Source organism: Bidens hawaiensis, unplaced genomic scaffold (assembly GCF_021521415.1).
Source record: "Bidens hawaiensis isolate Kalapana, Puna unplaced genomic scaffold, B.hawaiensis_p1.1 tig00018568_1, whole genome shotgun sequence".
Lineage (NCBI taxonomy): Eukaryota > Viridiplantae > Streptophyta > Magnoliopsida > Asterales > Asteraceae > Bidens > Bidens hawaiensis.
Genome location: NW_027492810.1, coordinates 175,549 through 247,637, shown reverse-complemented (window position 1 = coordinate 247,637; position 72,089 = coordinate 175,549). Strand labels below are relative to the sequence as shown.

The following is a 72,089-nucleotide window of genomic DNA, read 5'->3' as shown; positions in this document are numbered from 1 at the left end:
ATGCTCATTATGATCTAAACTCCATTTACCATATAATTTCTATGAAGAAGCTTTGTTTTACTTGATGATTATGTCGAACATGTGATTTAGTTTGGTAAAGTACATGGTTATTTTGCAATTATCCTTTGATGAAGAAATGCTTTATCACTTTAACTCAATACATCAAGGTTGATGACTAATAATCATTCATGATTCACTCATGTTCTTGGAGACTATAAATGGTAAAAATAATACCTTGATAACTTATACAAGATAAAACATGGATCCTTATAAATGATGAGATATAGGTTATGATCTATTTCTCTAGTTTTGATAATTCTGAAATAACATTGTTAACACGATTGCTTAGGTTATCATGCTAGTTAAAGAAATCATATGCTAATGGAATGTGTAATTATAATCTACTTAAATCAACCAAGAGGAAGTTGTGTGAGTTAACTACAATTACCCGAAGTTGTTAGTAATGGTATTTGAGAAATCGAAGTCAACCATAATCTTTCTACTTTACTAAACTACTTGCCTACTTAAATTGACATTCTCGTGGTAGTATGAGATTAAGCAAGGATGGACTTAAAAATACGCATGCTACTTTCTTTATGTCATAGGATATCTTCACTTATAAATGAGGGGCTATTCTATCATATATTATTAGGGTAAGTTTATCACATGTTTACTTAAATAATCATCAAGGAAGAATAGAGTGGATTCTTGATCGTAGATGGTAACCTTCATATAATTGATTTACTCATTTAGAATTTCTCTTCGTGTCACCTATATATATTATATATAAGTATTTTTATTAAAGTTTGAAAATCAACTCCAAAATGATTAAACTTCCCGACTGAACTAAAACGAAGATTTATTATTAGAAACATTTGTGTCCACGCATCGATACTTAGTTCTTACCAATACTATTCTACATATACGATAGGTACACTTGCCTATTTTGTGTGTGTTTAGTCTTAGTAGAAATCACTTTTATAAATTTAAAACTCAATCTTCTGTGAAAGCTAAAATCCTCAAATCCAATCTTTAACCACGCACGCACACGCACATCAAGCGCGGTCACCCCGATGTATTTTTCCAAAATGCTACCGGTCAACACTGACTATTTTTTAAATATAATTCACCATCGTTTGGTTTTTTTTATAAAACATCGTAGTTTTTATAAACAAAAGTTACAAAATATAGAAAAAGTTTTGTTTTTATAAAACTCAAAATTGAGGGGACTATTTGTAAAAATAAAAACTTGTTTAAACAAAACATAAAAAAAGAACGGGGATTGATTACTGATTAGGGTTTCAATTTTTATAAAACTCACATGCGCCCATGTAACTTGTTCGATTGTTCCTACCGGATCGGAGACCACCACAGACCACAGCCACAGTTACTGCCATCCGCCGTCCACCGCCTACCGCGAGTTGTCAGTTCTGTCAGCAAGGTAATATTATATCTTTGTGTTGTTGTTAAACATTGTATTGTATTTATATTGATTAATGTTCCAAGGATTATAAAATTAGGGCTTGTAATTGTGGAATTAGGGATTTTATGAAATTGATCAACTAAGCTTGTAATTGGTATTGTATGGTAAAATTTTACTTTAACACATCCTATTGAATCTTCTTAGTTAGGTAAATCATGAAAAAACAAGATACGATTTATTCTTTTTCAAACAACGGATGATGAACAAACGAGTAAACGTCACTGAGTTTCAACTGGTGAGTCGGTTAATTATGAAGCTCCACAACAACCACAATCAAATACTAATGATGTGGATCTTAGCCAAGTAAATCAACAAGAAAATCATGGTGATTCCGAAGTTCCACAACCACTGTCAAATGCTAATGAAGTGAATCATGGTGATTCGACACTGAAAATATTCAAGAATCGCATTCACAATAAGATTTCAGATAAGTATCTCACAAATAACTTGGTGATTTACATAGAAAAAGATATTGTTGAAACATTTGATTCGGAATCCATATTTGAGGAATTAAAAAACTTAAGGGTCTTCGAGCTGCTTTGTAATTCTTCTTCTAAGGTACTCACTCTTCCTCTCGAATCTCGCATTATTATGAATATTTTAGGTCTTGTTGGTTAAAAAAATATTTAGTTTTTTTAGTTGTAAGAACAATCGTTTGAATGAATGAAAAAAATAGGTATATAGATGTCATAGTGTTTGATCTGACCCGAACCGATTCGAACCACCGACACGAACTGAAACGTTGACCTGGAAATATGGATTCCGAATCATATGTTTCAACAATATCTTTTTCTATGTAAATCACCAAGCTATTTGTGAGATACTCATCTGACATCTTATTGTAAATGAGATTCTTCAAATATGGCGAAGCTTGGGCTTGAGACTCGGGGGAGTCGTCTTTAACTTGGTGCCATTGATGAAGTGCATGGAGTCGAGTATAGGGTCGGGTTTGAGACTCGGGGGAATAGGTTTTGTTCTATAGAATGCACAACAATGATAATCTCATGTTTATAAAGTTAGTCAAATTTGATGACGCATGCACAATGTTTTGAATCACTATTTGAACTTTGAAACATCATAAACGCGTTGGAAAGCCCATCTATAAGTAAATAACCCAAACTAGGAGTGTAATACGCTCAAATGAACGCACTATAAGTTGGAAAAAGAAAATCATACACCAAAGTCAACTAGATAAGCCAGAAAATCGAAAGCATGAGTTGCGGATTTATTTTTCATGTCCATTCATTTATTAAATGAACAAACATAAACGAACTTTCTGTTAAACAGTATGAACTATTTACTGAAGGTTCAGTTTATTTACATGCCTAAAAGTCGACACAACCTAAGTTGACTTGGAAACATTCTCTTTGTTTTTTTAAAGTTTTTAGGTATATTGGTTTTTATTAATCTCAAGCATCATCTTTTGGTTGTTACCGGTTCCAACTAACGAGTTGGTTGCCGACGGTGTCATCTTTTAATGTATTTGTTCCTAACAGTTCGCGACTAAAAAGTCACATTTTTTTGCCAGGAAACTCAACCTAACACTATTTGAACACCGCCACCACCACCAACTGACTCACCACCAACCAACCATCACCACTTGAGCACCACCAACCGATTCCAACGATTGTTCTAGAGTTCCGACGATCTCAATAATTGTGTCTTTTACTAGAAAAAAGGTTCCTAAATGTTTGATCCAAGGTTATAAAGATGTTTGGAATGAAAATGTCGAGATTTCCGAAAAAATTGAGTTTTCCGGCAAAAAAAAATTTTCCCACGACCTGCAACTAATGACGTTAGAATTCTATTAATCGCGGACCGTTGGGAACCAATCCGTTAGTCGGGACTCGCAACGACCAAAAAATGATAGTTGATATTAATAAACACTAGTACACCAAGTTTTTAAATACTATCATTGTACTAAATATGATTAGGAGGCTGCTTACATTAAAAATACAGTTCAGACAGTTATCAAGCAGTATCAACCTTTTTCACCCGTCTGTCGGTTTTGACCCGTGTGTGATTTGGTTTTGTGCAGTATCCAATTCCATCAGTAAGCCAGAGATCGGAGCTAGTAGTATATATCAAAAGAAGTGATTTACATTCTGTTTTAATTATTATTCCAGGTTTGAGCTAGATATGTTGTTGGAATCCATGAGTTCAACTGCTAAACGGATAGAAGACTTATTAAACAGCATTAACAAGTCAGTTAGTACCAAGGTAATTAATTAACCGAGTCATAATCATCATAGATTTACACTAGATTTACTTTAGTTAACCAAGATATAAAGGTACAATAGTTATGAGCCTGTACTCTCACTTTCATTGTAACAAATTACATAGGAGTCTTCTTTAACTTGGTTCCACCATTCTTGTTCTTCTTTTCTATTGCCATAAACACATTTTGATTCGCCTGTTATATCTCGAAGACGAGTTCTTTTAGGGAGACTCGAAATCTGTTTTAAGTGACATGTGTTCTATACGAATCCCCAGTTAGTTTGTTCATTGTCGCAGTCAAGAGATGGAGTTGAAGACACAACTTGTTAAAGACCCATGGTTTGGATCATAAAAGTGTATTTATTATTTTACGATTTATTTTAGATAAAAGTGACCAACTTCCTACATATATAGAAAAAAAAACCTTCAATAAGTAACTAGCTTTAAATAAAAAAAAATGTCATCATTACATAAACACTTGAATTATTACTATAACCAACTACAAATGCACGTACTCATATATTTCTCTCTGGCACTATAGTGTAACCAGATCAGTTGGGTTAATAATCGGTTAACCTTATTAGGCTACTATACTGGTTATTAACCGGTTTTAGTACAGTCTTGGATTCTGTTCAGTTAACCGGTTAGGATTTGCATCTCTAGTTGTATGTATGCTATTATATATATATATATAGCATATATGAGTTATGCTGCCATCGTTGTTAGCACATAGGAGAAGCTATCACAAGAAAGGGAATTTTATCACAACTTAAGTTATTATTTCACCACCCAAATTGAAAACGTCCGAAAATATTATAACATACCACAATAAGCATAAAAAACATCCTTATAAAATCTTAAGTTATTATTTCAACAACCAAACTGAAAAAGCACGATCCATAGCAGTCAAATTTGTTCAAATACTAGTCGATTGTGTTGGTATATGAGCACATCAAAGCAACAAGATCAAAGAACTTGCGAAGGGATTCACTTATTTCTTATTAGTTGAAAAAGTGCATACAATTGAGAACCAAGAGACCTCTCTAAATAACAAGGAAATAGACTTAGTATAAGGATGCAACGATGCACTCCTTAAGAATAGCTCAACCTGAACTACCAGGTTGTTGGCCTTTATTTAAACAAAGACTTAAGAAAAACATAATTAAATAAAAGTGCATGACAATAAAAGTGATCCCTTGCATGACATGGTTCGGTTCATTCTTCAACACCCTCCCTTGAGCCGAACTCCATAACTCCAAGTTGATGTCTGAAATACACGAACTTCTCTCTGGATAATGCTTTAGTCAAAACATCTGCTAGTTGTTGATTAGTGTTGCAGTAGTGGAGAGTCACTACATCTTGAGCAACCATGTCCCGGACAAAATGATGTTTCAGCTCAATGTGCTTTGATCTACTGTGAAAATTGGATTCTTACTCAGATTAATAGATGAAACATTGTCACAAAAGATCGTTGTGGCTCCTTCTTGGATTTGCCCAGATCATCCAACATCCTTCTAAGCTAAATGGCTTGACATGTTGCTGCAGTTTCATATATTATGCCTCAGTGCTAGATAAGGTAACGGTGGTTTGTTTCTTCGAACACCAACTCACAACTCCACTTCCGATGGAGAATACATAAGCCGACACACTTTTTCTATCATCCAAACAACTAGCCCAATCATTATCAGAAAATCCGCATAGTCAACCTTATTTCCTCGAGTATACCATATACCATGATTCAACATACCCGAGATGTATTTGAGAATTCTTTTAGCAGCTCCAAGATGAACCTTCGAAGGTGATTGCATGAACCGAGAGACCGCACTCACAGCATGGCTTATGTCCGGTCTTGTGTAGGTTAAATATATCAATCCACCTACCAAACTTCGATACACAGTTTCATTAGTTTTATAGGCTTCATCATTTACTTGAAACTTCTCACTAGCATTCATTGGTGTGTTCTCCTCATTACATCCTTCCAGTCCAAACTTGAACAACAAATTCTTAGCATACTTTTCTTGTGAGATAAATACTCACATGTTTATTTTGTTTTACCTCCAAACCTAAAAAGAATTTGCGTAGACCAAGATCGGTCATTTCAAATTCCTTTTTCATGCCTTGTTTAAGCATGGTTATCAAGTTTGATGATTGACTTGTACATATAATATCGTCCACATAGAGACACACATATATTAGCCGATCTCCTTCTTCCATCTTAACATATAAGGTTGGTTCATTTTTGCTTCTAATATACCCATTCTTGATGAAGTATCCATCAATCTTAGAGTACCAAGCTCTAGGAGATTTTTTCAAGCCATATAATGCCTTCTTCAACTTATATACCTTTCTTTCGTGCCCAACAACTTCAAATCCTTCGGATTGTTGAACGTCTATCTCCTCTAGTTAAGTCGTCATTGAGGAAGGCAATCTTAACATCTAGTTGATGAATGAACCAACATTGCCACGGACAAAACAAAACGAATGGTTTCGAACCTAGCAACCCGAGCAAACGTTTCTTGATAATCTATTCCATGTTGCTGTGAATAACCCTTAGCTACCAACCGAGCTTTATGTTTTACCACTTCACCTTTGAGCCCAATCTTCATTTTATATAGCCATTTTAACCCGACTAAATTTTTACCATTAGGCAAATGAACAAGATCCCATGTTTTGTTTCTTTCTATAGCATCAAGTTCCTCCTTCATAGCCTTTTGTCATACCTCTTTCGTTGCTGCCTCCTTGAAACATACATGATTTGCTGCAGTAATAGCAAATTGACATGTGTCAAAGTCATCATAAACGGGATCCTCCACTTCAGGTCGGGATCCTCCACTTCAGGTGCATGATCATAGATACTGTTTAAGGATTGAATTATTGGTCGTAGAGGTTTTGAGGAGGTCCTAGGTGTGGATGTACCAGAAGATTGGGTATTTGGAGTGAATGTAAGAGGTGTTTCAGGTAGGTTTGTGGCAGAAGTTTGAGATGATGGTGCATATGAATTAAATGAAAGGTTTGATGGGGATTGTTGATTGTGAGGTGATGCTTCGGTATTTTCGAAAGGAGTCTAATGTAACGAGTTATCGGGTTCGCTTTCAATAGGGAATGGATCAATATAGCGAGTACCATAGATTTGTGTTGATGGATCTTTAGTGAAGTTCCATTTAGAATCCTCACTAAATATCACATCACGGTTTGGTTAAGAATTTTTTGCTTAAGGGGTTGTAGAGTCTATAACATTGGATTGAGTAGAGTATCCAATAAGAATGCACATTTCGGATATGCTATCCAACTTTCTTCGATTCTGGGCAGGTATTAAACAATGTGCCACACACCCAAAAGTCCGTAGATGTCGTACGCCGGTTTGGTGTTGTTCCAAGCTCCCCATAGTGTTTGATTAGTCAACGCTTTTGTAAGTGCAATGTTGACGAGATACACAGCAGTAGCAACACCTTCAGCCCAAAAATAGTCTGGCAACCCTTTATGCTTTAGCATGCTTCTCGTCATACCCATAACAGTTCGATTCTTTCTTTCCACAACGCCATTGTGTTTGGGAGTATAAGGAGGAGTAAGTTCCCGTTTAATCCCGTGTGTATCACAAAAGGCATTAAACTCATTCTATCACTCCTTAAAACTTTAATTGAGCTGCAACATTGATTCTCAACAAATGCTTTGGAGATCTTAAACTTGCTGAAAGCTTCAAATTTATTAGTAACAAAGTAGACCCAACACATGCATGTGAGGTCATCAATAAACAATAAATAGTAGATACTACCACCCAAGCTAAGGACTTGCATGGGGCCACATAAATCGGTATGAATAAGCTCACACTTCTTAGTGCCCCTCCATGACTTTGAAGCAAATGAGTCCCTTGATTGTTTCCTAACAACACAATCGTCACATGATTCAAGTATCTTGACACTAGGAAGTCCTAATACCATACCCTTGTCTTGTAAATGTTTCAAACATGAAGTATCATAATGTCCATACCTTGAATTCCATAGCTTGGTGGTTGAATCAACTTCGGTTTTGGAGGGTTTACTGTTACCGGTCTTAGTAGCATCAACAAGAAACATGTTGTTGTTGGAAAGCTTCACAGCATAAGGACAAATTTAGTAGCTTTGCATGTGACCAAACATTGACCATCATATAAAAGAAGAGAGTATCCCTTTCTCATCAATTGACCCACACTAAGAAGATTATACTCTAGATGAGGAGCCAAATAAACATCATCTAGCAACTTGTAACTACCATCAGGCATGTCGATCTTGACCGTGCCTTTGCTTTCTACTTTAATTTCCTTCTTGTCTCCAAGTTGAACAACAAGTTTGAAAGAGTAATCAAGCTTTGCAAAGCTATGTTTAAGCCATGTCATGTGATTAGAACAACCAGAATCAAGAAACCAAAGACATGTTTTGTTATTGGTTGTTGAAGTACTGGTCATAAGTTTCAGGCACAATTGCCATGAAAAGCCATGGCTCCTCTTTGGGGTTGTCACTGGATCTTCATCTGTTGCTACATTGACATGTTGCTCATCGTTATACCAACACTCCTTTTTCTGATGCCCGAATTTGTTGCATATGGTGCATTGAGGAACTTTATTTCTATCGAAACTTCTCCCACACCCTCGTCCTCTGAAGGTGTTTCTGCCTCTTCCTCTTGATCCAGAATTGGATTGAGACCCAATATAAGTCTTATCGAGCGTAACTTGTAAAGCTTGCTCTTCAGTTTTAGCCTGTTTTTCAGGAGCCCTCCTATTTATTCTTTAATTCTTCATGGGATTGTAAAGGTCACATGAGCTTGACAGGGGTTAGTGATGATAAATCATGGATACTTCAATGGATGGAACAACATAATCAAACCTAGAGGCTAGACTTCGCAGGATTTTTCCACCACTGCTTGATCTTCGACAGTTTCACCATAAGCTCGTCATTGACTGACGCTGCTCATAACCCTAGAAAAGTAGTCTCCAACATGTTCCTCATCTCTCATGCAGAGATTCTCAAAGTCTCTACGAAGCCCCTGTAGTTTGATTGATTTAACCTGCAAGTCTCCTTGAAACTCCATTATGAGGGTCTCCCAAGCGTCTTTTGAAGAGGTTGAAGTAGCAATATGGGAGAATAATTGCTCATGAACGGCCTATTGAATGATGGCCATGGCATGTGCATCCTTTATTTTGAGCATTGCATCTGCCTTTGCATCGATACCGGATTTAACCAGATCCCATAAGTCTCTAGACCGCAAGATCGTCTTCACTTTAATACTCCAATATTCATAACCTTCACCCTTGAATACTGGAATCGGAAGGGTAGGGTTTGAATTTAGGGTTTGATTGGCCACAGAAGAATTAGGGGTCCGATGAAGTTAATGGATAGCAGAATTATGGAACGAGCACTTCAACCTTGCTCTGATACCAAATCTGATGGTATATGAGCAAATCAAAGCAACAAGATCAACAAACTTGCAAAGGGATTCATTGATTTCTTATAGGTTGATAAAGTTCATACAATTGAGAACCAAGAGGCCTCTCTAAATAACAAGGAAATAGACTTAGTATAAGGATGCAACGATGCACTCCTTAAGAATAGCTCAACCTGAACTACCAGGCCGTTGGCCTTTATTTAAACAAAGACTTAAGAAAAACATAATTAAATAAAAGTGCATGACAATAAAAGTGATCCCCTGCATGACATGGTTCGGTTCATTCTTCAACAGATTCTTGCATCAGGCGAGCAACAGTTTCTTTTGGCAAAAACATTGTAAAATCGTCAAGAAGATCAACATGATCTTCAAAAAGTGCAGCAACCTGCATGAATTCATATATGTAAGATAAAATTATATATACAAAAGTTTATAGAACATGAACATTACCTCTTGATAGACCTCATCGACATCCTTGTCTTCTTTATTATAAATATTCAAGATGTCTGTAAATGATTTGTAAATGTGTGGATCATTTACAAAACGTCTCTACAACAAGACGAGAACAAAGTTATAACGTATACATATAAGAAATTTCTATTTTCTTTTTAAATATTTTACGAATAATAACGTGTGTTTCACCTTTACTTTGCGTAAATAGCCTATAGCTTCTTCATAACCTATTTTTTTCGTCTGCGGAGGCTCATCGTCATCAATAACAGTTATCTCGGAACCCTTAGGCAAGAAAGCATTAAACCCAAAAACAATGTCATTGTGGCCTTTAAACAATTCCTTTACCCTTGCTATCGCCCCGGCAACATCAATTCTGCATAATGTTAATTTTCAAATGAGTTGCAAGTTTGATGTGGAGAACAAGTTTAAAAAACTTGACAAATGTTAAATAACCTTTGAGCTTTGAAGTCTTCGATGACACCAAGAAGCGTTTCATACTTTTCTCTTTGATCTTGGAACAAGTTCTCGACTTGCTTTAAGTATGCGACAGTAAGTGCCTGACCACCACCTACCACTCTTGATGCTTCACCACCTCCACCTCCAGACGGGCCATTCCTTTTAGGGAGAAACATAATACAATATATCAAATATTCAAATAAGTAGCTGGAAACTTGTTAAGATATCAAGAACATCATACAACCAAAAGTACATTGTATGTTTACATTGAACGAATATATGACCCTCAAAAGTAAATGCCGTATCCCTTGAGTAAAGAGCGACGATTATGAGTAATCTTTCTAAAATATCTAACCTAATCTAACTATAGTTTATATATCTGATAAAACTAAGCAGGAAACTTTATGGATTTGGATGTCAATTTTACAGCATTTAGAGTCACCTTAATCTAGTTTCGAGTGTCACACTAAACTGATATCATGGTACTGAAGGATTCAGGATTACTTTTGATCCATTTTAAAGTTGTAATAACCATTTTAAAAATGAGAGAGTAAATACAGTGATGTTAGTCGTCTAAGCTTCCACTCAAACCCTGTCAAAACTACGTAGTTTTGGTTAAAAGTTTCCTAAAATCAATGAATATCTATTCCTTGTGAAGAAGTAAAGAGATTTCGTTAGCCACTAAATGCGACACGTCCCTCATGCATTAAAACTTATTCATCTTAAAAAGTTGTTATTTTCTCTTAAGACAAACCCTAGTACATAACACCATTCCAAATCATATCGAAATATATAAATAAAAGGAACCGTCTGTAAACACATACTTGCAGTCGCATGTAACATACTCTGGAACTTACGAATTGGTCGGATCTTATAGCACAATAATACTCAAATGATTCTTCAATAAAAACATGTAAACTTATTAACGTAAACAAGCCATTATTGTTCAAGAGGATTGTTTAGGAATTTTTGCCAAACATTTGGTTTGCTGTAAAACAAATACGCAAGTGACATTAAGTGTTAGTAACACTTTTTAATTTTTATGAAGAACACTGCTTAACCTTAAAAATCTTATTTCACACTGCTCTTGTTTTTATTTCAATTTTCTTTTCTTATCTAGCCTTAAAAATATGCAAGTGAGTGTGAAACAATGTCTAAGGTTATTAGGAATGTTTTTTTAACCCAAACTACGTAGTTTTGATGAGTTCCCCGTGTAAGCTAATTAGACGGCTAACAACATCATATTCACTTTCCCTCTAAAAAACCCTCATAAATGTATATGTATAGCCAATTAAGTAGCATGTCTACTCCCTATAATTAAGGGATGTGTTATTCATACACCCTTTATAGGGTGTATATAAAATATAGATGTGTGTTAAAAGGGTGTATGAATAACATAAAAGGGTGTGTGAATGTCACATCATATATATGCATAATGCATTTGGTTTGATATAAAAGGTGAATTTAGCAGAAGTAATCAGTTAATAAGCAGATTCACCTGGAATCATCAGCTGGTAATTGTTGATCCATTTGCTGCAACTGCAAGTGTAAATTAAACACATACATATCAAATCGAATTTAACAAACAAAAGAAGGTGGTAAACATATATAGCCGATCGGCAGACTGAATATACCTGAGTTGAAACTGCTAAGCACTGATTGAAACTGATGGTTTTAGGTTCTTTTGAGAACCACTATATAATACTAATGGCATTAAATGCAATCATTTATTGTGTATATGATATGATATACATGGGAAGATATCAAATTGTCTGAAATTTTAACAAATCAATTTCTTGACTAATTAATCAATTTTTTTTCCTTTTTTTGATGTATTTTTTTTAGAATATAATTTAAAATTCTATTCAACTCGTGAAGTACATGGAGTCGAGTATAGGGTCGGGTATGAGACTAGGTATGGAGGAAACAATTTTTTTGTAATGTCTGGTTTTTTTCTTTTCCGGGTAGGGTTTTATAGACGGTATTTTTGTGCAACTCTACCTATAGATGTGATACACAAGAAGTCTTTCGTATCTCATGCATGTTGGCATATTTGGAAAGTCCGTGACAACAACTATCTCTTCGAATTCGCGGGGGGAATTCAATTAAGTCTATTGGATATTTATGGGTGAAGAATCGATTCAAAAGAAGTAAATTAAAATGATGTAATTTGTGTAAATTTAATATATAGATATCATATTTAGAGGTTAATGATTGTTTTTTTTACTTTCGGTCAGTCTCTAATTCCTTTCTTGAATCCAGTTTTACGATATAAATTTCCCTTTGTTGATCAAAAGATAACAATACTGTAATCGGTGTTGGATTTCACCGATTCATATTTATGTGAAAACAAGGTTTTAAGGCTATGGAAAACATTCTTGGAGCCAATGTTGTGTGTTCCATCTTCTCTTCACAATTCAGATAGTGCGAAAGATGCTGAGGTTTCGACATCTGGACAGGTGCCTTGCAATGGGGATCAAACTGGTTTGCCAGATCAAGTAGATTCAAGCAAGAACAGCTTGGTCAATGGAGATGCATTGACCAAGGATGATGACATGAAAATGTCTATTTCACCCTCAAAAATAGAGAAAGAAGAAGGCGAGTTATCACCAAATAACAATTCTGATGAAGTTAATATTACTGCTACTAAGCATAGTGGAGATGCTGATGACAAGGACAGTGCGAATGGTTTCCGATCCACATTGGGTCTTCGTGAAGGTCCGAACACATTAAACATTAAAACATGTTTAAACAATCTTAAGTTATATTTTCACCACCTAAATTGAAAACGTCCGAATATATTTTAACATTCCACAATAAACATAAAAAACCTGCTTATAAAATCTTAAGTTATTATTTCAACAACCAAGCTGAAAAAGCACGATCCACTGCCGTCAAATTTGTTCAAGTACTGGTCGACTGATCACAGTCGAGCAGCAGAGCCTTCTGGGAAAAACGTTGTAAACTCGTCAAGAAGATCAAGATGATCGTCAAAAAGTGCAGCAACCTGCATGGATACATATATGTAAGATAAAGTTATATATATACTAAAGTTTATAGAACATGAACATTACCTCTTGATACACTTCATCGACACTCTTGTCTCGTTTTCTATAAGTAGTCAAGATGTCTAAAAGTTATTTGTAAATGTGATGATCATTTCCAAAACGTCTCTACAACAAGACGAGAACAAAGTTAAAACATATACATATAAGAAATTTCTTTTTAAAAATTTTATGAAAAAGAACGTGTGTTTCACCTTTACTTTGTTTACATATCTCATAGCTTGATCTAGAATATCTACAGTATTCGTCTGCGGAGGCTCATCCTCATCAATAGAAGTTATCTCAGAACCTTTAGGCAAGAAAGCGTTAAACCCAAAAATAATGTCATTGCGGCCTTTAAACAGTTCTTTCACCCTTGCTATCGCCCCGGCAACATCAATTCTGCATAAAGTTAATTGTCAAATTAGTTGCAAGTTGATGCGGAGAACATCTATTAAAAACTTGACAAATATTAAATAACCTTTGAGCTTTGAAGTCTTCGATAACACCAAGAAGCGTTTCATACTTTTCTCTTTGATCTTGGAACAAGTCCTCGACTTGCTTTAAGTATGCGATAGTAAGTGCCTGACCACCACCTACCACTCTGATGCTTCACCGCCACCACCTCCAGGCGGGCCATTCCTTTTAGGAAGAAACATAATACAATATATCAAATATTTAAATAAGCAGCTGGAAACTTGTTAGATATCAAGAACATCATAATTAAAAGATCTGGGACTAAATTTAAGAAGGAGAAACTTTTATTCATGAACTGAATCAAGTCCCAGATCGAAATCAAACACCAACTAAACGAATAACTCTCGCTTATATTAATCAGAAAATATAACTCTAAAAACTGATTACAGCTCTCTCAAACCCTAACTCGGTTTGACTCTTGATAAACCCTAACTCGGTTGCACCAACTTCACAATCTCTAATGTCTAACCATAACTCGGTTTATATAGACTTACTTAACTTGCTAGCCAAGACATTACCTATTATAATTACAATACAATTAGGAAACATAACCACTATGACCTACTTGTCAATATTGGTCACTCAAGTTCACCGACTTGTGACATAGAGTCCGAAATTACTTCCAACACTGAATAAGGATACAACCAAAAGTACATCATATGTTTACGTTGAACGAGTAAACATCGTATCGATTGAGTAAAGATGTGACGATTATGAGTAATCTTTCTAAAATATCGTAACAGTTTATAGCAAAACTAAGCATGAAACTTTAGGGAATTGGGTGTGCATTAACAGTATTTGGAAGTCTCGTTAATCTAGTTTCGAGTGTCACCAAAAGTACATCATATGTTAACTTTGAACGAGTAAACATCGTGTCGATTGAGTAAAGATGCGACGATTATGAGTAATCTTTCTAAAATATCGTAACAGTTTATAGCAAAACTAAGCAGGAAACTTTAGGGAATTGGGTGTGCATTAACAGTATTTGGAAGTCTCGTTAATCTAGTTTCGAGTGTCACACTAAATCGATATCATGATACTGAAGGATTCATGAATTATCAGATTCTGACGGCTAGGCAAAAATGTCTATAAAAATCAAAAAACTAGTCACCTTTTCATCGACGATTATAATTTTCAAGTTGTATAACCATTATAAAAGGGGAGAGTGAATACGGTGCTGCTAGCCGTCTAAGCTACCACTAAAAACTCAACAAAACTACGTAGTTTTGGTTAAAAATTTCCTAAAATCAACAAATATCTATTCCTTGTAAGGAAGTAAAGCTACGGACTTCGTTGAGTTCTTGAATAAAATTTTCAACTGCTTTAATAAATGAAGTTTTTTAGATTGAGGATTTGCAGAACCATCAAAGACATGATGCTATTTATCATCTGCCAAATCCATGTGACCTTATTATGACCGATAAGTAAACAAAGGCATTATTGTTCAAGTGGATATTTTAGGAATTCTAGCCAAATATTCGAATTGCTACAAAACAAATACGCACGTGTGGGCAGGAATTAGGGTCACAAGGAAAAAAGAATAAACATGGACTCAACGACGTTCTACCATTTTTGTTTCCAAATAGATGTAATTTAAATCAAATATGTTCCCATTTTGTTCCCAAACTCAACGCGCGAGGTCCATAGACTTCTTCACGTGGAAAGGATATTTAAGGTCTTTAAGAATTTACAGGAAACAATGTCTAAGCTTAGACGGCTAACAATATTGTATTCACTTTCCCTTTTAAAAACCCTCATAGATGTATATGTATAGCCAATTAAGTAGCATGTCTACACCCTATTAAGATAACATGATTATATACGACATGTCACATCATATATATGCATTAAGTTTGGTATAAAACAGCAGTTAATTAAAGGTGATTTTGGCAGAAGTAATCAGGCAGATTCACCTGGAATCATCATCTGGTAATCGTCGATCCATTTTCTGAAACTGCAAGCGTAAATTAACCACGTACATATCAAATCGAATTCAATAGACAGAAGAAGAAGAAGATAAACATATATTGCCGTTCGGCAGATTGAATATACCTGAGTTGAAACTGCTAAGCACCAATTGAATCTGATCTGGTTTCAGGTTCTTTTGAGAACCACTATACAATAAAGATGGTATTAAATGCTATCATTTATTGTGTATATGATATGATATGATATACATCAAATTGTCTGAAATTTTAACAAATTAATTAACTTTTTCTTAGACTAATTAATCAATTATTTTCCCTTTTTGGAGTATTTGCTTTTAGAATATAATTTAAAATTTAATACAACAGGTGAAGTGAACGGAGTCGAGTATAGGGTTGGGTTTGAGACTTGGTGCGGAAGAAACATTTTTTTTCTAATGCCGTGATTTTTCGGGTAGGGTTTAATAGACGGTACTTTTTGTGCAACTCTACCTCTAGATGTGATATATGACTGACACAAGCAGTCTTTCGTATGTCATGTTGGGGTATTAGGTAAGTCTATATCCAGGGCTGGCTCCGAAAAATCGAAAATTCTTTTTGACCAAAAGCGAAAAAAATTTGGGCCTTAAGTAAAAAAACATTTTGTTGGGTTTAAATAATTTAATTTTAAACGGGCTTACTTGATTATGATTTGAGTTGTGTAAAAATTTTTGTATTAAAATAAACTTAAAAATGTCTCAAATAAGAATAGAACCTAAACCCTTTTGTTAGATGGCATTCCCCTTTGCCATAAGACCAAGCTAGTAGTGACATAATTTTGTTGAAACATTGATTTTCTTTAAAAAAAAATCGGGCCTAGAGGGGTGTCGGGCTTGTGAACAACGACTACCATGCCATAGTCTAAGGTCGGCTCTGTCTATAACAAGAACTACCTCTTCAAAATAGCATAGGGGAAGAAAGAGGGGGGGGGGGGGATTAAGTCTATTTGATATTTATGGGTGAAGAATCGATTCAAAAGAAGTAAATTAAAATGATGTAATTTGTGTAAATTTAAGATATAGATATCATATCTAGAGGTTGATGTTTTTTTTTTTTTACTTTCGATTGGTTCTAATTGCTTGCTAGATTCCAATTTTACGATATGAATTTTCCTTTGTTAATCAAAGATAACAATACTGTAATCATGTTGAATTTCACCGATTCTTATTTATGTGAAAACAATTGTGTGATGAGGACTTTTAGTCGTGATGAGCTAACCCGTTTTATATGGATATTCAAACCTTATGGGATTAAGTAGCATGTATACGAGTCTCAAAGGATTGAATCTCACCATTACAAGACTTTAAGTCTCATAAGATTATAAGGTGATGTTTTAAGGCTTCGAGCCGTAGTGGATAAAAATGAGGTCTTTGAACATCGGGGGAACAAGTTTTGTTCTATTGAATGCGCAACAATGATAATCTCATGTTTATAAAGTTAGGTAAATTTGATGGCACATGCACGTCGTTGTTTAGAACTGCTATTTGAACATGGAAACAACATAAACGAGCTGGAAAACTCATTTGTAAGTTAATAACCGAAATTACGCACGTTTAGGAGCATAATACGCTCAAATGAACGTATTATAATTAGTTGGAAAAGGAAAGTCATACACCAAAGTCAACTAGATATATATGCCAGTTAATACACTGAAAATCAAAAGCACGAGTCGCGGATTTTTTGTTCATGTATGTTCATTTAATAGAACAAACATAAACAAACTTCCAATTGAATGATTCACGAACTTTTCATTGAAGGTTCAGTTTGTTTACAGCCCTAAAAGTCAACACAGCCTAAGTTGACCTGGAAACATTCTCTTTGTTTCTTTAAAGTTATTTTAAATACTATCATTTTACTAAATATGATTACGAGGCTATTTATATTAAAAACAGTTTAGACGGTTATCAAGTATCAACCTTTTTCACTTGTATGGTGGTTTTGACCTTGTTTGAACCATGTGTGATTTGTTGTTGTGCGGTATCCAATTCCATCAGTAAGCCAGAGATCGCAGCTCGGTTCTCAAGTACTTGATGATGTGTGGAGGCTCATCGCCATCAATAACAGTTATCTTAGAACCTTTAGGCAAGAAAGTGTTAAACCCAAAAACAAGCTCATTGTGGCGTACTTGAACCGTTAATATAGTTGTGCGTACTCATATATTTCTCTCTGGCACTATAATGTGACAATTACTACATAAAACTATACAATTGTTTATGATGTTGTATACTTGTATATAGAGGTGCATATACTGCTTAACCGTTGTTGTTGTTGCTGCTGCTACCGGTTATTGGTCAAACTGTCAAACCGGTTTTTGAGTGGAAAATCCAGTATAACCTATGTAACCGGGGCAGTTCAGTTAGTAATCACTTAACCTTTTTAACCTGCTAAAATTAACCTTATTAACCTGTCACTGGGTAACTAGCTAGTTTATATGTAAAAATCCCTAACCGGTCCCAAACCTACCCGTAATATCGGCCACAGACCAATTTGTACTATATTGGTTATTAATTAGTTTCAGTTTCGGTTATGTTATCCGGTTAGGATTTGTTTTCTAATTTTATATAAAGTATTTGGCATAAGTTACGCAGCCGTTGTTGAAAATTGGAAGAAAGGTTTGTTAGGTGATCGCATTCCTTGGAGCCGTTGGAGCGTTGAGTGATCACAGTCTGTTTGTTGAAGAGCCAACCAGAAAGGTCCAAACACATTAAAAATAAAAAAACATACCTTAGAATCTTAAGTTATTATTTGACCACCCAAATTGAAAACATCCAAACACATAAAAAAAAACCTACTTATAGAATCTTAAGTTATTATTCAACACCCAAATTGAAAAACCCCGAACCATTGTAGTCAAATTTGTTCAAATACTGGTCGACTGCTGCTTCAGGCGAGCAACAGAGGCTTTTGGGCAAAATGTTTCAAACTCGTCAAGAAGATCAGGATGATCGTCAAAAAGTGCAGCAACCTGCATGGATACATATATGTAAGATAAAACTTTATATATATATATATATATATATATATAGGGTTTGGATCAAATACAAATGAAATTAACGTGCTAAACGTGAGAATCAAGTAGAGTAATTATATATACAAGTAGAGTAATTATGTAATTACTTTATGATGTAATTACATAATTACTCTACTTGTATATATAATTACTCTACTTGATTCTCACGTTTAGCACGTAAATTTCATTTGTACGTTAACCTTCCCCTATATATACAAGAGTGTATAGAACATGAACATTACCACTTGATAGACCTCATCTGCACCCTTTTCTCTTTTTCTATACATAATCATAATGTCTATAAACGATTTGTAAATGTGATAATCGTTTTCAAACCGGATCTACAACAAGACAAGAGCAAAGTACGTTATACCATATACATATAAGAAATTTCTTTTTCCTTTTTAAATATTTTACGAATAATAACGTGTGTTTCACCTGTACTTTGTTTACATAGCTTACAACTTCTTCATAACCTATGGTTTTAGTTTGCGGAGGCTCATCGTTATCAATAACAGTTATCTCAGAACCTTTAGGCAAGAAAACGTTAAACCCAAAAACAATGTCATTGTGGCCTTTAAACAATTCTTTGACCCTTGTTATCGCCCCGGCAACATCAATTCTGCAAAAAGTTAATTATCAAATGAGTTGCATGTTGATGTGGAGAACATGTATTAAAAACTTGACAAATGTTAATTAACCTTTGAGCTTTGAAGTCTTCGATAACACCAAGAAGTGTTTCATACTTTTCTCTTTGATCTTGGAACAAGTCCTCGACTTGCTTTAAGTATGCGATAGTAAGTGCCTGACCACCACCTACCACTCCCGACGCTTCACCGCCTCCTGCACCTCCAGACGGGCCATTCCTTTTAGGAAGAAACATAACATGCATCAAATATTCAAATAAGAAACTTATTAGATATCAAATATTTAAGAAGGAGAAACTTTTATTCATGAATTTAATAGGGATACAACCAAAAGTACATCGTGTGTTTACATGTTATGTTGAATGATTATTTTATTCTAACCAAATAGGCATTATATTTTAGGAATTCTAACCAAAAGTACATCGTGTGTTTACGTTGAATGATTAAACATCATATCACTTGACTAAAGATGCGATGATTATGAGTAATCTTTCTAACATATCTTACCTAATCTAACTACAGTTTATAGCAAAACTAAGCAGGAAACTTTAGGGAATTGGGTGCGCATTAACATTATTTGGAAGTCGTGCTAATCTAGTTTCGAGTGTCACGCTAAACTGATATCATGATACTGAAGGATTCATGAATTATCAGATTCTGACAGCTAGTCACCTTTTCATCGACGATTACGATTTTCAAGTTGTGAAAACCATTTTAAAACGGGGAGAGCGAATATGGTGCTGTTAGTCGTCTAAGCTTCCACCAAAGCTCATCAAAACTACGTAGTTTTGGCTAAAAGTTTCCTAAAATCAACAACTATCTATTCCTTGTGAAGAAGTAAAGCTACGGACTTCGTTGAGTTCTTGAATAAAATTTTCAACTGCTTTAATAAATGAAGTTTTTAGATTGAGGATTTGCAGAACCATCAAAGACATGATGCTATTTATCATCTGCTAAAATCCACTAGCTAGCCACTAACAATGTCCAAATATTTCTTCAATAAAAACATGTAACCTTATTAAGACTGATAAGTAAACAAAGGCATTATTGTTCTATATTTTAGGAATTCTAGCCAATTATTCGAATTGCTAAAAAACAAATGCGCACGTGTGTGAAGGCCGGAATTAGGGTCACAAGGAAACAAGAAGAACCGTGGACTCAACGACGTTCTACCATTTTTGTTCCCAAATAGATGTAATTCAAATCGAATATGTTCCGATTTTGTACCATAACTCAACGCGCGAGGTCCATTGACTTCTTCACATGGAAAGGATATTTAAGGTCTTTAAGAATTTACTGGAAACAATGTCTAAGCTTAGACGGCTAACAACACTGTATTCACTTTCCCTTTTAAAAACCCTCATAGATGTATATGTATATGCACAGCAAAATAAGTAACATGTCTAGTCCCTATTAACATAACATGATTATATACGACATGTCACATCATATATATGCATTTGGTTTGGTATAAAAACAGCAGTTAATTAAAGGTGATTTTGGCAGAAGTAATCACTTAATAAGTAGATTCACCTGGAATCATCATCTGGTAATCGTCGATCCATTTGCTGAAACTGCAAGCGTAAATTAACCACGTACATATCAAATCGAATTCAATAGACAGAAGAAGAAGATAAACATATATAGCCGATCGGCAGATTGAATATACCTGAGTTGAAACTGCTAAGCACCAATTGAATCTGATCTGGTTTCAGGTTCTTTTGAGAACTACTATACAGTACAGATGGTATTAAATTCAATCATTTATTGTGTATATGATATGATATGATATACATGGGAAGATATCAAATTGTCTGAAATTTTAACAAATCAATTTCTTGACTAATTAATCAATTCTTTTCCCTTTTTGGTGTATTTGTTTTTAGAATATATATAATTTAAAATTTTATTCAACTCGTGAAGTGCATGGTGTTGAGTATAGGGTCGGGTATGAGACTAGGTATGGAGGAAACAATTTTTTTTAATGCCTGGTTATTTTTCTTTTTCGGGTAGGATTTAATAGACGGTGTTTTTGTGCAACTCTACCTCTACATGTGATACACAAGCTGTCTTTCGTATGTCATGCATGTTGGCGCATTTGGAAAGTCCATGACAACATTTATCTCTTCGAATTCGCGGGGGAGTTCAATTAAGTCTATTGGATATTTATGGGTAAAGAATAGTAAATTAAAATGATGTAATTTGTGTTAATTTAATATATAGATATCATATTTAGAGGTTGATGATTGTTTTTTTTTTTTTTTTACTTTCGATCAGTCTCTAATTCCTTGCTAGAATCCAGTTTTACGATATAAATTTCCCTTTGTTGATCAAAAGATAACATCGATGATTCGATGTTGAAATTCACCGATTCAGATTTATGTGAAAACAATTGTGTGATGAGGACGTTTAGTCCTGACGAGCTAACCCGTGTTAATTATATGGATTAAGGAACATATATATGAGACTACAAGTCTCAAGGGATTTAATCTCCACCGTTAAGAGACTTCAAGTCTCATAAGATTATAGGATGATGTTTTAAGGCTTCGAGCCGTAGTGAATAAGGAAGTAGACATTATGTTATGCCAAATTATGAATTTGAATTCACTGACAATGATATTCACCAAGACATGTTAAAACTTGTTAAATATTCATGTGATGAAATGTGCACCTCCAAGGAACAACTGAACAAGGTTTTAAGGCTATGGACAACATTCTTGGAGCCAATGTTGTTTGCTCCATCTTCTCACAATTCAGATAGCGCGAAAGATGCGGATGTTTCGACATCTGGACATGTGGCTTGCAATGGGGATCAAACTGGTTTACCAGATCAAGTAGATTCAAGCAAGAACAGTTTGGTCAATGGAGATGCGTTGACCCAGGAAGATGGCATAAAAATGTCTATTTCGCCCTCAGAAGTTGAGAAAGAAGAAGGCGAGTTATCACCAAATAACGATTCTGATGAAGTTAATATTACTGCCACTAAGCATAGTGGAGATGCTGATGACGAGGACAGTGCAAATGGTTTCCGATCCACATTGGTTCTTCGTGAAGGTCGAACACATGAAACATCAAAACATGTTTATACAGTCTTAAGTTATTATTTCACCACCCAAATTGAAAACGTCCGAAAATATTATAACATACCACAATAAACATAAAAAACCTACTTATAAAATGTTAAGTTATTATTTTAACAACCAAACTGAAAAAGCACGATCCATTGCCGTCAAATTTGTTCAAGTACTGGTCGACTTATCATGCATCAATCGAGCAGCAGAGCCTTTGGAGCCTTCTGGCAAAAACATTGTAAACTCGTCAAGAAGATCAAGATGATCGTCAAAAAGTGCAGCAACCTGCATGGATACATATATGTAAGAAAATTATATATATACAAAAGTTAGAACTTGAACATTACCTCTTGATAGACCTCAATGGCATCCTTGTCTTCTTTTCTATAAATAATCAAGATGTCTAAAAATGATTTGTAAATGTGATAATCATTTACAAAACGTCTCTACAAAAATACGAGAACAAAGTTATAACATATACATATAAGAAATTTCTTTTTAAATATTTTACAAAAAAGAACGTTTGTTTCACCTTTACTTTGTTTACATATCTCGTAGCTTCTACAATATCTACGGTTTCCCTTTGCGGAGGCTCATCGTGATCATCAACAACAGTTATCTCAGAACCTTCAGGCAAGAAAGCGTTAAACCCGAAAACAAGGTCATTGTGGCCTTTAAACAATTCTTTCACCCTTGCTATCGCCCCGGCAACATCAATTCTGCATAAAATTAATTGTCAAATGATTTGCATGTTGATATGGAGAAAAAGTATTAAAGCTTGACAAAATGTTAACCTTTGAGCTTGGAAGTCTTCAATAACAATGAGTAAAGTTTCATACTTTTCTCTTTGATCTTGGAACAAGTCCTCGACTAGCTTTAAGTATGCGATAGTAAGTGCCAGACCACCACCTACCACTCCCGACGCTTCACCGCCTCCTCCACCTCCAGGCGGGCCATTCCTTTTAGGAAGAAACATAGTACAATATATCAAATATTCAAATAAGCAGCTGGAAACTTGTTAGATATCAAGAACATCATAATAGATCTGGGACTAAATTAAAGAAGGAGAAACTTTTATTCATGAACTGAATCAATTCCTAGATCGATAATCAAACACCAACTAAACGAATAACTCTCGTTTATATTAATCAGAAAATATAACTCTAAAAACTAATTACAACTCTCTCAAACCCTAACTCGGTTTGACTCTTGATGAACCCTAACTCGGTTGCACCAACTTCACAATCTCTAATGTCTAACCATAACTCGGTTTATATAGACTAACTTAACTTGCTATCCAAGACATTACCTATTATAATTACAATGCAATTAGGAAACATAACCACTATGACCTACTTGTCAATATTGGTCCCTCAAGTTCATCGACTTGTGACATAGAGTCCGAAATAACTTCCAACACTGAATAGGGATACAACCAAAAGTACATCATATGTGTACGTTGAACGAGTAAACATCGTATCGCTTGAGTAAAGATGCGACAATTATGAGTAATCTTTCTAAAATATCGTACCTAATCTAACTACAGTTTATAGCAAAACTAAGCAGGAAACTTTAGGAAATTGGGTGCGCATTAACAGTATTTGGAAGTCTCGTTAATCTAGTTTCGAGTGTCACGCTAAACTGATATCATGATACTGAAGGATTCATGAATTATCAGATTCTGACAGCTAGGCAAAAATGGCTATAAAAATAAAAAAAAAAACTAGTCACCTTTTCATCGACGATTACGATTTTCAAGTTGTGATAATCATTTTAAAAGGGGGAGAGTGAATCGGTACTGATAGCCGTTTAAGCTTCCACTAAAAGTCTAAAAACTCATCAAACTACGTAGTTTTGTTTAAAAGTTTCCGAAAATCAACAAATATCTATTCCTTGTAAGGAAGTAAAGCTACGGACTTCGTTGAGTTCTTGAATAAAATTTTCAACTGCTTTAATAAATGAAGTTTTTTAGATTGAGGATTTGCAGAACCATCAAAGACATGATTCTTCAATAAAATCATGTAATCAAAGGAAACAAGAGGATACGCACGTGTGTGCAGTGAGTCACAAGGAAACAAGATGAACCATGGAACTCAACGACGTTCTACCATTTTTGTTTCCAGATAGATGTAATTTAAATCGAATAATTATTATTATTATTTAAGTTTATATTTTATTTTGTTTCCTTATTGTATTATAATTAGGTTTCCTTATTGTTTATCTTTTTCTATTTTATGTCTTTACTTTCCTATATATTGTAATCTCGTTTAGAAAAAAGAATTAGAAGAAAATATTATTTGGGTCTATTTTCTCTTGTTCTCTTACGTTATTGGGAGATTGACGGTTGTCTCGAATAAACCGTAACAATTGGTGCTTTCATTGAGCCATAGCCTAGATGGCTTTGGAAGAACTCTTGTGGGAGCGTCCACAATCAGTGGCGAAGCTTGGATTAAGATCGACACCGGGGGGCGGATTCAAATGTATACAAAATTCCACAAACAAAAGGGGTCGGACTTAAATTTTCAGCCGAAAACGGCTAAATTTACACTACGTATAGAAAATTTTGAACAAAAACGCCTAAATTTTACACTACGTATAAAAAATTTCGGTCGAAAACAGCTAAATTTTACACTACGTATATAAAATTTCGGTCGAAAACGGCTAAATTTGCACTACGTATAGAAAATTTCAGTCAAAAACGGCTAAATTTACACTGCGTATAGAAAATTTTGGGCGAAAACGGCTAAATTTTACACTACGTATAAAAAATTCCAGCCGAAAACGGCTAAATTTTACACTACGTATATAACATTTCGGTCGAAAGTGGCTAAATTAAATTTCAGACGAAAACTGGTAAATTTACACTACCGTGTAAAAAACAGGGGCCGGGGCCACCCCTGGCCCTAAGAGTCCTTCGCCACGGTCCACAATTACCTCATTTCACTGGATCTAATCCCGCCTTATGGATCTCTCAAGCTAAACGGTATTTTTTCTTTTACGCGATCTATGATGACGAGCGATTTCCCTATGTCATTGACTCGTTCGATGATGAACCATTCTGGTGGTTCAATTGTTGGCATCGAAAGTTTAGACTTCATCACATAGGATACTTTTACTACTGCTATGCTTAATTAATTTTGTGTTGGTGCCATAAATAACCCTTATTTCACAAACGACACCACCGTCCATTCCAAGCCACCACCCTCCCCTACCAAAACTATTGTAACAGCAACCACGGCTAAGACAAGTTACACAAATTCAAAAGCCATGCAAGTTCACTCATCTAAACTTGAAATTGTTATCACAAAACCCACTGTCCAATTGGAGCAGACAAACACCATGCTCATCAACTTCCTTCAAACATATGCTCTTCCTTTTCAACCAGAACACCACCATCCATGCTACCGCTGCCGCCTCCACCACTTCCGTCAACTCCAACAACCACATTGGCGCCCAAACCCGTTGTTCCTATCCCACCCGGTGGGTTGAAGACCATAAATAAAATATCTATCAAAGGCTGTGAATTTAAAATCATCACAATGAGTATCACATCATCACCACCAACTCCAAGTTTTGTTCCATATGTCAATAATTGTTACAAGCTTCGTATGGCGAAAACTACATCAAATAATGCTTTCGCAAAGCCGGAACTTACCACTAAGACGAAGATCACATGTAGTATGGCAAGACGCGAGTGGTGGCCACCGTGGTCTAACGTTGAGTACGCCCCGAATGCCGGTGTACGACTCGAGTGGCGACCGCCATGGCAATGACATTCAGGACAAGGACGTTTTTAAGGGGTCGGGAATTGATACGATCCTATTATATTAATAAGTTTATTATTATTATTATTATTATTATTATTATTATTATTTAAGTTTATCTTTTATTTAGTTTCCTTATTGTATTATAATTAGGTTTCCTTATTGTTTATCTTTTTCTATTTTATGTCTTTACTTTTCTATATATTATAATCTCGTTTAAGAAAAAGAATAAGAAAAAAATATTATTTGGGTCTATTTTCTCTTCTTCTCTTGTGTTCCTGGCAGATTGACGGTTGTCTCGAATAAACCGTAAAGTTATAAAAGATAAACTTAAATAATAATAATAATAATAATAATAATAATAATAATAATAATAATAATAAACTTATTAATATAATAGGATCGTATTGTCAGAAATTTAAATAAAAAAAAAGAATCAATTTACTTTTTGACTAATTAATCAATTCTTTTCCTTTTTTTGTGTTTGTTTTTAGAATTTCAAATATCAATCAACTGATGGAGTCTACAATAGGGTCGGGTATTAGACTGGGTACGGAGGAAACATATATATATATATATATATATATATATATATATATATATATATATATATATATATATATTAATGTTGGGTTTTTTCGGGTAGGGTTTAATAGACGGTATTTTTATTCAACTAATGTGATATCTTAAGGAGAAAGGTCTTTCGTATGTCATGTTGGTGTATTTGAAAAGTCCGTAACAACTATCTCTATGATTGTTTTCTTTATACTTGCGGTCTCTAGTTCCTTGCTAGATTCCAATTTTCGATATAAAATTTCCTTAGATGATCAAAAGATAACAATACTATAATCGATGTATCTGAGACTACAAGTCTCAAGAATTTAGTCTCGCCATTACGAGACTTCAAGTCTCGAAAGATTGTAAGGTGATGTTTTAAGGCTTCGAGCCGTAGTGGATATGTAGCATCCCGAAATTTCAAATAATAATATTTTATGTATTTATGACGGAAAGGTTCACTTGGCTTAATAAATAATAAAATAATGAGGATGGTTAGATAAAAAAGCTAATTAGATAGAATTAATTATGGACCAAAAAGGAAAGATGGGCCTTAGGTCCATGGGCTTAAGGGAGTATAAATACCCTTTAAACCCTAATCCTTTTCTTTTCCATCCATCTTATCCATCTTATTCTCTCTACACCATAAAACACACACACACATTTCCATAATCGGCCGCAAGAGAGAAAGTGAGATCCAAGATCAAACGAGCCAAGATCCTTGATTTATCCTCGATATTCAAGCTAGTTACACGATCCAAGCTCATAATCAAGCTAACCGCGACCACACCGAACACATAAAGGTATGCCTTTTACCTTTAAATTTTACATTTTTATGATCGGTTTTCCGTGAAACTTCACGGTCTAGATGCTTCATAAAAATGCAAACTTGATGATTAAAATGAACTTAATGGCTTATGGCAATATACGACTCATAGATAAACCCTAGATCTAACCTATAACGTTTTAAATCTATAAAGGTTTAAGTTTTATGTCTAAAACGGGTTGGATCTTGAAGCCATGGTGATAATGGGCGTAAAACGGTTAAAAATGATGGAGAAAAGTGGTTAAAGTTCATGATATAAACCATAAAATGGTTAACTGAGCTAGGAAGAAACGATAAGATAGAAAACAATTGAGCTGAAAGCATCAGATGTGGGGTTTTCGGGGACCTGAGTTCTTGGCCGCGAGTCCCCGGGGAGTTCTCGGTAATCTGAGTTCTCTGCCAAGGGTTCTCGGTCAAACTGAAGGTTCTCGGTAAAACTGAGGGTTCTCGGTCAAAATGAGAGTTCTCGGTCAACATAAGGGTTCTCTGCTTGAGTTCTCGGCCAAAGTTTCTGTTAGGCTTTGGGCCTGAACCCAGATGGGCCAGACCCCTTAGTGGACAGTTGAGCCCAGATAATGGACAGTTGGGCCTGACTTAACTAAGTCCACAAGAATGCTAAGCCCATATCCTAAGTTAAAACAAAAACTAGCCCATTGTCATGAACTAAACAAACAAGCCCAACTTAGAAAATACATTGGTTAACTAAATACCAACTTAATCAATTATACGGTTAATTAACGAATATATATTATATATATTTATATAACAGTTAGTCGTGCACAATTAAAGAAGGGGATAACGATTAACGGTGAACGCAACAGGATCCAGGTGAGTTTCTAACCCCATTCTATGTTATGTTCCCCGGGCTGTGTGCATACTCGACGTGTTGTTAATACATTTATCCTAAGTGATAAATGTATGCCTTATGTGATTATGTGAAAGGTATAAATGATTGCTCGTCAATACGTGAACGATCTTCGGATATTGCACGTACTGTTAGGTTGTAATGTTATGAATAAGGTATGTATGATATATGTATGAATGTGAAATGATGTATGGTTGTATGTTAACGAAGAGGGAACCGAACCCTAATAATATTCGAGGAAATGTATGGTTGTATGGTAACGATGAGGGACCCGAACCCTAATAATACTCGAGAAAGGGTATGGTTGTATGGTAACAAAGAGGGAACCGAACCCTAATAATATTCGAGGAAAGGTATGGTTGTATGGTAACGAAGAGGGATTCGAACCCTACTAATATTCGAGAAAAGAGGGAACCGGGCCCAATAATACTCGAGGTAAGAGAGACCGAGCCCTAATAATACTCGAGGTAAGAGGGACCGAGCCCTAATAAACTCGAGGAAGTAGGGCGTAATGCTCTTTATAACGTAAGACATGAAGTTAAGTAAGTATGATGAATGAAAGTATGTAAGTATGTATGTATTGTATGTTATGTGATTAACTAGAACTCACTCAGCGTAGCTGACTTTTAGTATGCATGCAGGCAAGTAGAATGAGGCAGTTAGCTTGAGGGGAACACGTGGCATTGAATAAGAGGCTGGCATCTGGAGACTCAAGACGTTTACGTTTAAATGTTTTTGTTTATTTTGAAAGACAAGATGTTTGCTTCAAGACAAGTTATGGATTAATGTAACGTTTTAAGAAAGTTTTTATATTCCGCGAATGTTTTTATTAACTATGATGATTAGAACTATGTTGATGAGTAAATCCAACGTCCATATGTGAGGCACCGGTAACGGGGCCTTACAGGATAACAATGAGGTCTTTGAACCTCAGGGTAATATGTTTTGTTCTATTGAATGCACAACGATAATCTCATGTTTATAAAGTTAGGTAAATTTAACCCAAATTATGCACGTCTAGGAGTATAATACGCTCAAATGTGAAGTTTGGTAACCAGAATTGAAAACACAAACAATATTTTAGATCATAAACTCGATCCTTGTCACTTTCATTAGCTCGAAAAATTACAATACACAACACTCTTAAACTCTTAATGATATAACCCACAAGCTCGGGTATATATACTAATTTAGATTAGAAAACCCAACTAGACTATAATGCAAATACTATAATATTCAAATACTAATTGGTAAAAACAAATCTAAATAATAATTAATATATAAATTTCTTGTTGTCCAAGCCATTGGCTAGACTCGTTTACCAAGTAATTTATTCCATGCAAACCAAGTCACGTGCTCAATCTGATAAACAAGACACCGGCTCTTCATAGGTAAGTCATACAAGGAAGTCAACTAGATACGCCAGTTAATACACTGAAAATCGAAAGCATGAGTCGCGTATGATACAATGAGCCAGTTCAAGTATATATAGGCGTGGGCATAGATAATCATTTGTTGAATCTTTGCCACTAACTAACTTTTGCTATCAAAGATGGTAGTTATAATGATCTCAAAGTTTGTATAAAATGATATAATGTTTAATTTGTTATAATCACGCATCATTCTATGTTATAAATCTTCTAATTAAGTATGAAATTTCAAGAAAAACTTAAAGACCATATTTTCACAATAGTTTATGATTAAATATAGCTTAACTAAAAAATCAAGGTGTTAGTTACATTAATGATTATCTATTCACTTTTAGCTAATCAAACCATTGAATTTTCAGTTCTCACAAATAAAGATAATGATTATATACTATAACAGTAAAGTCTTCTTTAAGTGGGGTTTGGAAGCATATTAGTCGGGTGAATAGTGATGAGAAAAAAACATGACGAGAAAGGTGTTGGAGGTATAAAATTTCACATTTTTGCTTAAGTGGTTTAAGATTAATTGCTTTATTTGGAGATTGTTGTTGGATCTCATTGCGACTATAGCGGCACTACATACACGGGGTATTACAGTTGGTGACGTGATGTGTGTTTTTTGTGGTGAGGGTAGAAACTTCCAACACATGTTTGTTAGCTGCAAGGGTATTAATGGCATTTGGCCGATAATACATGAATGGGTTAAGATTCCAAGACGAACTATATTTGAGTCGTGGGAGAGATTCTTGCGTACCCAAAGTAAGAATATTATTTGTAAAGAAAGGTGTCATGCGGTTTAATCTATAATGGTGGTGACTTGTTGGATTGTATGGTTGGCGAGGAATGATGTTATTTTTAATAACGCTCCTTTAGTGATAACGAAATTAGTGAATGGCATTAAATCAGCCTCGTTATGGGTGAAACAAAGAAGCAAAAGAGCGGGTCTAGATTGGAAGAAGTGGTACATGTTCAATTTTATTAATTTTCAACTATAAGCGACGGTATGTTTTGTTGATGTTATTTATTCCAATTTTATTAATTTTCCATAACAAGATTCAAAGATTTCTTATCTAACGAACAATGATCTTTAAATTTGGATAATAAATACTTTTAGAGCTTAAAATCACTTAAATATGACTTAAAGCATTGTGTTACAAATCAATTATTTGATTATATTGGTCAAGGAATTTCAAAAACAATCATAATAGAGTCGGACAAAGCAATCACAAAATGTGGGATGTAAACATTTTTAACCAACACCAACACCAAAGACCAGTACTCCTTGATCGATATCGAAGTGTCGATCAAAAATAGAGTTGAAAACATGTTTTCAAAGTATCGTAACAAACTTAACTCATACTGGATTCATGTTAATGTGACATCGCAGAACGGCAGGTACAAGCCTAGTTACATATTAATTGCAGCAATAACTCAATTGTGTCAAATGACATTCTTTATTTGTTACCCATTTAATTAACAATTAACTTGATGGTGTTTCTTGGTGCGACAGACTTGAAGCGTCAAAATCAGTATGAACTACTGATATCCCATCTCAAAAACTCGCATTCGGGTAATTATTATAAGCTTATTTACTAGTTTGTAGAAAGCAACACGTGTGTACGATGGTTTAAAAGTAATAAGTTCGAGATTTGTGGTTTTGATTTTGTAACAAGTTTTGGTTCTAAGGCTAACTTTCGTTAAAAGTTCCGTTAACGCCATATGAAAATGACCGCTTTACCCTTTTAAGAATCACAAGGACTGTTTTAAGTAGTGGGGCTAATCTGTAATCAACCGAACCCCTCTGCCTTTATCCGCCACCACCACAAGAAATCTACGGCACCACCAAGCTCCAACACAACCAACAGCCTTTCATTTTAAGGATTAATAAAGGGTCAATCGAGATGGTTCGAATAAGCAACCATGCGAATGAAACTTTGTGAGACAAAACCGCGAGTTTAAGAAACCACACACGCCCTGAATAATAAACTCTAAATAACATCCTTCTATTTGAGATTGTAATGTTACAAACACTTCCAACTTTGTGTTGCAAAATCAACATTTTACACAATTAAATCTCTATTTACACATCTAACCTCCATTCATTCTCTATATAAAATTCGGCCTTTTTCCTTTTAAGTTAACCAGCAAGACACCATGAGTTAGGTACTTAGGTAACGGTCTAGATCGAATTCTACAAAACAATAATCAAAACAATGTTCCGTTTAATTATTTATAAATTGACAAAATAAAAAAAACAATCCAATTATATTACATCGGTACCTTCAGGTTTATGCTGATAAAAATCTGTGAAATCGTTCTATTTTTGCCTTATAAAGGGTTGCTGTTTGATTTCTCTTTTTTCTTCTCGCACGGAAGAAGTAATCTTCTGTACCGAGAACATATGATATCTGCATATATGAATTTTATTAGGAAAAATATTCAAATTCTATCATAAAAATTATAAAAATAAACTAGTAAATTAATATGTACCTTTGAGGAGCTACAAGACATCTTATATTCCAACCCGTTGACCATACGAGCACCTTCCATGACACTAGATTCATCTAAGTGTAGTTTATTCCTGCACAAACATTAAAAAATAACAAATCAATAATCTATTTTTAAAATAATGAAAATCACCAAAATAATATTAAATACCTCTGCATCAAAATGCCAGATTGCTTATTTCCAGTTGCTACCGAAAGATACTCATTATCAAGGTAACCTGCAAAAACAGGATCCACGGTGACGGCAACCACTTCCTGTTTTTCATTCTCATCATCCATCAGCTGGATGGTCAACCGAGATGGACCAGGCGACTACAAAAAAATAAACAAAAATAATTAATTGTTTGTCTCAATATGTAAAACAAAAAGAAAAAAAACTTACACATTGAAATCTGTAAATATTCTCATCATGAAGAAGCACGTGTGCGTTTTCGTAGTATACAGAGTCGATAAACTTCTCGTGTTTTCTAGATTTTTCATACTCGTATAATTGAAGAAGTTTGTAGTCTATTTCATCACCCACAACAATTTGAAGCTGATGCATCCAGAAGAGAGTAATTAGAATTTAGATTTTAGAAACATAATCAATTTATTTTAAGAGCAATATACCTGTTTAACAAGCTTATAAATCAATTTGTCCAACGTAAATAACACGTAAGACTGATTTCCTAAAATGGCCCGACAGTCGTCTTCAAATTTTGCATTGTCGGCAGACCCGTCAAGTAAATTGTATAGAGCACTTATAAACCTGTACATAACACAAGTATAACATATCAAACATTAATAAAAGTATAAACTAAACTGTCAAATTCTGGATAAAAGAACAACATATTCTAACTGGGCCCCACCTGGAGTACAGATCAGCAGGAGAAGCCTCTTTTGAAGTTTTCCACTTCGTTTCAGCAGATGTTGAATTTAGTTTAGCTGACAATAGCCTATCATATAATACCTAAAGAAAATAGCACACTAATCATTAATAACTTATATTAAGTAATATAAATACAAAAACTAGCATACGAAGAAGAATTGTATACTTACTTGATGAAGCCTAAAGAGGACATAAAAGTTATCATTTCCATAAAACACGTAGTCATTCCTTTCGGAATTGGGTAACGGAGAATCGATTACTACACGTTTTGTCAACGGTTTTGCTGACACCAAAAACCGCTCAGATGGCTGCAAAGACGTCAAATAACCGCCAGCAAAACTTGCATCATCTAACCCTTCAGCCTCCCCTTCACTTTCTGCTTTGCCATCAACATCATCATGGTCCCCACCTTCTTCAGCTGCTGACTCACTGCCTGACACGTCAGCACCCACAGACACATTCACACTGTCCTCGTCATCAGCATCTCCACTATGCTTAGTGGCAGTAATATTAACTTCATCAGAATCGTTATTTGGTGATAACTCGCCTTCTTCTTTCTCAACTTCTGAGGGCGAAATAGACATTTTTATGCCATCTTCCTGGGTCAACGCATCTCCATTGACCAAACTGTTCTTGCTTGAATCTACTTGATCTGGTAAACCAGTTTGATCCCCATTGCAAGCCACATGTCCAGATGTCGAAACATCCGCATCTTTCGCGCTATCTGAATTGTGAGAAGATGGAGCAAACAACATTGGCTCCAAGAATGTTGTCCATAGCCTTAAAACCTTGTTCAGTTGTTCCTTGGAGGTGCACATTTCATCACATGAATATTTAACAAGTTTTAACATGTCTTGGTGAATATCATTGTCAGTGAATTCAAATTCATAATTTGGCATAACATAATGTCTACTTCCTGCAGCAACACTCAGTAACAAATCTTTGTCTTTTTGGTTTTTTTCCTTTATATCTTTTATTTCCGTCACCAATGCTGTTAATAAAAACAAAAAAAAGTTAAAAAAAATGAATTTTTCATAAAAATTATGTTATAATAAAAAAAAATTGACTTACATTTGGTGCTGAGATTCTTGGAATCTTGTTGTTTGAAATAAAAGCTACGATGGTCAAGTGACTTGTAATGATTCTTTGCATATATCTCAGCCCAAACTTTGTTAAAATCTGACCGACATTTTGTCCAGTCATCTTGTTTTTGTTTCAAACGGGTCAAAATAATAGGCAATGCGAGAGAAGGGTTTCTTCTTAATACATCCATAACATCGAGACCGTGATCACCATATAAACGTTCAATGCACCGTAAATCAAGAGCTACATATAACCATATAAATATTTAGAAATAAACCGTTTATTCAGCAGAGTAAATACAAGTTGGCTAATTAATAATTACCTGTGAAATGGTCCTCAATACGGATAGGAAAATCGGTACTGACTGACTTGTTAATGCTGTTTAATAAGTCTTCTACCCGTTTAGCAGTTGAACTCATGGATTCCAACAACATATCTAGCTCAAACCTGGAATAATAATTAAAACAAAATGTAAGTCACTTCTTTTGATATATACTACTAGCCCTAGAGAGAGAGAGATGACCTGTCATCTTCACATCTGAACAAGCTTTCTTCATATTGGTTTCTACGCATGTGTTTAAAAGAATAATCCTCACTGCCAGACGTTACAGACACCCACACATCATTAAGTACTTGAGCACCAAGCTCTGATCTCTGGCTTACTGATGGAATTGGATACTGCACAACACCAAATCACACACGGGTCAAACAAGGTCAAAACCGCCAGACGGGTGAAAAAGGTTGATAATGATACCCGTCTGGACTGTATATTTAATGCAAACAGCCTCCTAATCATATTTAGTACAATGATAGTTATTAAAAACTATAAAGAAACAAAGGGAATGTTTCCAGGTCAACTTAGGCTGTGTCGACTTTTAGGCCTTTAAACAAACCGACCTTCAGTGAACAGTTTGTGAGCCATTCAGCTGGAGAACATGAACAAAAAAGTTTGTTCATTTAGTTACACGAATGAACATGGGCATGTCTTGTTTGTTCATTTATGTTCGTGAACATCCGTATACGTTCAATCATAATTCGCTTATTTTTGTTTGTTCACATTCATGCCTGTCCAATAGTTTACGTTTATTTAAGTTTGTTAGTTTCCGTTCGTTAATATTATCATTTAAAATATTCTGGCCTGTTACAATTTTGTCTAGTTTTAATAAGTTTTTAGACCCAACACCCTGTATTTCACACTTTCACTAGTTTTAGCTCATTTATGTTCTTTCAGCTATGTTCAGTTATGTTCGTTAGTTTATACTGTTATCGAACGAACACAAACAACAAAACCCTGACCATTTAATTGTTCGTGTCCGGTTGTTTGTTCAGTTAATGTTTAATGAAAGAAAACGAACTCGAGCCATTTGCATCAGTTTGGTTCGTTTACAAGCATATTGACTTTGTTAAGAGACTCACATCATCAGGAAGAAGCCTGTAACTAGGTGTGCACTGCTGGCAGTTAGAAAGATCAAGCTCTTGTATAGATTTTCCCCAATATTTCTCTTTGTACATGTCCTCTTTAGCAGCATCAATTCTTTCTTTTTCCTCTGTTTTGGTTGACTTTGATGCATTCCCTTCATTCCATATAGTTTCTGCAACACAGATAAATAACTTGCAAATTGAATATAAAATAACAAAATATACAAGAAACAAAACATACTTTTGTCCATAACACCAGCAAGGAATCCATCTATATTTTCACAGCGCTCTAAAAATGAGCTAAATCCTTCCATAAGATCTGGGTGCTTTCCAAGTAAATCCGAGACCTGAAACAAAAGAAAACAGTTTAATAACGCAAAATGAAATTCATAAACTAAAAGTGGATAAAAACTATAAAATATATATACCAAGCTCTGTAATTCTCTTCTTGTAATTATTTCTGTGCTATAAATGTGTAGACACTTCAAGAATGCTTGATAATCATCTGGATTACGTAATCTATCTTTCACTTTTTCACAGAACGTAAATTCTTGGCAGTACAAACCTATAATTACCAGATAGTCAAATACCATAAATCATGAAGTCTTAGGGGCTGTTTGGTAGCCTCTTAATGGTCATTAAGAGGCTACATCTTAATGGTGCATAACCTTTAAAAGGTTATGCACCATTATGAGGTAGCCTCTTAATGACCATTAAGAGGCTACCAAACAGCCCCTTAATTCTTTTTTCTAAATGAAGAACTTGCAAAAAATATGTACTCACTTTTTAATGCATTTTTATCATCATATGGAGCCAAGCCCGAATTCACTCCAAAATCTTCAACTTTTCGTGCTGATTTACGTTTTTCGAAACGGTGATCAATGCCAGAATCTTTATAATCTTGATCACGAGTTCTTCTATCCCTGCTCTCCTTTTTCCTCTTTATCATGGTTTTATCATCATCCATTTCAACGCTTGGGTCCCGCTCTCTGTGTAGAGGAATTATCCTATCTCTCCGCCCTCGTTGCTATAAGCATATAAATATTTAGTCCCTCATTAAAAGACGTCATTTGCACGCACATGAGGGCTCAAAACTTTCATAAGTATGTATTAGAGTGATCATATGAGGTAAGCAGTTTCAGCCGCCACATGAGAAAATAAGTCAAGAAGGTCACACCATCATGTTGACCAAATTTTCAAAAAAATGAGTTTCTTTTATCAAAGGGTTTGAAAGTTGGTTTCATTTTTTTATTAAATTTGCACAAAGATTAAAAGTGGACATACAATAAGCTAATTACCTTATGTCTGAGTGGGACCATAGCCGAGCTTCTTTCATCATAACGGTTATGTGATTGCCTGAGAAATGAAGCATGATGTGCAGATGCAGCAGCAGAGGCATCTGGCAAAAATCTGGTAAACTCATTAAGAAGATCCGGATGATCATCAAAAAGTGTAGCAACCTGTATGGATACAAAGATGTAAGATAAAAACATAAATATATGAAACTGCACATGTCATACAATATATCACCTCTTGGTAGACATCATTGATACCCTTGTGTTCTTTTCTATACATATTCAAGATGTCCAAAAATGCTTTGTAAATGTGATCATCATTTTGAAAACGTTTCTGCAACGAGAGAAAGACAAAGTTACAATAAAAATTAAGTACATATAAGAAAAATTATTTACTTTCATATTTTACGAATAAGAACATGAGTTCCACCTTTATTTTGTTTACATAGCTTATAGCTTCTTCAAACTCTACTGTCTTTTTTTGTGGAGGCTCGTCGTCCTCAATAACAGTTATTTCATAACCTTTGGGCAAGAAAGTGTTAAACCCAAAAATTAGATTATTATGCCCTTTGAACAACTCTTTCACCCTTGCTATCACCCCGGTAGTATCAATTCTGCATAAGGTTAATTGTCAAATGAGTTGCCTTAAAGTAAAGAACATTAAAGAATTAACAACTGTTAACCCTTTGACCAAAATATATGTACCTTTGAGATTTGAAGTCTTTCATAACATCAAGAAACATATCATACTTTTCTCTTTGGTCTTGAAACATGTCCTTAACTTCCTTTAAGTATGTTAAAGCATCACTGGTAGTAAGTTTCTGAGCACTACTAGCACCACCGCTACCCATTCTTCCCGATGCTTCACCACCTCCGTTTACTTGTGGCATGTCATACCTTCAAGAAGGGGAAGGGGTAAAATATCAAATAAACAACGTAAGATGGAAGCCGCAAATGTAAACCTGTTCTCATAACTAACTTTAAAGATCTGGATGTACATTTAAAGTGTATATTGGTAATAAACAAAATCCCTGATAGCTTAAAACCCCCTAGAGTTAATAATAAAAACACTATGAGAGTAATGAGTCCTTTCTGAATCTAATGAAAAATATTATGCATAAAGGACATCCATTTATCAGCTACCAACAATATATGTAGCTAGATGTATGAACTAGATCAAAAGGAAAAAGTCAAATCATAGTTCCTGCTAAATGTAATTTCAAGCAGCAATAAACCCTAAGCATGTAACTTTTGCAGGTAAATCGCAAATCCACCTAAACCAAATCTAATCGCTTAAATACACAATCAGATTCAAATTCACATCCAGTAGAGAACAGCAAATTTACATAAACAATTGAACAAACCAAAACCATCAAGCCACACCTCAAATCACCACACATATATACACACAACACACATTCAAACAACAAAATTGAACGAATTAAGTATCAAATAAGCAAAGTAAGATAAAAGATGCACATGCAAACTTGTTCTCATAACTAAATTCTAAGATCTGGATGCGCATTTAAAGTGTATATTGGTAATAAACGAAATCCCTAAAAGCTTAAAACCCTAAAAGGTCATTGAAAAGAAACAGTACGAGAGTATAATGTCATGCACAGTGAGTCCTTTCTGAATCTAATGAAAAGTGTTACGCATAAAAAACATCTATTTATCGATTATCATCAAAATATGGAGCTAAATACATTAATTAAGTCAAACAGAAAAAAGTCAGATCATAGTTCCTGCTAGATGTGATTCAAACAGCAATTAACCCTACTCATGTAACTATCACAAATAAATCCACCTAAACCTTATCTAATGAATAATATTTATGCATAAGACATAAAGTGCATCTATTTATCAACTATCATCCACAATACACAGCTAAACATATAAATTAGGTTATCATAGTTCCTGCCAAATGTGATTCAAACAGCAATTAACCCTAATCATGTAACTATTACAAATAAATCCACCTAAACCAAATCAAATAAATAACATTATGCATAAGCCATAAATTACATCTATTTATCAGCTACCATCACAATACACAGCTAAACATACAAATTAGGTCAAAATAAACAGAGTCAAATCACAGTTCCAGTTAGATGCAAATTAAAACATCAATTAACCCTAATCATGTAATATCATGTAATATCAGCAAATAAATCCACCTAAACCAAATCTAATGAATAATATTTATGCATAAAACATAAATTACATCTATTTATCAGCTACCATCACAATACACAGCTAAAATTACAAATTAGGTTGTTTTTTTAAACAAAAGGTCAAATCACAGTTCCTACCAGATATAATCATGTAACTATAACAGATTAATTCACCTAGTTCAAATCTAATCTAATAAGCTCACAATCAGATTAAAATTCATCAAACACATGCACATAACACATGAGGTAGTGTGTGATGCATAATGAAAGAAAGAACATCTATTTATCAGCTACCGTCATCATATACAGCTAAACATATATATATTAGGTCAAACAAAAAAAAGTCAGATCATACTTCCTGCTAGATGCAATCTCAACAGCAATTAACCCTAAACATGCAACTATTACAAATAAATCCACCTAAACCAAATCCAATAAATAATAATAATATGCATGCACAAGCCATAAATTACCTCTATTTATCAGCTACCATCACAATACACAGCTAAACATACAAATTAGGTCAAAATAAAAAAAGTCAAATCACAGTTCCTGCTAGATGCAATTTCAAACATCAATTAACCCTAATTATGCAATACTATCAATTAACTCCACCTAATTCAAATCTCATCTCATAACCTCACAATCAGATTCAAATTCATCAAACACATGCACACAACACACAATCAATCAATCAAAACAATAACAGTAGCATACGATTCTGCACGCGAGGAGCCAAACGGCCGTTTGATTTGCGTGTTACTCATCGCATCATCTCGTAATCGCTTCATATCTGCAAAATATCAAACCCTAATTCGTTAAAAGCAATCAAATTAGAATGTGATATTAACGAATCGTGATGGCGATTAGAAGAATTAGAAGAGTAACCTGTGAAGTAAGCCCTAATTGGATTGAATTAGGGCAGATCTGAGCATAAAACGAGAGAATAACAATAATATTAATAATAATAAGTTGAATAATCGCCTTGGCTTCAACAATTAGCAGCAGAGGATATAGGAATTAGGAAGAGGTGAAGAAATACTATTATGTGTGAGCATTGTGCGTCTGACGACATTTATATATTATTATTTTTATTGTTGTAACAATTGTGACATTTATCGTCTTATTAGCTTGTCGTTTATTTAAGTTTTTGTTATTTTGGGATTTAGATGTTCGTGTAGTGGTGGAAATCATGGGTTTTTTATCGGAGACTTTTGAGAATATATTGACAGCTTATCTTCAGTTCGATCCTCGGGCGTCAGGGTTTTATCACTACTAGGTATTCGGGCAGGTGGATTTTCCTCGAAACTGGAGATAAATTGGAGGCGCTTATGGACTCCGTTAGTCTAACTGACGGTGACCTTTTATGAATGTGAAATTATGATTTTGGGATTAAGATGTTTGTGTAGTGGTGGATATCATGGGTTTTTTAACAGAGACTTAAATTTGATCATCATTTTGAGAAGATATTGGTAGCTCAATGAAGGAAGATCGATACTTTTGTCATCTTCGGCTCGATTTTGAAGGCGTCAGGGTTTTACCACTAGTAGTTATTCGGGCGGCTGGATTTTTCCTAGAACTGGAGATAAATTGGATGCGCTTATGGGCTCGGTTAGACTAACTGACGGTGACATTTTGTCATTGGGTCACTCCGTATGAAATACCTAAATAATTCTCTGTTTATTAAATGTTAAAAAAATTGAGATAAAAATAATGTGTATTTTTTTAGGGTTCTTTTTTTTTACATTCTTTTAGTTTATGAGTTTTTTTGTTTTGTTTTTTTCTTTCTTTTTGGGTGAAGTTATGATTTTGAGATGAAGGCATGTGTTTTTCCTTAAAACTTGCCTTAATTAGTGAATTGATTTAGGGCTTATTGATCTGGGATTTTAGAAGATAAATTTTCTATATATATGTGGAGAATCTTGTTATAATAAAAAGTTATATTACGTACTACAGTTTGTATATGTATATTCAAATTTAGAAAAAGATGACGTGTTTCGATGATTGAGAAGATCTGGAGTTGGAGTTTCATTTGATATCGTCATATAACGATTTTTTTTAAACGTTTGACAATTTCATTACAAAAGGGTTCAAACTTCTAAGAATAAACAAGAAGCAACCGAAAATTAATGATAATAAATTTCATCAAGTTTGTCACTCAAACAATCGTATCTTCGTCGTATTCTTCACCATACATATATGTTTGCCTTGATTTCTTCCACGCCTTATTTTTAGTTGTTGGGATGTTAAAAAAATATTATTGTTGTGTGTTCTCCAAATGAACCATACGATGGCCATGAAAAAGATACTCTGGTACCATCATCTAGTATAACGTCGAGCTGAAGGTTCAAGGTTATCCATGGGATCTTCAATAACCATGTCTCCTAATACATGATAGTTTGCACCAAGTGTAGATCTTGCCCCGCATTTCTTTAAGTAAAAAGGCATTTGCAGACGGTTAGTAGTCTCCATGACTCCATGAGTATTGTACAACTAGCCAAGTTAATTTATACCCCTCTTTTGTAAAAACGCTACCTTGGATATTATGTTTAGTGTCACTCTCCATTCAAAACAATTTACTTTCATTGAGACCATCTCGATCAACCGTTTTATATAACAATCTTTACACCACATGCTTTTTTCATTTAGTTGTCATATATGATGTCCTGTGAACCATGACTACTCTTCGCCCAACCATAGTCATATACTTTGTCTTCATGCACTAATATGTGATTGAGAAGTGAAAAACATTGGTTTAAGTCAACAAGTCATGTGCTATTCAGCTTATGTTTCCAACTCCAGTCTAGTAGAATCGAGTTTTATACTTTTATTGTAATGCCATCGTATCATCCACCTTGTACAATTTTCTTATTCAAAGGCAAACAAGTTTTGAAATATATCCTTTTACTTGCCATGTTCACTGGAATGTTGTCTCACCTAGGGTTGGCAATTCGTGTCTTAACAGGTTTAACAGGTAAGAGGCGACGCGCGTGACACAAATATAAAACTTGAATACGACTCGTTTAACTACTTTATATGCCATGACTATAAGATGGTTTTAAGTTTTGTGTACCAATAAAGGATAATGAGGGAGTCTAGCCTACTAATTTCAATTATTTAAGAAAATAGAAAAATCACATACCGCACTTTTTTGATTAGCATGTACTCTCACCCCCCTGTCTTTTAAAAAATCTTTAGCTACAACGCCTTTGTTATTCGACTATTCTCTATTTTTACAATGTTCGTCTAAACCTTTGTATGCTACGTGTAACAAGTCCAAATTTCTAAGCACGAATGAGGGTGTGAATTAATTTAATTATTAGATAGTGAGTGGGTAAGAGAGGTGCTTGGTCTGTCTCCGAATGTGGGCCTAGAAGCATTAGCCGAGTCTCTGAATATTCCCGAGGGTTCTCAGGAGAAAGACAGCCTTAAGGTGCTAACGGAGCTTCCACGTCTCAGTCCAAGAATCGTGTCTAGGGCCAGGCCAAAGGTCATGTAACGCTCGGGGCTGCCTAGGGCACATTATCGGCAAGGGCCAAAAGTTATAATAAAAAGTTATGTGTGTGTATATATAAGGGTCTCTATATAGGTTTAACCTTTTTCGAATAAAGTCTGAAAAAGATTTTTTCTCAATTGTCGCCGATCTTTGGGGGGGGGGGGTAGATTATATATAAGGGTCTTTTTTTGTATTCGTTTAGGGCTTACGAAATATCAAAGACATCCTGCATGTGATCAAAGACAATATTTATGCGATTTGTATGTATACTATACCACATCATTTCGTGAAGAGGACTACATTGGATGCTTTTAGGCTACATACGCATAGACCTCCCGATTAATCACGAGCATATTCTGATTCTTAAAACATGTTTATTTTCATCATTTCCAAAGATTTTAATACATAAGATGGATGTCGTAGTCATCAACACTGACATGACAAAACTACAAACAATAATGTCCGAGGTAATAAAAAAAGGGAAAATTCCCAAAATAAACGTTTTTGAAAACACTTTTCAGGTTTTAGGTGTCATTTGCAAAAAATTCCCAAAATAGGTATTATAATCTAGTCGTGACAAGTATTTTGTATAACCAATTAAAATTTGACACGTGTCTTTAAACTAACCGTAACGAGGAGATTACTAACAATTTACTCGTCATGACTAAATAAGTTTTATGCCTCGTAATCAACGCCCAAGAGTAATTCATAAGTTCTTTAGTCGCGACGAGTAGATTGTAAGGTTAAACTAGTCGCGGCGAGTTAACTACTAATAAACTACTCCTGTGAGGAATGTAAACCAAGTAAACTAGTCATCGCGACTAAATGATTTATGAATTACTCGTGGGCGTTGATTACGAGGAATGAAACTTATTTAGTCGTGACGAGCAAATGATTAGTGAACCTGCTCGTTACGGTTAGTTTATGGGCATGCGGCAAGTTTTAAGTGGTTCTACAAATTACTCGTGTGTAATCATAAACTACTCGTTACGACTAGCTTATAATACCTATTTTAGGAATTTCTTGCAAATGACACCTAAAACCTGAAAAACGTTTTCATAAACGCTTGTATTGGGAATTTTCCCATAAAAAAAGTGATAAAAGTGTCAATTATGCCAAACCACATAAACGAACCGTAATTTACTTTATAGTTCCCAATAACAATAATGTTAGTTATATGTTTATCTATAATGTTGAGTTATATGTTTTCTTTTGTTTATAAGGGCATATGTACCGGGCGATAAGGGTGAATTGAGGCGCGAACACCGCCCCCGTGGGCATTTTTAGGCGAATTGTAAGGGGCGCGATGTATTTCTTGCCTGTGTTGCGTGTGTGTATATTATTATTAGAAAATGGTTAAAATAAAAATACATAGTTTTGTAGAAAAAGTAGGAATAGCATAAAATTTAGAGTTAGGTACTATGTAGCCTAAATCCTTAATCCTAGGAAACCATTTTGCTATTTTGAAAACTACCGATCTCAAACACTAGATCCTAGATCCAAGGGCCTAGATTTATTCTTACTCTTCCTAGAAAACTATTTCGTTTTATTATAACCCACCCCTTATTATTATATATGTGTGTGTGATATATATATATATATATATCTAGGACGAGTATCATTACAAAACTGTTAAATTATTTAAGAACTTGAATGAACCCTTGAAAACTAACGTTTTTTATAAAAAACTTTTGTATGTTAATGTTCTTTGAGAGTAGTTTTATCATTTTCTATATCAATAACTACGATTACAATTTTGAAAATTAGTTTTTATACATATCTATGTTTTGTTTTACACCTATGTAAATTTGTTAGTACATAAATTTTACATATATGTAAACTTGTGATTAATATATGTAATCAAATTTTTCTATATAAATATGATAAAACTACTCTTAAATAATGTTAATATATAAAATAAATTAAAAAATTGTTTGGTTGTTAAGGATTCCTAAGAGTTCTTAATTTTTGTAGAGTTCTAAAACGATACCAACCCTCCATATATATATATCGATATCTGTATCTATATTACATTATAACATATATCTATGTTACATTATAATTGGCAACTTCTCATCATCCATTCTTCTTACGCCGTAATATTAATGGCTAATTACTCTCCGGCATTCTCTCGGCTACCCAATTCCTCTCAGGCAACGTTAATTCTCACTCTCCGGCGACGGATCTGGCTTGCAATAAATGGTGATGCCCACCTTAAATTGCAATAACTATAACACTATGGTGTAATCATAATCAAACCGTTGCTCTCCCTCTATCGATTGAAACATATCAATCATTGAACTCCTATTTATCATTCAGACTGTTCGAACCTCCGATTAAATTGAAACGCCTCAATGAAGATGCGAATTGAGGATGAAGTTACTACTGATATAAACTAAAGCCGGCGATTGCAGATATGTTATCACACTCCACAATTGTTTAATTAGGGCAAGGTAATTTCTTTACGTTGATTGTTATTTAGTAACATGGTTTTTGTTATTATATAATATGTTAATTGTTGATTATTAATTCCCAAAAAGATTGAGACAAAGTGTTGGTGGAACAACTCAATGATTGATATCGAATCAAATGTGTATTTTGGAAGGTGATTAAATATATTTTTTTCATCAATTAAAAAGGCAAGAATTGGTTCATGCTTTATCCCGTTGATCGGTTTCATCCACTTTGACCTCGACTCAGCTATTGCAGGTACTCCAGTTTTAACGTATTTGGTTAATTTTTGTTGATTTGTTGTTGGTATTATCAATTTGTTGAATCCACATGTGATTTGACGTGATTCCGTAGAGTAAATTGTCGGTTATATGCTATGAGGTTAGACTAGTTAGCTCAGATTAAACATTGCACTGTGGTTTAGTTTTATAATCTGGAAACAATGTGGTGTGTCTCAGTCCCAATACGAGCCAAGGCGCCTGTTGAAGGAGAGTTAGCATCTCAACAGATGTAGCTGCTGCAGAAGCTAAGAATGTTGATGTTAGGCAGAATTTGAAAATTTCTAAAAGGTACTTTCTGTGTTTCATTATATTTATAATTGTGGTCCAAGTGTACATTTGGCATGGGTAAGTTTAATGTAACTGTTTTGTACACGAATGTTGTGCACATGATTGAAATGTTTTATATTTATTTCTTTTTTCATTGTTTAGGTGTCATGGGCATCTCTTCGGGGGCCGGATACAGATGCTGTTATAAAGGTTAATCGAAAACTATCTTGGTGATGATATGTTATGTTTCAAATTGTGTCATTTACCTAACAGCTTGCGTTGGGATTATTGACGTCGTTCGTGACACGTTTAAAGGATGTAGTGGAACGACTTGTGTTACCATTTCAATCTATAAAGCTTGAAACGTATAAATGTGGACTTGTGGTTCACAAAGGGGAAACTAGAGAGGTATATTCCCTATAATAGTTCAGTTATTTCTAATTACTTAGTGGTTTCATATGTTTTTTGTAATTATTAACATATATCGTTAATAACCAGGTTTGTGTAGTCCTATCTCCCATGATATTCCATCACTGCTTGCTGAAAAACAGTTGCAAGGGCCCATGAGTTTCCTTTAAGTGAACGGTGGGTCCCGAGATCAGCTGAAACCGCAGTGGTTATGAGTGCGTAGGGCCCGTTGACAAACCCACCGGTTACTAACATGAGCATGATATTTTATGGTCATGGACATGTGTCTATAGTTTCGGTAGACGTATAGGGCTGGGATATTACAATACATGAAGACCGGCCGAATTCGTGTCGTGTACCACCGCAATGCACCGTTTTTTATCAGCCCATCGCAACGCGCCTACAAGTCAGAGCACTTAAGCGTCCAGAGAACTGGGCACTCGGTACTGATTTTTAAGTTTTTAAAGGTTATCGTTTGTTCATGCATTGTTCAACTTGCTAAGATTAACTGTTTTTGACAGTTGAGAAGGCTAAGTACTTCTATATTGCTGGATTTTTCCTTACTGTGTCTTCGGAATCAACCTAGCTTGTAGCTGAGCGTACTGCTGCAACCAACAAGGTAGTTACTTATAAAGTTATTAAAAGATGGGATTCATTTCAGTGCTCATTGATGGCTATGATGATGCTCCGGATTCTGGCGTGGCAATGTATGTTGCATCCGTTTAGCCGACCTGAGGCTTTTCATTTTGCATCTTTGATTATTTGTTTGCGTTGTGGTGATGGTTGTGTTCAAGTTAGGGTTTCCGATGGTTGACCATTGTTATGGTTAGTCATTGTGGCGTTGTCACTAGTCAAAAGAGGGAAACTCGATTTCCCGATGGCTTTCAATGGAGGTGGAGAAGTATGTAGTAGCTGACGATCGAATGGTCGAATGGTAATGTTCGTTGTTAAATTTATTAATAATGTTTATTATTATACATATTTGTTGCTGCAAATATTCTTATGTAATGTGAGCATGTCATATACTTTTGCAGGAGAAGCTTGGTATTAAAAATAATGAAGATCTTGGTGTGAGCTGGTACCACGTTACACTTGTTGTGGTAGTGTTGCTTTTAGGCTTCTCAATCCAGAAGAGCTTTCCAAGTGTATGCCTGTGTTGTGAGTTATGAAGACATGGTTGAACACAGATCCTGCTGAAGTTTTTAATAAAGTATGAAATAACAAGTTCCCATTTCTTTTCCGAGTAACTTTATGGTTTCTTATGTACTCTTTTCAGAAGTATGACAGGAGAACTTAAATAAAGCCCGAGCTCGGCTCGTTTTGACTTACGAGGGTTCTAGCTCGAGCTCAGCTCGTTTCAAGCTCTTTTTTCAAAAGCTCAAGCTCGGCTTGTGACTTGCTTTACCAAGCTTGAGCTCATCTCGGGCGCTTCTCGTTTAATATATATTAATCTCTCTATATAATAAACCAGTGGATTTTTCACCAAATGTGTTCAAATTGCCATGTGGCATTTTCTAATTTTTTTCATTATTTTAATTAATTATTTTTCCAATTCAAAATCGCGCCTAATTAATTTTCATCAGCGGCGGCCAATTATAATCAATATCTCTAACCCTAACAATGAAGATAATCACTAATCAGCATCTTCTTATTACGCTTGGAATTGCTTTCAAATCGACCAATCTTCAACTTTAAAGGTATGTATCAAACCACATGTTGATCATTAAAAAATCGATCAGTCTTCATCTTCTCTTCATCTTCTGATGTAGTCTGATTCGACATCAATCAAATCAAACTTGATATCAATAGTTAAGTACATCTTATCAATATTTGAAATCCATCATCTGATCCGATTCATCTGATGTCGAAATGTAATCTAATTCACATATTAAATTAAATTTAAACCTCAACCCTAATTCTATGATGATTACATATCCAATTTAAGGATTCAATTTAAACAATTCGATTATTCATATTGATATGTAATTCGATTAGTCATATACATATTTTGTTTTCAATGTCATGTTGCTTCAAAACATAGATTTTATTTTCAAGAATGAGTTAGTATTTTGGTTTGTTTTGGTGTTTTTTTATACAATTCGATTGATTCTAAATGTATAGTTTTGATTAAATATTAGGGATTTCTGTTTTCTATTTTCTAATGTATATTTTGTGTTTGCTATTTATATTCCAATTTAATGTAGCTCTCACTATGAATGTATATAATTTGGTTTTTGACAGGACGGATGGTTGTGTAGGGGCAATTCGGTCAACGTTTGATGCTGAATATTTTCAACACATGTCTTTTGTGTCCTTACTGTGAAGTAAATTTCTAATCTTCATTTCTACTAACTCTTTGTTTAACGTATTTTGATTTTCTTAAAACAAGATTGTTTTTTATGTACAGATATGCCAGACCATGTTACGGTCCATTTCGAGAAGCTTTATACTCAAATCTCAGTTTTGGAGACAAGGAAATGTATATAATTATTCAATATTTCTTTTTTTTGTTTTTATTTATTATTAGTTAACAAATGAGAAAAATTGATGATATAAAGTGTATTTATTATGACTTTTGTGCAAAAGTTACCGGTTGAAGGATGCAAACTATAATGAAGCCCTGGCCGAATTGTATGCAAACGAGTTTGATGGAGCAAACAATCTTATGGTCAGTATTTTGTTATTTTTCTTTAGTTTTTGTTATTTTACTAATTAAATAATAACTTAACTGATAACTAACGACTATTACAAAGCTAATTAGAAAAAATAAAATATGGGATGCTGCAAAATATAAACAATTGACCATATATAATACCATAGTTGCACAGTACTTTATATGGCAAAGCAAAACAACCTTTGGCCCGAAAGAATTAAACCCTCTTTGAAATAAAAAACAATCCATTTTTGCATTGACTTGATCTGATCTGGGAACACAAAAACATAATCAACTTCCAAGTTACCGTTTTACACAAACCACTAACTTTCCTCAATACCTTTTTAAGATAAAGCTCTCATTTGCTAATACATTTTCCTATAAATTTATCTCAGCAATTGAATTCTTGAAACAGAAATATAGGCCCTGCTAATTTCTGGCTGAAGACATTGAAAGTGATCTGTTGTCAATTTTGATCATTAACAAGCGTCAAGCTCGACTTAAAGTTGAAGTTAATGATAAGTTGCTCAATTGCTCATATCGTTTTGTTTATCTGCAATATTTGTTATTTCACTAAGTAATGTCTGTGATATGTAGATACAAGTCTATATATATAATCACGTTTACATTTATTTTTTTTAATTCAAGTGTTATCGTTTCATAGTTTGTAGGAGATTATGGTTTGTGGTTTACTATGGTTCAGAAGATGAAGTTCCCTTCTCGCTTTATATAAATGGATTAACTTTCTTCTAAGGAGAAACCAAATATTTATCATCAGTTAGCCGAGTCTTTTTATTTATACACTAAATATATATTTATTTATTTTGTAAATATATTTGTATCAAAATTTCTTCTTTTTGTTTTTATTTATTACCAGACCGTGTATTACACGGGATCTAACCTAGTTAATTTATATATGCATTTGATTGGTTCATGTATTTTGAAAAAACCATAAACGAGCCTAAGCTCAACTCGAGCTCGGTCGTTGTGCGATATTAGTGCCTAGAAGTACAAAATGATAAACGAGTTTCCCATACATGGCTCGACAGAAATTAGTGCCTAGAAGTCTGTCCAAATTCTCATTGCATCAACCCCGCACTGTAAACCGAGCTCATACAAAACATATACCCATTGCATCCCGCCGCAACGCGCGGGCACAACTACTAGTATGTATGTATGTATGTATGTATAGGGCTACAACACCACTACACCCCAAAAACAAAAACCACCGTTTGCTGACTGGGCGCCATATGACGCAAAACGCCCCATTTTGTAGTCCATCAACTACACATAGCCTAAAGGATGCTCATTTATCAATTTCATTAATTGAATAAATAAGTATAACTATGCATGTAAACATAAATTAAAAACAAATAAACATAGAGACAAACATATATCGTATGTGAAAAGATTTACATACCGGTAAAGCAAAATAGAAAAAAAAAAGATACGAATATGCTCAATATTGTATGTACATTTTTGTGTATATTATTTTTAACAATGCCATCTCTCTATATACAAAATGCACGATATGGAAGGTCACATCACATGACTAGAATGCTAAACAATAAACATAAATGAATATAGACAATATGTTTAAAACGCTAGCTCTCTCAAATCAGACAATGGTAACTCTATTGAAGCTTGAATTCGAGATAGAAAAACGTAGTTGAGGAGAACCCTTTGATGAGGATGACAACAACCTTATGTGTTACCAACATAACGGATCTTAAGATACATAGCCTAAACCATATCCAAGTAAAGTGCACTTTAATCTCGAAATGTTTGGTGTGTTTATAAAAGATGGGATTGACGTCATATATGTAACACGCTATAAGAATGTTGTTACACCAATAAGGGTGTTCTTAAGGTTATTTTTTTTGGGATAGGGTTGTTTTGTGGTTTTGGCTAGGAAAAAGTGACCCAATAACCAACCTATATATATTCATGTTGGTCTGGTTGTTCGATATTCGGGCCTAAATGTAAAATGAAAAAAAAATTATCCTCAAATTATCATCATGCTACTAAATAAATATCATACTAATTTAAACATTATTAAACCGACCCCTCCTACCGAGAAACTAACAGGGGAAAGACAATACAAAACAACGAACAAATTACATATCATATTTTTCCATCTATGATAATGTATAAAAGTCTTAAAACTATCAAACATCATATTTCAAATACCAAAGCTCCAAATCAAAACACATGTATAAAGAAAACACAATGAATATTCGGGTTGTTATCAGTCTTTGTGTTTCGGCCATCGAGTTGTTGAGGTTTTTTTATATAAAAAAATGACCTGACAACGGACCCATTTAAGATTCGAATTTATCGAGTTTGGTTTTTCTAAGCATTCTCTAGTTCATGTACGGTTAAAAAAACACACCTCTACGACGCTAAACACCAAATAGTAGATACCCGTATATTTCACTTGTTATCACTCCCAACTTCGAGGTTAAATTACATATGTAAATCAAACTTAATCAATACCAACTGAATTTGTCATTAGACGTTGACAAATTAATTTTTTGAGTTTAGTCTCGGTATCGTTTATGAAATTGACTGTTGGATTTACACCCAGTATATTATAGACGTAACCGATACCGACATAGTTGTTACCTAGTTAAAAGTAAAAAACCCGCCAATTAAACCACCACCTTCTACTTTATACTGCCAACTAAAAAGCAAGTAAGTCAAAGTCAATGCTTCTCTTCTTCTTCCTTATCGTCGTCTTACAGCCATAACATAATAATAATAATAATAATAATAATAATAATAATAATAATATTCCAACCTCCAAATCACCAAACCCTAGCTCTAGCTCCATGATCCACCTCAAATCCACCGTGTTGCTGTTATTAACCACCATCATACTCTCGTCACGGCTACCGTCACTCGCCGCCGAGGATGACGTCACGTGCCTCCGCGGCGTAAAACAATCACTAACCGATCCACAGTCACAGATCACGTGGACCTTCACGAACACCACTAGAGGCTTCATCTGCACGTTCACCGGTGTCACGTGCTGGAACGATCAAGAGAACCGGTTGATTTCACTCACGCTTCGTAACCTCGCACTCTGTGAAAGCTTACAGAACCTAGATCTGTCAAGTAATAATATTACTGGTTCAATTCCTAGTGAATTATGCACGTGGTTGCCGTATTTAGTTAGATTAGATTTATCGAATAATGAATTAACCGGTGGAATACCTCCGAGTCTCGGTAATTGCTCGTTTTTAAACGCGGTTGATTTATCCGGTAATAAGTTGTCCGGGAATATACCGGTAGAGTTATCGAATTTAGTTAGGTTGAATAAGTTTTCGGTTGCGGATAATGATTTATCCGGTTCGATTCCGTCGAGTTTATTTAGTTCGGATAATTTCGATGGAAATAAAGGATTGTGTGGGAAGCCGGTTGGTTCGTGTGGCGGTTTGAGTAAGCGGAACCTCACGATTATTGTGGCGGCCGGTGTGGTTGGGGCGGTTGCGTCATTATTGTTAGGGTTTGGGATTTGGTGGTGGTGCTCGGCGAAGAGTAGGAAGAGAGGAAGCGTTGAACGAGATGATGACGGTGATAGTTGGACGGATAAGATGCGAGCGTATAAGCTTCTTCACGTTTCGTTGTTTCAGAAGCCGCTTGTTAAGGTAAGGCTTGTTGATTTGATGATTGCGACGAATAATTTTAGTAGGGAGAATGTTATAGTGTCGACGCAGACCGGGACGACTTATATAGCGGATTTGTCGGATGGTTCGACGCTTGCGGTTAAGAGGCTTGATACTTGTAAGCTTCACGAGCGACAGTTTCGTGTTGAGATGAGCAAGTTAGGTCAGGTTAAGCATCCGAATTTGACGCCTTTGTTGGGTTACTGTATTGCGGAAGATGAAAAGCTTTTGGTTTATAAGTATATGTGTAATGGAACTTTATCGTCGGTTTTGAGTAAATATGGGACTTTGTTAGATTGGCCTTCTAGGTTACGGATTGCTGTAACTGCAGCGCGAGGTCTTGCTTGGCTTCACCATGGTTGTCGGCCTGCGATATTACTTCAAAATGTTAGCTGTGATGTCATATTTCTAGATGAAGATTACAATGCAAGGATAGTTGACTTTGGATTGGCTAGACTGTTGACTTCGTCTTCTGGTCAACCGGACGAGACTGCTTCTGCAAAAGGGGATACTTATGGTTTTGGTGTAGTGCTAATGGAATTGGCAACAGGGCAGAAACTTCTTAAACCGACTGCTGCTGAAGAAGGGTTCAAGGGTAATTTGGTAAGTTGGGTAAACCAACTTTCTGCCTCGGGACGTATCGAGGATGCGATTGATAAGAATCTGTATGGCACGGGCCATGACGATGAAATTGTTCAAGTTCTTCGAATTGCTGGTAATTGTGTGGCTTCTCAACCTGAGTCAAAATGGTCAATGCATCGAGTTTCTGAAGCGTTAAACAAGATAGCTCGAGAACCAAGTGTCTCACAACATTATGACGAGTTTCCACTTCTTTTCGACTTAAATGATGGGGACGATAGTGTTTGACCCGTGGCGTTCAAGAATCAAGACGCGCGAAGAAGCTTTGACTTTACAGTCAAACCTTGTGCTATCTTATTGTTCTACCGAGGTATGCTTATTGTAATCTAATAAACTATGTACTGCTTATTTATGCTGGCTCTGTTGTTATACGTTTGATATTTGTTAATATAAATGTATAGTCTCATATTTATTTCTTACGCGATTTATAACAATTTGAAATGGTCAAAAGTCGAGTTTGTTTGGTAAAACAACTGGCCAAATCTATCATACAGAGTTACAAACTCTGTACATAGACTACAAACTAGTTAAACATTCTAAGTTTTAAAATTTATGAGTTATATAATTTATCAATTTTCATGTTATTTTAATTAAAAAATATATATAGAAATTGAGAAAAAGTGAAGCACCCAATCACCCACTGGTAAGGCTTTGGGTATAAAGGTTAGCCTCAGCATGCTTCTGAAGGTGTATTAGCTAGTGCTTGAGTCCTAAAGTTGATGATAAAGGTCACCCCTCAAAAGAAGTCAAAAAAGACAAACTTCAAAAAAAGAAGATTTTCTACTTTCCCCCTTAGTGAAATTTCATAATTTAATAAACTGATTTCCTTAACCTCTAAGTTCTTTCCTCAACAAGCATGTGGTCATTAATAAGACAGTGCCTATAAACGAACCAAACTTTCAGTGAACTGTTTGTGAATCGTGACAGGAAGTTCGTTTATGTTCGTTCATTTAATAAATGAACAACGTGAACAAAAAGTTTGTGTTCATTTAATTAAACGAAAGAACATAAACACATGTTTTATTCTTTCATATATGTTTGTGAACGTTCATTTATTTATGTTCATTTTTGGATGAATCATTACTTAATGTTTTATAGTTGTTCGTTTATATTAATTTATGTTCGTTTATGTTTGTTTATGTTTGCTTGTTTTCATGTACATTTGTGTGTGTTCATATATGTTTGTAAACTGTTCGTTTATACTTTAAATGAACAAACATAAACGAACACGAACATGTTCATTTCTTAACCGAACGCACATGAACACAAATATTTGTCCGGTTAAGTGTTGGTGTTCATGTCGTTTAAAGCTAAATGAACGAACACAAGCATGCCCTTGTTCGTGTCCGTTTACAGGTACTTACCTTATGTGGTCGAACTAAAATTGCTTTTTATAACATAGTTATGAGGTATGACCAATGTTAACTCTAGAATTAAGCTTCTTTTATCGAATATAGTTGTTTTTACAAATATTTCGAGTTATTCGATCTTGAATCATTGGTTATTATAAAGAACCTTGATGTACTTTATGTTAATGTAAAAGCAAAAGTGATGAATCACATGAGAAGGTAAAGGAAAATGAAGGTGAGTGTTTTGTATATTGTACAACTCATGCATGCAACCTAAAGAAACAAAAGGTACCTTTAAAAATTTGAATCTTGTTTACTTTAAGAAATAGAAAATAATGTTTCTTAAAACATTCAAAATCACAATCCAAAAACCACATAAGGATAAGATTGGAAAGAAACCAAACAGACTGAATAGACTGACTTGGCATATGGAGAGTACAATTAGGGCCGTCATTTTCACCCGACCTGAACAGACCTGACCCAATTAACGCGATGTAGTTCAAAAATCATATCCCCATTTCCTAGTAATTTTGTGGTTTTGTTTTATTATATTTAAATAAATATCGATTAGTGTCTGATAGTTTTCAATTTTTTTTCTAGAGTAACGTTAACAGCGTTGATACTTGATATTTTGATTGGTAAATTAAATATGTAGCGTAGTAGACTTATACCTAGGGGTGTGCGTGGTGCGGTTCGGTGTGGTTTTTGGTTAAAATCGAACCGAAAACCAAAACTTCGGTTTTTGGAGTCTTTGAAACCGTTTGATTTTGGTTTTTCGGTTTTCATTTTGGTTTCGGTTCGGTTTTGGTTTTTTCAGTTTTTGCCATTTGATCTTGAAAATTTTAGGTTAAAAATAATTAATTAAGTATAAATAATTTTGTTAATTGTAAAATAATAGACTATTAAACATTTTAACAAAAATATTTGAGTTACATGTTTATTAATTCTTATAAATTACTTAATATAAAATATAAAATAACAAAAATTTAGAAATTCGGTTCGGTTTGGTTTTTTCGGTTTTATTAAATGCAAAACCAAAAACATAAAACAAACCGTAGGTTTTTGTTTCGGTTCGGTTGTTTCGATTTGGATTTTTCGGTTCCTGATTGGTTTTTTTGGTCTCTTGCACAACTCTACTTATAGTCTTATACCACTAAGTTGAAGTTTCTTTCAACACTTTGAAGACCATAAAAGCCCGTCAAATTACACCCGACTCGATAAATTCGAAACCCAATAAAACAACCAGAAGAATAACCCTAAGTGCAATTGTTGTACAACTATATATTTTTTAACTATTAATATGTACTAAAACTAACTTTATACACGTACAAATGATTCAAACTACAAATTAGTTTTCGCACCGGAAAGATTAGATGTGCATGCTGCATAATGTTGATGTAAACTAAAGCATAGTGAATAAAGACCATAGCTTTAAGAAGTTGGTCATCTCTCTATTCAAAAAAGAAAGATTTGTTGAAAGAAGAGAAGCTTTAACAGATTGAATAAAACTGCTTTTTTTAGGGAACACAACCCACTTAACAAGAGGAATAAAGCCAACTCTTTTAAGTTTTAAAGCTCAATGCTATAGCTAAAGCAAGCAAAGACTGATAATTAATTACATATATCACCTACAAAAAATATGTATCCAAAAGATGTTTGATAATTAATAACACATAATAATAAGTTAATAACTATTTCATTCATGCAAAACCAAACACCTTGAATCATTATCAAACCTTCAAAAAGCTGCTTCTGCAACATTTCATGTACACAACTTGTCATACCAAATCAAATTCAAATTCTAATACCCTTTCGGTTCTAGGCCCGATTCGGAGGTTGTTTCGTATTTCTCGTTCTCCTGATAATATATACAAATACAAAATTAATTAACTTTTTTAACAATTTTTAACAAGTTTGATAATGATATATTGATACCTGTTATGAACAGGATCGGGCCCGTTTGGGACTCGTCTCTTGCTGACATGGTTGATAACCGAACCGTCTTGTCTCGCTTTCCCTCGTGACTTGAACCCTCCAAAACTTGCAGTGGAAGCAACCGCACGCCTTCCGTGTATCGTTGTTGCAAACAACAAAAACCAACAAAATCCCACCAAAAAAATCGCCTTTAAAACCGCTCTACCGTTCATTTCCACTACTTAAATCTTAACTTTGTATCCTTCCAAATCCCATGCTGATGTTATAAGAATCTTGTATCAAGCTGTATCAAGATAATTCAACTATGCAATCCTTTGGGGGGGGGGGGTATACAAAGGAGAGAAATAATAAGTTATGTTATGTATAGTTTTGAAGTTAGTGAAGTAAGAGTGTGCCACCTTTTTTTATAGGTGGAATGCTGCAAAAAAGATTTGATTTTGCATCTATAATATAAAATAAAATAATAACAGAAGTTCAATAATAATAAGTGTTGGGCCCACCCAAGAACTTTGTCATGCAACAGTATATCAAAAGGGACCCTTACTATCTTCTTATTATTATTTATTAACTGCAGGTGTTTACAAATTACAACCCATTGGATTTTGTGCCAGTTTAGTTAAAAATATACAGTTAAGAAACCTGCAGACAATTACAAACTAAACAGAAAACAATATGCAACAAAATCAAAACTTGAAAGCAATTATACAGAGAAAAGAGGTCAAGAATCAAAGTTTGAATGATCCTTGCAGAAAACATACTGAACAGACACAAGTCTCTTTATCAGACCAAAAAAAAAATAAAACACTACAGTGACCCCCCCCCCCCCCCTTCTACTACCATTGATCAACATTAAAGTAAATCTTGGCCTGGTACATTTTTGTCTGATTATATAATGGATCAACACTATGTCACTTAGGATATAAGGTTGAATCCTGGATTTTTAGATTTTGATGCTTATAAAAGGAACATTTTTAAGAAAAGTGGCTGGATGGTAAGAGTGATTATTACTTTATGGTATCAAGAATTCAAGACATTTGGAAAGAGCATGTTCATCTCCTAAAATGGTTTTGTTGTTGACATGAAAAATAATTTATTTGTTAATGTACAAATAATGTATATATGTGTGAACCCTTGGGTGGGCAAAAGTAAAATTGCACTAATTTTGACGTTATTTTACTAATCACGTGAAAATAACGTTAAAAGTGGCGGAAGGTTAATCAGGCATCATGTGGTGGCGTTGATAGCCGAAAGACAAGGGCACATGCACCAATCAGCCGGTGTCCCGATGATTGAGTGTTATGTGTCTTATGTCCAAGGCTTGATTCAAAACTACTATCGAGCCGGGGGTCTCACCGGAAGCAGCCTCTCTATCCCTATGGGATAGAGGTAAGGCTGTCTACATCTTATCCTCCTCAGACCCTACCATAGCATTGCTATTGGTGGGATATACTGAGTACGATGATGATGATGATGATGATGATGATGTTAATGTACAAATTACCAAATCATGGCAAATTGACGCGCATAAAAGATATTGTAAGGGCGTCCGTATAGGTTCGTTAAAGAAGTGAAAAACATCTGGCTAAAAAGATACGTAATGGTTTAATCTATCCCATAAAAAAATATAAATTATAAAACAAATACATAATATGGGTGACATGAAAAAGAATTTATTTGTTAATGTACAAATTCTGCGCGCCTGAAGCGTATTATAAGGGCATCTGTAGAGGTTTGCCAAAGAAGTGAAAAACGCATGCTACATCACTGTCACGTAGGTGAAAAACGCCTGACTAATAAGATACATAATGGTTAAATCTATCCCATATGAATAAAAATATATATAAGTTATAAAACGTATATATAATATGAGTGATACTGATTGGTTGAAAATGGATGGGGTCCATCCACTGTGTTGAAAAGCGTCGTTCTCCTAATAACGGCAAGAAGGGGAACACCGATTTTTTCTTATGTTTGTGGTGATGTTGGAGTGTCACTTGGGTACCACATGGGATGTGCAACGCCCTGGTACAAATGCCGCATTATTACACTAATTTGTACGGAACCAGTGTGCGCGCATTTTAGGATTTACATATCCGGTTTTATCAAATATATTCATGAGCAAAACTTGAAGTATTTAATTGTCTATTTGAGTTGTTATTTGTTAACATGCAAAGCAATTGTAACATATTTATCATACTCAGTAATCTCACAAGCAATACTATAATTATGATGCTAGAATTACCAATATGCATATTAACAATATGTGACACTGAGTTTTAATTCTTAGATATAGTTATTGAAAGGTAAACATGGAAATGCAACTCTAGTCGTCTAATAGTAATGAAGGTTAGGGTATCTTTATAATTTAAAACTCTTTAATAGTACTGTCATATGTTGTTAAAGGGACTTTTTTTTCTTGTCATATGCGTGTGTTGAATCTAGATGCCCAATTAACAACATGTGACAATACTATCAGTGAGTCTTCAGTTTTAAAGATACACAAAACCCTCATCAACGTTAGTTATACTGATGGGTGGATTAGACTAAAAATCATGTTCGTTAAAAAGGGGTATGAATGAACTCGACATGACGCTTATACATGCACAAATTTAAAGAGGGGTAATCGCCTCTATGTGTATGTATGCAAGTTTCTTTTGCAACATGCCAGAATTTTGTTTAATCAATAAAATCATTTTGACGCAACATTGTAATGGTAGATGGATATTTGAAAACTCGAAACTCATTATAAACTAGTAATGGCTAAGTGAACCCGACACCCTGTTATGGCAACACGCATGAATATTTAATTATTTTTTAAATAAAAAAACGTCAACGAGGATGCTTTATTTTCTCCATAAACATGCTATTTATCACGGACACGATTTTAATCTCAAGAAATTCTAGACTTTTCTCTATAGAATTTATCGAAAATAAATTTATATATTCAAAATCTAAAGTTAAGTTGGAAAGTTTTACTTACGTGTAAATCTCTCTTTCATCACTCCATTTAATACAGACTCCGTATTAATTGGAACATTTTCAAGACTTCAACGCATCTCCTTTCACACATTTACAAAGGACGTCATCTCAGTTGTCACATTATATATTAACTTATTTCTCAAACGCACCCGTTTATCTAATATTCTACATCCACTTATAAAACTTAAGTGTGTGAAAGTGGCGCACACTCACGCCGAGCCATCGCCTATCATTTGAGGTCCAAACACACCAAAGAACGAACGCCCAAACAGACGCGATATGCATGCCTTGTGTCATCCGTCTTCAGGAGTTGAAGCTGCTCTCAAATCTTGTCACTTGATCAATATTAACTATTCACTTAGTGAAATCAAATTATAGAAAACAATATTTTACAACGTAACATTTCCAAATTAAAAAAAGTAAAATATGATATGATAATGCATTAACATTTCAAAAAGAAATATATTATATATAATAATACATTAAATTATAGATTTAAGCTAGCTAGCTTTTTTTGTAGCAACATGAGACTTTATTGTTACAGACCATTAACTCCTTAATTTTCCTAATAAGACATGACATGATTAAATGTTACAAAATTTTAATTTACACACTACCCACCCATATGTTCATCCCCTCACTATATATACTTTCATCCTTAAGTAGAACATAACACTTCAATAACAAAAAAAATTAAGTTTTATCACTTATAAACTCGTAATTATCCCCAAAATGGCGAAGGTTTTCATCATGATATGCTTCCTGCTCCTTGTTGTGTCAACCTCAGGTTTGCCAGTCTTCTTAGAATCGAAACTTAGAACACCGAAAGAAGTTACGTTTTCGTAGTTATGATTAATTGATTATATACTTATGTTGTTTTGTTTATGATCATTAACAGGTTCTTCTGATACATCAACCTATGCATCAGTGGCGCCAAAGGGTTCAGTGAAACCAACAAGTGTTCCTATGTGTACAAACGTGGCTCAGTGTGCAAGATATTGTCATTGTCCTGTCGCTTATCAACAATGTGCCTATCGCCATTGTTATTGTGGTTCATATATGTGCACTTAATATGTGCAAAGAGAGAGACTTTTAAGAAATAAGTTTAAGCTTTAGTTCACTATGAATAAATTTGATGAGTTTTAAATAAAATTTTCATATAAGTTTATTGTGTTCATTATAAGATATATCTTACAAGTAATATACTATCAACTTGTGTATTTGTATGGTAAAAAGGATGATTAATTTTTGACACAAAGTTAATATTTTCAAATTGTTATATTGAACATGGTGTTGAATAGTTGACAAGTACAAAATCAGTCTGATAATCCCTTAGTTAAAAAAAAACAACAAAAAAAAACAAGGAGTTCATTAATTCTATGGACCCCTAAACATAGGCTTCTCACACCCGGTCAAGAACTCAACTCAATCCTATTACGTTTATTTTTACTAATAGCAGGTGTGTAAATGCCGGTTGATCGGTTTCCGGGCCATCAATTATTAACCAAACCGGTGTTTGGTTAAATGGTCAACACCGGTTATTTCTAATAACTGGTTAGGTTATTAACTGAACCTGGTTCTGACTATATACCGGATTTTTCTAAAAGAAATACCAAAAAAAATAATTAAACACTAAAATGTTAAAATACACTCGAACCAGTTCGGTTTCCTGTTTCAAATCGGGTAACCGATTTGCACCTCTAAGGCTCTAACTAACAGCAAGCAATCCCATTTCCATTCAAGCCCAATACAATAAAGTTGCCCCAAATCAATTCTGTGTTCCTCGAGTATTGGGCTTTACTATTACATGTCCAATTCTTCACGTTGTATACCCGGTTTTGGGTACAAAAAAATACACGGTTTGTGCACGTCTGTCTGGCCAGACACCAAATAACATATAATGGTTCCAGACCCGACCCGGACCCTTTCCTACATACCCCGTAGATACAAACCAGGTTCCGGTTCTTCAAAGAAACCTATCTGGACCTGGAGCCTAACCACCGAACCAGTTCCACCTCTACTTGGTTAAACCCGACCCGACCCAACTAAAACCAATAAAACCAAGTCAAATCGGTCAAAAACTTGACCATACTTGGAACTGATAAAAATTACAACAACAAAAGGGCGGTTCGGTTGATCTCAAAGGTGTATTTTGGAGGAGATATAATACTCAAGGGTTCGGTTTGTTTAATTAGTTTTATTTTATTGTTTAAAATAAAAGATAATGTTGAATTTGAAATTTGAGTCGGTAGATGTGTTTGGAAAGGATTAGGACTTAGGGGTATTATATAAAACCCATTTAGTTGTTTCTTTGTTTTATATATGTAATTTATGTCGTTTTTCTACTTAATAAGTGTTGCTACAACAAAGATAAGACCAATGATAGTGAATGGACTGGTTAGGCTAACAAGCTTCAAGGGTTCAGGTTAACCTAACGCAGGTCGTGGTGTCCCTCTACGTTTGCAAAACGTAGAAGGAGGTTCACTAGTTAGTTGTTTGTTGTTATAGCTCACCGAAGATCAAGAACCGTGATGTTTGGAATCAGTTTTAGAATGATGTTCTTGGTGAAGCTATGAAGTTATTGAAGTAAGAAAGAAATAAGCTAAGAGCATATTTCTCAAGGAAGAAGAGAAGATTAGGGAGATGGTGTTATCTGCCCTAATCTGTTGTGTTTATGTTTATGGCTAAGTCTCTCTTATATAGGATAAGAGACTTAAGCCTTTCGTCCAATTGTAACTAATCTAGTTCTCCTCCAGATTGCCTAGAGAGTTGACCTTTATGGGCGGGAAGCTTTGGACCGCTGGTCCATAGTTAAAATAATATTACTTTATCTGAGCATGTCCTTTGTTCAGAGGGGACAAGGATGTGAACAGTGATGTGACATCATACTGTAGCACATGGGTACTTGTTTACATAAGTTTGGGAGGGAAACGAAGCTTTTAACCTTTTAACCCTTTTAGCGTTAATGTGTTCCAGCCATTTTGTTATTTCCTTGGGCTACCCCCGTCATCAGCCCCCCAAGTCAGAGGTGTTTGAGGAGTATGCTCAAGAGCTTCTGACTTTTGCACACATTTTGTTTATTGCTTAAAGGCTTCAAGGCTTGTAGGCTTCGAAGCTTTGTTCAGTTTTGGTTGTTTTTTGAGTTATTGATGTGACAGTTGATGTGATTGTAACTGTCAGATTATGGTTTCCAATAACTGCTTTTCATTAATAGCTATCAATGGGATAACTATTCACTTTCTTCCAGATTTGTTTAACAATTTCCACCATAAACACTTTCAAGTCTCATTCAATCCATTACCAGGTTAGTTTCGATCCTTCCTTCTTCTTCAAAATTATGGTTACCAAAAAGGATCTTTCGATCAGTTTTTCCCGATTAACCCAGGAAGAGGTTGAATCGTTTTGTATTGAGTGGGGAATAGGGTTAAAGTATAAACCGATTGCTCCGCCGGTCGATTCTTCCATCGATCGTTGTCCGGCGGGTTTTATCGCTCTATATTGCCGTCATTTTGAATTTTCTAACCTCCGACACCCTTTTTCGGTTTTTGTTCTTAATGTTTTGGAGTATTATCGTATATCATTTGGATAAATCCATCCGTTAGGGCTCGCTAGGGTTTTGCACTTTGAAGTTTTGTGTAGAGCCCTAAGTTATGACCCTTCGCTGTTGAATTTTCGCTGTTTCTTTCGCTTAGCGAAAAATGGTGATTGGTACACGTTCGAACATACCAAGCTTGATATATGTTTGGTTTCCTCAGCGGTTACGACCCTCGGTTTTTGGAAGGACCGGTTTTTCTTTGTTTCTGATTCTATCCTTCCGTTTAAACCCGTTTGGAGACAACCCGAAGCCGTTCTAAATGAACCAAAACCGGCCGAATCTGAGTTAAACGAAGCCTTTTTGAAATCCATTAGAACATGTCCTTCGCATCTTCGCCCTCTCCCCGAACATCTTCTTGTGTTATTAGGAATTAGCAAACTTTGGGATAAGCCTAATCAGGATCCCGTGCTTATGAGGGATAATAAGGGTATGCGCTTGTTTATCCCGTATTTGGCTTACCTTGTTGATATATTTGTTGATGGATTTCTTTTGTGTTTGCAGCCATGTCTGCTTTGGACTTCCTAAAGAGTGACGATACTTCCGACGTTGCTTTTACTGATATTGCAGCCGTTGTTAGGGAGGATTCGGTTATTCGAGGGAAAGAGGGTCGATTTGAGGATGTTGAGTATGCTGGGGTTGCAAATGTTAAAGGGTTCACCAAGACCACTGGTCCAAAATCTTCCACTCGTCGTTCAACACGTCGTTTGGTAAAGTCTGTTGCCGCCTCATCCTCTCATGAGCCTATTGAGGTTAGTGATGATATTCAGGTTTCTGAAGACCAAGGCCCAACTATGGAGGCTGAGAAGGAACAGGGGTTGGTGGTTTCTAAGAAGAAGAAGTCGACTGGCAAGAAGGTTGAGATGCCAGTCGTTCAAGGGTTGGACGGGAATGCAGTTTATGTGCCAGGATGGAGTGTCAAGGTTGGGGATAGTTTCAAGGATCCCGAGGTTTGTGCCGATGCATTGGCTCATTTTTCTCCTCCGGGGGTTCGTGATACTATCTCCAAGATGGAAGGTGAATCCCTGTTGTCTAGGTTGATTTTGAACTCTTGTAACTTTTCTGCCCTTTTGGCAGAAGGTGTTACTCGGTTTCGCACGGGGACGGAGGAGTATGAGGAGTTCATGAAGTCGAAGGAGAAGATGAAGGCCTCTATGGCGGTTATGAAGAAAGAAGTTGAAGGTTATTCAAATAAGGAGAAAGTGCATGTGAAAAAGATTGAAGAGTTGGCTCGTGGCCATGAGATTGAGATGGCAGGGTTGAAGAAAGCCATGGAGGCTGATAGGGCCAAGTTGGATGCTGACCGTGAAGCCTTTGAGGTGCAGAGGAGAGCCTTCGAGATGGAGAAGAAAGGCTTGAAGGCTTCGGTTACTCAGACTTCTGATGACAACAAATGGTTGATTGAGCATGGGTTTCAGCAAGTTGTATCTTACTTGCTTCATTCTAAAGAGTTTAACTCGGTGCTGGGTGATGTTTACACGAAGCTGCTAGGTCATGGGAAGCATTTGGGCTTCATTGCAGGCTTCCATCATCACGAAATCGGTCAGCCTATGGAGCAGTCCCCCTTGTTCAACCCTGAAGCCTACAAGCTTTTTACTGGTTCAGTTCATGCGATGGAAAGGCTCACTTACCCTTACGTGGGTGCGGTTTCATCATGCTATGGTAAGCCACTTTCAGTTTTGCAGGGTTTGAAACCAGCCGACCTTGATGAGAAGGTTGCCAAAGAGGTGATTGAGTCTTTGTCGAAAAAATGTTCCCGTTCTGGTGATAGTGAAGAGACTTTTTTGGGGAAAGCGACGGGTCTCATGTGGCAAGCCTCGAAGGCTCGGTTGTTGCTGATGTTGTCCCGCAAGTCAAGAAGTTCAAGAAGGCTAAGGGTGGTAAGGCTAGTACCTCAAAGCCTGTTCCCGATGTTTAAACACTTTATTCGTAGCTTTCTTAGCACTTTAAAACAATGTTATGTAATCTTTAAACAATGTAGGTTTGACATGAAACTCTTAAAGTTTCTGCCTTGTGGTTGTGTTTGGCCTTTTTGGCCCTTTGAACATTTTCTTGGGAATCCTTGTGATTTCCTTGTTTTAGCCTTAATTGGCTTATTATGTATGAATGTTTGTTTAGCTATGGCCTTGTACCTTGTTTATGAACTGTGATGTTCTGTGTATTTTGGTTGTTTGTCTTGTTAGTTTGATGTGATTTTAGCTAACTTTCCTTAAGATGTTTTAGTGCTGCAGTCACTTTTAGCTTCAAGGCTTCATTAGGTAAAAAGCACATGTTGGCTATCCTTTGTATCACTACTTAGTGTATGTTTTTGTTTTCGTAAACTGTTTTGAAGTTTAAGGAACGAATTGGTGTAGGCTGTTCAAACCTGTCTATGAGACAAGTTTTGGTTGAAAAAGTTTTCTAAGTCTCATGGAGTCGAATTGATATAGGTACTCACCCCTTATATAGGTCCATTTAACCCTTGAACCTATTGAGCGATGTGGCCTGGGAGCTCATCCCCTTACATGGCCCTTGCCATGGAGTTTCTTGCTAGGTTCTCAACCTGATTATAGGATAGTAAAGACAAGTTATGACAAAAAGTTTATCATTCATTCAAGAGGTTGTTGTTTAACAAAAAGGAGAATTGTACATCTCTTGAAATATATTTTTACATTTTGATTAGGCATGGAACCTTTTAAGGGTTTTTCCATTCCAGTGTCTTGGAAGCCTTTTGCCTTCTGCGTCGGCCAGCTTGTAGGATCCACCCTTGTGGGCTTCGAGGATTGTGTATGGTCCTTCCCACTTTGGGCCAAGTTTTCCTTGATTTTCTTTTTTGTTGGCCTTGTTGTTTCGGAGTACAAGGTCTCCATGCTTGAAGCGTTCATGCTTCACTCTTGCATTGTAACAAGCTTCCATTTTTTGCTTGTATTTGACCTCTTGAATGGCGGCTTGATCACAAATTTCTTCAAGGAGTTGCAAATTCAACATGGTCTCATTTTTGTTTGATTCAAGGTCCATGTTGAGTGTTCTTTGAGTCACAACTCCGACTTTGGCTGGGATTACAGCTTCCGATCCGAACACTAGGCTGTAAGGCGTTCGTTTGTGGCTTGTCTTTTCGGTTGTTCTTATTGCCCATAGAACTTTTGGGAGTTCTTCAAGCCAATTGTTGTTGTGCCTTCCCAGCCTTGTTTTGATTCCTTCAACGATGGTTCTGTTTGTTCTTTCAACTTGGCCATTGGATTGTGGGTATGCGACTGAGCCTGAACTCTTTGCACCATGTGCTAAAAGGCTTCTCAGCAAATTATTTCCCATTATCCGTGACCAACACTCCTGGCAGCCCATAATGGCAAATGATGGTTTCCCATACGAAGTCGATGACTTGTTTACCCGTTATTTTTGCAAGTGGTTTGACTTCAGGCCACTTGGTAAAGTAGTCGACGGCTACTAGCAAAAATGTTACCCCACCTTTGGCCGGTGGGAATGGACCAACAATATCCATTCCCCATTTGTGAAATGGCCAAGCTGAGGAGATGGGGACTAGATCGTGTTTAGGGCTTTTGGGAACCGATGCATGAATTTGACAAGATTCACACTTCTTGAGTTGTTCAGTTGCATCTCGGTGCATGGTGGGCCAGAAGTATCCGAGGTTCATCAATTTTGCAACAACCGTTCTTGGCCCAAAATGAGCTCCACATATCCCCTCGTGAACCTCTTTGATCAGATATTGACTTTGTTCAGGGCCTACACATTTCAGTAGTGGTGTAGCCCTTTTTATAAAGCGTTTCTCCTTGCAACACATACTGTCTGGATTTGATTCGAACCCTTTCAGCCTCAGTCTGGTCCAAGGGTAACTCGCCATTTTTGAGGAACTTTTCTATGGGAGTCATCCAATTGGGGCCTTCTTCAGTGATTACATCTTGAACCTCCAATTCTTGAATTGAAGGAGTTTTCAGCACTTCCACCAGTACTTTCTTGGTGAGGTGTGCAAAAGTGAGGGATGCTAATTTGCTCAGGGCATCGGCTCTCTTGTTTTGTGATCTTGGGACTTGTTTGATGGTGCATTCTTGAAACGTGGTCATCAACCCTTTAGCCTTTTCACGATACTTCTTCATGTTGGGCTATTTGGCTATATAGCTGTCATTGACTTGACTTGAAACAAGCAACGAGTCTGTGAAGACTTGTAGCTTTTGGATCTTCATCTCTTTGGCAATCTTCAGACCAACGATCAATGCTTCGTATTTAGCTTCGTTGTTGGTGGTCTGAAATTCAAGTCAAAGAGCATATGTGAATTCTAACCCTTCAGGGTTGATTAAAACGAGCCCAGCTCCTGACCCTTCGATGCTGGAAGCTCCATCGGTAAAAAGCTTCCAGGCTTCAGGGTCAGAAGGTTCAGTGGCAGTTGTGTGTATTTCAGGAATGACTTGTTTTGGGATTTCTACAATGAAGTCCGCCAAGACTTGGGCTTTGATAGCTTTTCTTGGGACATAGGTGATGTTATGTTCTCCTAGTTCCACAGCCCATTTGGCCAGTCGGCCTGAGTTCTCTGGTTTTTCAAGTACACTTTTGATGGGTTGGTCAGTGACCACTTGTATAGGGTGTGCTTGAAAGTACCTTCGAAGCCTTCTGGCCGTTTGAATTAAGGCCAGGGAAAGTTTTTCCAAATAAGGATATTTGACCTCTGCCAGTTTTAGTGTTTTACTAAAGAAATAAACGGGCACCTGAACTTTGTCTCGTTCGATGGTTAGAACCGCGCTTAGTGCTTCTTCAGCGACTGAGAGATAGACAGAGATCAGTTCTCCCGTTTCAGGGGCTGCAATAGCTGGGAGTGAAGCTAGGCCTGTTCACGAGCCGAGCCGAGCCCGAGCCAACGCCAGCTCGAGCTCGAGCTCGATAATTATTCGAGCTGGCTCGGCTCGAGCTCGAATCTTAATCGAGCCAAAAATCTGAGCTCAAACTCGGCTCGGTTTTAAATCGAGCCGGCTCGGATCGGCTCGATTTGGCTCGGTTTTAATAACTAGCGGTGTTTATTAGTTTGTTTTAGTTTATTAAGTTTGGAGTTCTTCGGCTATAATAAAAAATCCAACCAAACCGAATTTAGATAGTTCAAAACTAAACAAAAAACTGAATTCGAATTCGATTATACTGGGAGCTGCTGCTTTAGAAGAAGATAAGAGGAGCCTCTACGTCTGCGGCGGCGAGAAGTATTGATAGAGGGATTTTTGTTGGAGGAGGAGGACAACAGCAAACGGCTACTAACCATGAGCACACCACACTGGCAGACGCCATTGTGACTTCGATTAGGGTTTGTGGGCATGGCTGCAAGAGCGCTGTGAGGAGAGATGCATTAGGGTTGAAGAAAAAGTGAAGAACGGTGATAGTCTGATAGATAGTGATAAGGTTTTGGACTTGTGGGTAACCAGGTATATGTATTTTTGTATTGGGTTGGACTCTTTAATTGAAAAGGGAAGCCCATGTGTTAAATAATTGGACTAAATAATTATATGCATGTATATATATATATATATATATATATAATAATAAAATAGTTCGAGCCAATCGAGCGAGCTCGAGTTGAGCCAGGGATAGCTCAGGCTCGGCTCGTTTAGAAATCGAGTCGAGCTCGGCTCGGCTCGGCTTGTTTACAATCGAGCCGATTTCAAGCGAGCATTCTCCGAGCTTTTTTCGAGCGAGCTTCGAGCCATGAGCTTTTTGAACAGCCCTAAGTGAAGCCAAGTGTTGCTTCATTTGGTTGAAGGCCTCTTCTGCTTCTTCCGTCCACCTGAAGTCTTTCTTGTTGGTGCAACCCTTTATTGTTTTGAAAAAGGGTAGGGACTTCTCAGCAAGCTTGGAGGTAAAACGCTTCAAGGCTGCAAGCCTTCCATTCAGGCTTTCCACTTCTTTTTTGCTTTGTGGGGATTTGGTTTCAAGAACAGCCCTGACTTTGTTGGGATTAGCTTTTATGCTTTGTTTCCCACAATGTGCCCCAAAAACTTGCCTTCTTCGAACCCGAATGAGCATTTTCCAGAGTTAAGCTTCATGTTGATCTTTCTCAAGTTTTGGAAGGTTTCTTGTATGTCTTCAAGAATTTGATGCTCGGTTTTGCTTTTGATTACTAGATCATCAACATAAGCTTCCAGGTTTCTGCTAATTTGGCTAGCAAATGCTTTGTCGATCAAACGTTGGTAGGTTGCACCGGCGTTTCGTAGGCCAAAAGGCATCTTTTGGTAACAAAAAATACCCTTGTCCGTGTGGAATGCAGTTTTTTCTTCGTCTTCCACTTTCATGAGAATTTGATGGTAACCCTTGTAAGCGTCGAGAAAACACTTAAAGGGATGGCCGGTTAAAGAGTCAACCTTGTGGTCCATCTCGGGTAAGGGATAGCAATCCTTTGGACATGCTTTATTTAAGTCTTTGAAGTCGATGCACATCCTCCAACACTTGTCAGGTTTTCGAACCATGACTGGATTAGCCACCCAAGATTGATACTTGACCTCACGTAGGATCCCAGCTTGTACAAGCTTTTCAACCTCTTGACATGCTGCCAAGCTTCTTTCAGGAGCCAGGCTCCGTTTCTTTTGGACAACAGGCTTAACATCGGGAGGTATATTGAGTTCATGCTCTGCAGCGCTTCGAGGGATGCCTGTCATGTCTTCCGGGCACCAAGCAAAGACATCGCTGTAGTTTATCAACAACTTTTCAAGGTGTGAAAGTGTTTCTTTGGAAAGGCTTGTGTTTACCCGTACCTTTTGATCAGGGTACTTGGGGTTTATGATTAAGCCTTGCTCTTCGTCTTTTCTTTTTGAGCTTTCCCCTTTAACCGTGTGAACCTCTTGGGTAGGTTGAAGGGTTGCAATTCCCCTGTCGGTGGGAAACTTCACAGCACCTTGACTAACCGAAACAGCCATGTTGAACACACATTGCCCTGGCCTTCCTATGATCACATCATAGTTGGAAGGTGTATTGATAACCACAAAAGTGAGTGGTTTGGTTTTCTTCATCTGCCTTTACTAAAACAGACATCAAGGGTTAGTTGGCCTAAAGGCTTCAAGGGTACATCGGCGATACCTTTTATAGATGACTCAGAGGGTTGAAGCCTTGAACGTTCTTCCTTGCTCAAGCGGTTGAAGAATCTTTCATACATGATCTCTGTGGCCGCCCCTGTGTCGATGTAGGCTTTGTTTGTTTGGAGTGTTCCCACATTCGCTTCCACCGTTAGAGGGTTTGAGAGTAAGTTACCTTGAGGCGGTGGGAAGCAGATGCATTGAAGCTCCCAAGCTTCCAAGCGTTGTCGTTTGTGGGGAACACCTTGGTCTATATTCACCATATTCACTTCTTTGCTTTTTCTTTCAGCCATCTTGTCTTTGACCCCTTTCACCAAATGAGCCAATTCTCCAGACTTGACGACTTCCTCAATTCTTCTCTTGAGTTGAAAGCAATCGTTTGTGTGGTGATCTTTTTCTTCGTGGAACTCACAGAACTGGGTAGAACTTTCGTTTTTTTGCTCTTGGGCAAGGGTCGAGGAGATCGGAAGTTGTGCTTCACTTCTTCTGTGGCAAGGATTTCCTGAGGGGTTTTGGTTAAGGCTGTGAAGTTTACAGTCTTCTCCCTGCTTGGAGGATTCCGGCCTTCAGGCCTTCGTTGATCTGAACTCCGGGGATACTTGTCATAAGGAGTGTAGTTCCCTCTCTTTCGGTTGGGGCTGTTGCCTCGCCAACTGGGAGCTCTTTTTCGCTGCTCTTTGAAATCAACGGCCTCCTCGCCTCGAATATGTGCCTCAGCTCGTTCAAGAGCTTTTTCAAGGGTTTTAGGCAGGCACTTGATAAAGTCCATTGTGAGGTGCTTGGAGGTGATGGCGTTCATGAAGCCTACCACTCTCATTTTTTCGTCAGCCCCCACATATTGTAACCCTTCTTTCTTGTACCTTTCGATGAAGTCTCGAAGGTTCTCATCATCTTTTTGTTTTATCTGAAAAATGACCATGGCGTCCTTGACGTACCTTCTTTTTTGTGATAAGTGGGCCAAGAAGCCTTTGCTCAGATCGTCGAAGCTTCGAACGCTTTGAGCAGGAAGGTCATTGAACCATATCCTGGCTGACCCAACTAACGTTTGCATGAACATCAAACAACATTCAGCATGTGACCATTTTTCAATTCTGGCCGCCCCAGTGAAGACCTGGAGGTGGTCTTCGGGATCTTCAGTCCCATCATACGTTCTTATATGGGGCGGCATCTTGATTTTTGTTTGAAAGTCATAATCGGCGATTTGTTGAGAGAAACAAGATAGGTTACCGGGCTTGTAAGGTTTTGCCAAATCTTCATCTAGCCTCACAGCAGGATTATGACTTGTTGTTCCTTGGTGAGTACCCAGCGCTTGGTTGATGAGCTGGGTCCAAGGGAAATGTGCCATCATCTGAGGCATGAGGTTAAAGCCTTGAAGGCTTTCAGGTGTTGTTGCTGCTTGGTTCGCTCCCATGGAAGTGCTCATCGCTGCACTTCGAGCCAAGGGCAAGACCGACATGGCCTGCTCCCACGTAGTGGCTGTAGGAGGAGCACTTGAAGCTGGTGACTGCCATATTTGGTCGAGAGTGGTCTTGTGTCCAAAGGGTTGTGAAGTGAACAAAGGGAAAGCCGTTGGGCTTGATCTCCTATAGGTGTAGGGGGATGGGTTAAAGGGTTGACATGTTACACTTGGACCAACTTCAAAAAGAGAAGCAGCCGGGCGTGAGCTGATTAAAGGGGAAGGTGGACGTCCGAGCGACAGTGAGGGCTATGATTCGTCATAATCTAGCCTTATTCTTATCCCCTTTTCTCTTTCTTGGCTCACGTGTTGGTTAAGAAGATGTCTTAGTTGCAAGAAATGTCGTGATACCCCTTCCATTGTCAAGTCAACACGTTCCGGAGTGTTTGTGACTCCTGCATGAGGAGAAGGAACTCCGGATCGTGAAGGGGTTGGAGTTCGAAAAGGTGAAAAATCGAGGAACAAAGGTCTCGTCGAAGTTCCTCCTGGAGTGGAAAAAATCGAGGTTGTCGCCGGAGCTTCTTGGCTGGCACTTTGTGTCAGTGTTCTCGACACTTGATTGACTTCTCCAGGAGATCCACCTTCCGACATGGTGATGGAGCTACACTACTGGTCTTTATGATAAAGTAAGCGGCATAGCCCCACGGTGGGCGCCAACTTGTTGCTACAACAAAGATAAGACCAATGATAGTGAATGGACTGGTTAGGCTAACAAGCTTCAAGGGTTCAGGTTAACCTAACGCAGATCGTGGTGTCCCTCTACGTTTGCAAAACGTAGAAGGAGGTTCACTAGTTAGTTGTTTGTTGTTATAGCTCACCGAAGATCAAGAACCGTGATGTTTGGAATCGGTT

At 36.0% G+C, this 72,089-nt stretch overlaps 1 protein-coding gene and 1 pseudogene across 1 annotated transcript; one reads left to right on the top strand and one right to left on the bottom strand.

The window, feature by feature from the left end:
* Positions 1 to 31,661: 31,661 nt before the first annotated feature.
* LOC143556391 (paired amphipathic helix protein Sin3-like 2) lies at positions 31,662 to 40,072 on the bottom strand. The gene is made up of 21 exons (XM_077045722.1): positions 39,912 to 40,072; positions 39,741 to 39,816; positions 37,555 to 37,746; positions 37,280 to 37,463; positions 37,085 to 37,183; positions 36,853 to 37,014; positions 36,338 to 36,581; positions 35,983 to 36,119; positions 35,796 to 35,901; positions 35,552 to 35,727; positions 34,659 to 34,813; positions 34,458 to 34,582; positions 34,124 to 34,378; positions 33,223 to 34,043; positions 33,033 to 33,133; positions 32,794 to 32,932; positions 32,567 to 32,719; positions 32,336 to 32,496; positions 32,168 to 32,258; positions 31,958 to 32,085; positions 31,662 to 31,868 (listed from the first exon to the last, which is right to left on the bottom strand). Exons 2-20 carry the CDS (start codon positions 39,812 to 39,814, stop codon positions 31,966 to 31,968), a joined length of 3,495 nt encoding a protein of 1,164 aa, XP_076901837.1. The 5' UTR covers positions 39,815 to 39,816; positions 39,912 to 40,072; the 3' UTR covers positions 31,662 to 31,868; positions 31,958 to 31,965.
* Positions 40,073 to 51,373: 11,301 nt separating this feature from the next.
* LOC143556390 (inactive LRR receptor-like serine/threonine-protein kinase BIR2 pseudogene) lies at positions 51,374 to 53,325 on the top strand (annotated as a pseudogene).
* The last annotated feature ends 18,764 nt before the right edge of the window (positions 53,326 to 72,089 follow it).

What these genes read in the sequence shown, in the direction of transcription:
- LOC143556391 (XM_077045722.1), bottom strand. Translation starts at nt 39,814, where the DNA reads ATGAAGCGATTACGAGATGATGCGATGAGTAACACGCAAATCAAACGG. An exon ending in ATATTTACAGATTTCAATGT is followed by an intron (nt 32,497 to 32,566) that starts GTAAGTTTTTTT and finishes ATTTTTTTGTAG; the next exon opens with TCGCCTGGTCCATCTCGGTT. An exon ending in TCTGGCATTTTGATGCAGAG is followed by an intron (nt 32,259 to 32,335) that starts GTATTTAATATT and finishes ATGTTTGTGCAG; the next exon opens with GAATAAACTACACTTAGATG.